The 72,089-nt window shown below is 36.7% G+C and overlaps 3 protein-coding genes across 3 annotated transcripts; 2 read left to right on the top strand and 1 right to left on the bottom strand.

Annotated features, from left to right (window-relative positions):
* Positions 1-4,768: 4,768 nt before the first annotated feature.
* LOC139728469 (ashwin-like) lies at positions 4,769-11,216 on the bottom strand. The gene is made up of 4 exons (XM_071639409.1): positions 11,103-11,216; positions 8,788-9,011; positions 7,600-8,023; positions 4,769-4,844 (listed from the first exon to the last, which is right to left on the bottom strand). The coding sequence occupies exons 1-4, from the start codon at positions 11,184-11,186 to the stop codon at positions 4,779-4,781; spliced, it is 798 nt and encodes a 265-aa protein (XP_071495510.1). The 5' UTR covers positions 11,187-11,216; the 3' UTR covers positions 4,769-4,778.
* An 11,614-nt stretch (positions 11,217-22,830) lies between these two features.
* On the top strand, positions 22,831-39,762 carry LOC139728468 (CD63 antigen-like). The gene is made up of 7 exons (XM_071639407.1): positions 22,831-23,055; positions 26,891-27,082; positions 28,274-28,348; positions 30,763-30,861; positions 31,770-31,931; positions 36,841-36,924; positions 37,898-39,762. Exons 1-7 carry the CDS (start codon positions 22,990-22,992, stop codon positions 37,964-37,966), a joined length of 747 nt encoding a protein of 248 aa, XP_071495508.1. The 5' UTR covers positions 22,831-22,989; the 3' UTR covers positions 37,967-39,762.
* A 5,274-nt stretch (positions 39,763-45,036) lies between these two features.
* On the top strand, positions 45,037-70,636 carry LOC139728506 (23 kDa integral membrane protein-like). Its single transcript, XM_071639443.1, has 7 exons — positions 45,037-45,102; positions 46,697-46,888; positions 49,064-49,138; positions 57,984-58,085; positions 59,633-59,797; positions 62,739-62,822; positions 70,574-70,636. The coding sequence occupies exons 1-7, from the start codon at positions 45,037-45,039 to the stop codon at positions 70,634-70,636; spliced, it is 747 nt and encodes a 248-aa protein (XP_071495544.1).
* Positions 70,637-72,089: the final 1,453 nt, after the last annotated feature.

The following is a 72,089-nucleotide window of genomic DNA, read 5'->3' as shown; positions in this document are numbered from 1 at the left end:
TTTGTATGCCAAGACAGGAGAGCCCCGACCTCGATACACAACGGTCCCGGTTGTGTTACAATATATACATCTGTGAATGCCCTCATCTTCTCGCACTGAATAAATAATGAAGTAGCTACACTGGTTCTGTACACGGTCGGGGCCCCTTCTCGCACTCTATATACAGGTATATAATTACACATAAATATACTCACACACATACATACATACATATACATATATATATATATATATATATTTATATATAATGCATAGCATATAAGATAATACAATGTACAAATAATTACAATATTTGGTTAATGGAGGAGAGAGAGAGAGAGAGAAAGAAGGTCTATCAAATGTCTTCATGTGGAGGAATGGAAGAAACAAGAAATGCACACAGCACATCAGGACCTTCAGTAAAACATCAACATTATCACCATTTCACATGCAATCTCTAAGCAATTAAAACACAAGTCAAAAGGTGGCATCAATATCATATCCATTTATTTAAAAGAACATTTCTCAATTGCCTGGACTTTACTATATAAATTACAGGCATAATACACGGTGTGACACCGCACATACGAAAACCAGCGTGTATTTTAGTACGTGATCACGTTTCCCTGTTCTGAATGATCAAATGTGACCCTGCACCTCAAAACAAACAAAAAGTCGCCAGACATGAATTTTTTATAGTTAAGACCATATTCTGAAAGAGCAGATTTTAAGCTTTAAAATGATGTATAACTCAAATCAAATGGACTTTAATAATCTATCTAAATACTGGAAAGAAAGCACAAACTCAGGAAAAGTGTGAACTGAGAAAAGAGGCTCTGAAGTTAAGTGTTTATTCAGGCGCTTAATCTTTACCAAACCGTGCTGGCTGTGCGATGAATGGGACAAAAAACAAAACAAAACAGGAAGTAAACCACCAGAGTAACAACAATGAAGGGATTATTAGATTAAAGTGAAATTAAGCATGTCTCATTAACACATTCTGTCAATAATTAATGCCAACTTTCAAAGCAGTAGCACTATCCTTCCGAAAGTTATTAGAGTTGAAAGTGAAGAGTGTGGACAAGGTTTTTCAGAAATGAAAAAGGGATTCTAAAGACACACCTAAGCACAGTATTCTACCAAAAATGTTCGAGATAAACTGCTAAAAAACACACTTTCCTGCCCGTTTTATGATACCAAATGTTAGTATAATGTAAAAGAAGACCCGCTCTTTCAGAAAATATGAAAAGTCAAGTTCGACTAGGTTGACCCATTTCACTTATTTCCAGTCCTCACGCAAAATCAGTGTGTGCGACTCTATGTTCGTTTTGAGCTGCACGGTCACAAATTGTAAAACTCCACATACGGTACATAATACAACGTATGTGCACCAATGAAATAATTTAAAATATTAAAAAACAATAGTTTAAACTTCAAATGATGAAGCCCCAGCTACTTGACCTTTAAAGGAATAGTACAATTTTGGTTGAGATGGGAATTCAGGTCTCAACTTTTTGTGAGACAATGAGAAACAACCTTCATGAAATACACATAATTCTAAGAGAAATTCAAGGTTAATTTGACAATTATCAGTTATGATATGGCTGATGAATGAAAAAAAAAGCAAAACAAAATGGTCCTAATAAGAGTTTGGTCCCACCTTTTATTACAACCTCTTTGTTTTTGGATATCTCAGCCATTTCAAACCGATTTTCGTCAAATAAACTTTTGTATGGTCTTTAGTATTTCACATTAGTTTCCAATTACGTATCTCACAAAAGCTAAAACCTGAATACCCATCTCAACCCAAGCTACAGTATACCATCCCTCTGTCCCTTGACCTCGAGCAAGTAAATTCAACAAACATGATTGCAGAGGGCTGACAGAGTTTGCCACTGCCAGATTTTGATCTTGGTGCAGGGGCACACGACAGAAATTATATATAAGAGTCAATTGAATAATACATCATCTGGCTTTGTTGGCAGCTGGGCTCGTCTTGTGTCACACACCATGTTAGTCTTCATGAATGGAAATTTTGGTAGAAAAGAGCACATCAGTGAACTAAAAGTTGATGACGTCACTGTCTTCTGAAAGTAAAGATGAACATTGACTCACCGATACCACAATAGAGTTCACAATCAAGCACAATCAATTATCACGTCAAGAGCAAAAGTGGGGACATTAGTAGATCCACATTGCACATCAACCCTTGACGGGATATACATGGAAAACGTGACTCCTTGCACCAGGGGGGTGTTTCATAAAGTTGTACCTAAAGTTACGAACGACTTAAGAATGACTAGTGATCAGTTCTTGTGCTGAATTATTGAAATTCTGATAAGTATAGCATATCAGTGTGTGTTCCAGTAGTTCTCAAGTCATTCGTTACTGTCTGGTGAAGCGATAGAGACTTCTTCATTGTGTCGCTGAAAGCAGGCAACACGTAAGGTAAGAGGGGCGGTATTCACGTTGGGTTGACTGAGTTGGAAAACTTTTTTTTTTATTTAGCACAATGCTAATGAGTGACTGAACAACCTCAATTAGTAATTGCTCATTCATGCGGCTGTGAGTTGCAATGGGCACAGTAGAGTAATAATGATGGTCATCAATTGCTACTGTTCCTTAAATGGATGGATTATGAAGCCAATTCACACATATTAAGAAATAAAAATATGTAGAGGTCAATGAATACTTTTTGCACAAAAATGTACCATTCCCTCTGCAGAGATATCCCTTTAAAGATTATGAGCAAATTTGTACCAGTTGTCCACATTTATCACAAAACATAATCGTAGGATAAACTTGCAGTACATTGTACCGCTGTGTATATTTAGCCACTTGCAAACATCTACACGAGTGGCTCATGTCACAAGTCCAAGACAGGGACCAATCAAAGGAGGGCGGTGAGTGGTGGTGGGCAGCATTACTTGGGTCACTGGTAAAAAGTGGGACAGCCCATTTGAAAATCTGATGCTCACCGCTCAATGCTTGTGCACTGCTTGTATGGGATGGTCACTGCAGCCATCAACTGACTACTAGGTTCGACAAGAAAAGTCGAAAAGTCGAAAAGTCCCTGCTACTGACAATAACTTTAAACACGTGCCTGTAACAGTAAAAATGTAATTCAGATTCAAATTGCCTGTAGCATAAATTAAATCAAATTAAATCAATAAAAAATTGAATATAAATTCATTGATTTACCTGATGGACCTGAAAGCCAAAAACCATGCAGCCAGCACAAGGCTTTATTCACTGGCAGAAGAAAAAGAATCTGCTTAATTAATAGATATCACATTCTATAGACTTTGTCTTATCCCACAAGATAAAGACTGTGCAGAGTTGACTATGGACAAGCAAACTTTGTTACTGTTGGCATATGAAAGAATCTTCGATAATGCTGTCACAAATAACACTGAAACTCAGTGAAAGTTTGAAAGGAGATCACTCTTGGTGTAGCTGCCACACCCAAGATACCCGTGCCTCACCCCAATTAACATGTGTCAAGAGCAGAAACTTTGTTTGCAGATGTGGAGGCAAGTTAAATTGCCAGATATATACCAAAATTGGAAATGGGGAACAAAGTTGACTCTCATGCTATTTAAAAGTACAAGTACAACTGTTTGAAAAAAAATTGAAATTAACAAGAAAATAACATGCATTAAAATTAATTGCTTTCAAGTAAACTCAATAGAATTAAATGTAAGTGGAATATTACCCCATCCCCCAAAATCCACTCGAGAGATTTCATGTTTGTAGTTGACATGTTTGAAAAACACTAAAGGGATGGTATAGTATCAGTTGAGGTGATTTATTCAGCATTTAGCTTTTTGCGAGATACTTAGAAACCATTTTTGAAATGTTAAAGAGCATACAATTTGAAGAGATCCAAAGTTTATTTGCTGAAAAACAGGTTTGAAATGGCTAAGATATCCAAAAACAAAACAAAGTGACCCTCATAAAAGGTGAATCCCACCTTTTATTAGGATCATTTTGTTTTGGATATCTATGCCATTTCAAAACCAATTTTCATCAAAGAAACCTTGAATTCCTCTTAGAATTATATGCTCTTTAATATTTCATAAGAGATTTCCCATTATCTCAATAAATTGTCATTAAAAAAACAGTTGGAATCCTGAAGCTCCACCTCAACCGAAATTGAACCATCCTTCAAAGCCAAAACAAAGTTCTCATATGCCTGCAGAACTGTCGACTATTGCTTTAAAAATGTACACGCACCGATAAGAAGTGTGTGAAATGATGCTGTAATTCTGCAAATTCCAAATGATGGAAGATGAATTCTGAACCCTTCCGAGAACTATGTTTTGGCTTTAGACTCCTTTCAACTTCATATACCTCTAATATTAATATGTTCCTGCAGATATCTGAATCTGAAGATATATTTTGTATGAGCATGTTATTTTGAAAAATCTAAAAATCTTGATGAAGACGTAAACTTGTCACCAGAGCTCGTACAATATTCTATTAAAACCAGAGGTCTTGAAGCTACTGTACAAGCTGTTATTTTTGTGTACAGATATTTTTGCGAATGAGGAGGTCACAGACATTTTTGATCAGATGTTGCTTTCCAGAATTGACACCGTGGACATCATACGTGCACTATTACCCTAGGGCATGATGATATTTTCGTGTGCTGTTAAATCCGCGATCCAACAGTGACTTGCAAATTCGCAAAAATTAAACCCTTTTGAAAATAACAGCTAATACAGTATTGTGTCTTATGACACAGCTGTAAACTGTGCCTTGGAGGTACATGTGAAGTTTACTCTTGCAGAGGTTAATCAGGGCCAGGTTATCTTCTTAATCTTCTTTTTATGAGAGGCCCCTTCAGAGACATCTGTAATGTCCTGTAAAAATCAAACACACAAGAATATCTCAACAAGTCTCTGCATGCCTGCATTCTGTTGAAAAAATGCATTTCCTGCAGAAATAATATCAAACTGAAACTGAAACTAAAATTCCCTGTATAACTCTGCTTTTCCATAATGGTGCAAAAATGTTTAGAAGTTTAAGATTTAAATCTTTCCTACATGAATGTACTGCATTCACTGGGATTTCCCCAGATTCCATTTCAAAAGATGCAATGTGACTCATTTGCCCTTCACATACCTCTTTGTTGTACACATAGATTTCTCTCTTGAATACACAATAAAGTCAAGGATATTGTGGTTAAGCAGTTCATGCAAAAACCGCAAGACTAAAAATGAAAAACAAATACTTACTGGATACAATGACTGATTCAATATCAATTTAGTTCAGTCTAGCTAAACATTTCAGTTATGTTTATTCAATTGACTTGTAGTGACATTAGAGAAGAAACGTTTTTCTTTTTCATTCTATTCAAATGCAATAAGTCGCAATACACAGTTTCAGACCAAAGATGGTCATTTTATGACCTCTGCCAAGGTAGGTGGTTATGTTTTCATTACCGTTTGTTTGTTTCTTTCTTTGTTTGTTTGTTTGTTTCTTTCTTTCTTTCTTTCTTTCTTTGTCGGTGTGGAAAATACATGTAACTCGATAAGTTGTGCATGGATTTAGATGAAACTTGCAGGAAAGGTTGAAAATGACACAAGGTTAAGGAACAGATAATAAAATTTTGGTAGAGATCTGGAAATTTTTATGGATTCTATGAAGGATTTTTGATACTTTGGCAGGTAGGGTCAATGAACTTGGGTGTTCACGCTGTACATTTGTGAGGTTTTCATAGTTTCTGACAGGGCCAGGTGCGGCGCCCTGCGCAGCTAAGGGCTTGTGACATAACAAAGGCTTCTATATTGGGAAATTGGGTGATTTTTCAACATGCATACATATGGGTGGAAATCACTCATCTGTACTGGAAGAGCAAGATCATCGGCAGAAAGTAGCTGCTTGGCGGAGGTCCGACTCAGAGAGTGCATTTCTAGTTCTTTTTTCTTTTCTTGGGAGGGTTGGGGGTGGGGGTAGATGCAGAGTTAAATTTCAATTGTCTTTGTGATGCTCAATATGTTTCTCAGTGAGCTACGATGTATGACATAACTAGATATATCGCTACGGCGACTGATATGCCTCCGCCATAATGCATGGTTCTCCTAATAGGTCTATAGTACAATGTCTTGACAATGTGTGATGACAGTTTCAAACAATTGGCAAAATATTAAAATGACAGGTTTGACACAAATGTGCTGAATGTTCACTTTCCTAGAACTAGGTTCAATTGGATGAATGATTAAAATGTCAGAGTGCAGGTATTTGGGGAACTGATGACTTTTACTTGACTTTTGACCCTTTTATAAGTTTATGCATTGAGTAATTTTTCAAGGTATTGGAGGTATATGGAGGAAAAAGTGCAATTCAGCACTTTCACTTGACCTTTGACCTTTTGACCTTTGACCTTTTGGCAAGAAACTTCCCACAGAATATATATTGGGTAAGACATGTATACATCAAGTTAAAAAAAAACCTTCATTCATTGCATAAATATAAGGAAAGTAGTGATATTTTGAGGAGTTGACCTTGACCTTTGACACCCATGACCTTTGACCCATGACCCCCAACTTCCCTAGATAATCACTGCCCATCAGTACAAGTATATATACTAAGTTCCATGAAGGTACCTTGAACCATTTGCGAGATATGGAGAAAAACATGAAATTTCAATTTTTTTCACAAAATAACCTGTGACCTTTGACCTTTGACCCTCTGACCCTAAAATCTACACAAAGTATTATCCCCCAAGGGTATACCCTCATACCAAGTTTGATGTAAAACCACCACACGGTTCTTGAGATATTGACAAAAACAAAACGGGACGGACGGACGTACGGTCGGACGTACGGACGTACGGACATACGGACGGACGGACGGACGGACGACCCGAAAACATAATGCCTCCGGCCACTTCGTTGCGGAGGCATAAAAATCTGACAAACACACCATGGAATGTCAGTGGCGGATCCAGAGGGGGGCGCAACCGGCGCATGCTCCCCCCCCCCCCCCTTTGTTTTCTGTTAAACAAAAGAAATAAAAAGAAAAAAAAATGAATTGAAACCCAGAAGTGGTACCAGAAATATTAGTTGTGCCCCCCCCCCCCACCCTTTACAGAATTCCTGGATCCGCCCCTGAATGTGGTGCAAGAGCAGTAGAAAATGGTGTTTCTGGAGCAAGCTACACATATGTAGCCTCAAGATGAATAAATATTCATAATTCAGATAAATCATGGCACCATGGCATAACTCATCACATCATGCAGGCACTCTTTTCCTGTGCAAGTTTTGAGATCTGCAATTCAGACATTTCTTGTCTTCATGTCTTGCCATGAGTGATCAGCATTATTTTCTGAGCTAGTTTCTGATAGGTAATCTAAGCGGATCTATCTATCCGGTTTCATGAAAATATCGTCCCTGCAAATGACCTGAAATTCCTTTCTACCCTATTTTAAATCTGAAAGTTTTGTTGATGTAGGATGTTCTGGTATCATCTACATAAATTGTAATTATGTGTGTATGTACAAGTGTGTATTGCGTGTGTTCAGTATAGACTTGATGACTGAAAAGATGATGTGGTTGTGCATTATTATGAGTGGACTGAACGATGAGCACTCAATCTTCTCGAATGTATTCTTACCTCTCCATTTTCTGTGCTCTTTCTTTTCAGTGATATCTTCTTGACAGAACTTGGTGATTCTACCGTCGGTGACTTTGATGGACGTGAGCTAGGCTTGTCTCCCGACCTTGGACTTGTCCCATCTGGTTTTGATCCCGTTGGTGAGCGAACCAATTTCAGCGTTGATGACGAAGGTGATAACGGAGAACTTGATAATGATGATGATGATGAAGAGGAGGAAGATTGACCTGAAACAAGCTTTCTGATTTTCACATTACCAGTGGGCGACTTTGGTGTATCTCTATTTGAGTCACTTGACTTGCCTTGATTCAATTTCACCACTAATTTGCTCTTGTTAATGACCACTGGTGGGGGTTTCAGACGACTAATTCCATCTTGACTTGAGTCGAGGTTTGTCGAAATCAGTAACCCTCCTTTTCGATCCCTGCAGAACAGAAGTAGAGATGGTCATTGACAAATTTGCAGAGATAATGTGTCACAGAAATATAGCTTCATGCTAGAACATTAAGTATTGCATTAAACATTTAAACCAATGGTAAAGTTTGATGATCAATCTATGATGCTCACTGACCTTAATAGGAATCAAGTCAACACCAACATGTCAGAAAACTTCATTATGAAACAAAGCATCATTTGGGTATTGTTATTGTATAAAGTGTGTGTCTGCTGACCAACACATCCAGTTACTCTAACCACCACATAAGTTTAAATCATTATGCGGCACTGTGGAATACCCTTGTGTGCCAGACTGCAACACAGGCATGCCTTTAGAAAAAATTCCATTGTTCAAATCCATTAAACTACTCATAGAAATTTTATGCTGGACATGCAATTAACAAAGTTGCAGAGATAATTTTATGCTTTGTTATATTCCATTCCAAATCTATGATTATTTCTCTTTCAAATGGCCAATACCTACATTATTGTCCATGTATAGGAGGTATGACTTTTACACACACAACTGTGAATTCTTCAACTCCCCCCCCCCCCCCCCCCCCTTCCCAATCATTGATGAAGCATTACTGGGGAGGTAAGAAGGACATTTACATTTACCGCCAGATTTTGCTTGATTTTAAATTTTTGATGTAGTCTATTATGTGCCTTTGGTATCACTTTGCAAGCTGTTTTGTAACCAGCAATGCGACACATGTACGAAGCACAATGCGCAGATCTGTACACAAAACTCACCTCTTGACTGCATTACCACTTGACTGTTTAGAATCTGTCACGCCTCTTCTGGGCATTTGTCGTGCCCTCACTGCATCTAATTTCTCAATGACCTTTGCTGTGAATTGACGACCTCTCCTGTTCTGCCGTGGCTGTCTTTGTGGTTTGGGGGTCACTGTCCTTAAGAAGATCTCCACCAGGGCTTCTTTATCTTCTTTCTGTGATGCATCTAACCTGATACATCTCTGTTGACAAAAAACAATTAGAGGGGTCCTGAAATCCAAATGCATGTTGATTTGTATTGATTTATGATACCCTCAACATCACTTTTGCGGTGAAACAAATATCTAGAAACATTCCATTATAATTTTCAATGATTTTTTTCTTCTATTTTTCTTCAGATTACTTGGGAAAGCCCACAACAAAATCCTTCCAACCAATATTCTTGAGATGACCTCATCTGTCAATCATTGCTATTAAAAGTACTGAAATGTTAATAACAAAAGACCTTGGAATGCACCTTCCTCTCAAATCAGCATAACTTGTATGTTTCTGTGATATTAATGTGACTAACAAAAGATATGGTGAGGGCACTATTGACTTGCAAGTTATGCTGAGTCGAGGGGAAGGTGCATTCCAAGGTTTATCATGATGAGAATTTTGATGGAAATTTTTGATGGAAATTTAACTTTTGGAATGGCCAAGACATCCAGAAACAAAGTAAAACAAAGCAATCCTGATAAAAGGTGCAGGTGGGTCCCAACTTTTACAAGAATTGTTGTTTTCGAAATCTCAGCCATTTCCAAAATCAATTTTCATCAAATAGACTCTAAATGTTGAATCTCTTTTTGGAATTAGGAACAGAAACCCTACATTCATGATTTGTATGAATGTAAGTTTTTCATTACCTTGGTAAATTACTTGGGAATACTCATGCCACGTCACGGAATAGAGGGTAAATTTATTAGGATCTATCGCTATCTCACCAAAAAAAAAAAAAAAAAAAAATGATGGAGAGAGAAATTCAAAGTCAGGTCTCGACCAAATCTAGTATAAGACATCTAAATGCCTGACTATGAATTATCCCTTTAATGTTGTAGAGAAGCACTCTGAGAGCGCAGACCTCCGCCAACACTACTTAAAGTGAAAACAAAGTTCTGGTAAGGGTTTGAGAACCCGTCTGGCACCATTTCATAATTGCTTGCAATATATCGGAAGAGTCTACAAAGAAACTTGCCAGAATGATGAGTCGTTTTGGAGTATTTTGAGAAAAATAATAAAAGTCGGAAAAACGACTTTTATTCCAGAAGGCTCCAGACTTACTCAGTCTCAGGGAAAACTCGACCCTATTTCGGACAATTTACACGCAGTTCGTGATCGCCATTTTCTATTGTATAATTAATACCAAACGAGGCCTAACTGAACAGACAGGAAAGTGTGTGCTAATCCTGTACAAAACAAATGGACAGCGCGCGGTCCTCAACCCTATACACACATCACCTCAGTTGCTGAGACGCGCGGTCTTTGAAGTTTATGTTGTTGTTTATCAAGCGTCTTTGATTGTTTTTAGCTTAGGTGCTTGATAGGCGCACACTAATTTTGCATGCGCGCCAAAGAAAGAGGTTTTTGATGCGCTCGTTGTAACAACTCGGACCATTACTGCGAGTAGCCAGAACGCGAAGTGCTACAATGTAGTTTATACAGGCCGCTCCCATAGTACAACACTGTACAATCCAAGAGGGACAACCAATAGTATACAGTGTATACAACTCAGCCCGCCGTCAAAGCAAGGCCGAGTTATCCCCGAGTCCGAGTTTAGCCTGACCCCGTTTGGGTAAGTTCTGAGACTGAACCTTTTTGGTTAATTATTTCGCATTTTCATCGTTACCCATCGAATGTCTTGTTATTACAGCGTTATTCCGAACATTTCCAGGCACAAGTTCACATTTGGGAGCAAAATTTGACAACTTTTGCAGGCGTACCAGAACTATGTTTTGGCTTTTTTTGTTGCGACAAGGTTAATACATTCGTACTAATAAACCAAAGGAATTCAACATTGTTCAATCCTGGCCAGAAACATGAATTGTACTGTGAGTGCTTGTGCCTAGAGTGCTGTAAGCCAGGCCACGTACCAGGTAAATTTATTTAAAGAAAACTGCACTGAACCCACTGAATCGAAATAGCTAGGTTGACGTTGATTAACCCACACAAATGTACGCTGGTGGGACTACACATACGTTACTGACGACCCCTTAGTTTAATAAATAAAAACTGCGAGGCGGCATTGCAGCTTATTAATAATGCTTTTCATCGAAAATATGACTGTGTCTGCTTACCTCTTCAAGTATGTCGACAAGGGTGTCTACAGATAGCAATTCTGGCTGCAAAAGATCGATCGAAGAACCTCCCTCCACAGCCATGCCTGCACCGCCTGCGACACCACGCAAGTTCATAATTGAAGAGAATACAGTAGGCATATTGATGTACTAGTATTGCAGCGCGAGTACGAGTAGCAAGCGTGAGCTCACTTCATTCGACCACCTCTGCACACTGGCCCGATCAGCTGCTCATCTAACTCGCTGCTTGCCACCACAATGCACAAGGAAGTCCTGGCGTAATGACGGGGAATTTTGTGCAATGTTTACAGGTGTACCCTTTAAAGAGAGAATGAAAATTGGCTATTAGAGTTTACTCCCCAAAATTGTCATGGTATTGTCATCCTTTTCTTTTATTTTAGTTTTTAAAATTCATGTTCAATTAAAATTCACAGTCACATCTATATTGTTAGTATTTGTATCATTCTCATTATCATATGATGTTATACTTTTATAATCGTTGCCATAATCATCATCTCTTGTCATTTGATATCATTCTTAATATCGATGCTATTTTCGTTTCCGCCAACGTGATTGTCAATATCGCCTTCAAGATAGCTATCAACGAGATCACCTGTCACGTACGCTAAAGAGTCCTAGTCAAACCTGGCTCATATCCCCGATCCTACTTTAGAAAAGTTCAACTTAACCGGGGGGCCAAAAGCTGAAAACAGAGGTCGAGTTGCACTCTCTCTACAAACTAAGTAGACCATGCTTATTTTCAAGTTTTTATTGTAACAAACAACATTCCACTGGTCTACCTCAAAAAATTTGTTGCGAAAGCCTCCAAATCCAAGATGGCGTCCAAGATGGCCGCCATATCTTATTTACTGAATTTGTTATTTAAATGATAGAATTTGATAGAAACATCAAATTTCAACAAATGTGATGTCATATGAAAGAGAATAAAATTTTCTACAAGTTGATACCATTTTTGTGGGTTATTGTGATAACTGGATTGAGATTTTAAGGAAAAAACACTCATTTTTTGATATTTTTCTGAAAAAAAGAAAATCATGAAAATGCTTGATTCAGCATAAATCAGAGAAAGACTAAAGGATTATCTTGAAACATCTCAAGAATTTTGTTTGACATATAATTAATATTTGGAGAAAATTAGGGGTCAGTACCATTTTTGGTTCAGGAGTTATAATGTCTCAAACTTGAAAACTCACTGCGTAAGAATGGCCACTTTAGTTGTGACCAAGACCTTGTTGGTCATAAAAAAGTCTGCGCGCGCCAAGACTACTACACGCACCACTGGCACTGGCACTTGTAGCAGCGCCAGTAGTGCGTGTAGTAGCCTTGGCAAATGCAGACTTTTTCTTTGACAAACGAGGGTTCGTGCCTGCAAACTAACTTTTCATATCAAGTGGTAGCTCAGGTGATACTGATCGCTATTATTTCAAAGTAGATTGTTCTGAAGCAGATGAGATGAAGCAAACAAAATTTCAAATAGAAGTAATAGCTTGAAACTTGGCACTAATCTTGTTATAGATAGTTTAAGACACAATTTAGATCAACCGCTCAAAAAAAAAAAATCAAGATGACAGCCATCAAAGTTGACATAGTGTATTGCGCCAAATTAAATGTATTATTTCGATTTTGATACAATTTTGTCCGTTGTGATATCTTAAATTGTCTTAGCTTTTATGGACACATTTTTAAAACCAGTGATATTCTACTCTCCGAAAAAAGAAAAAACAAATCGAGTGGAAGTTTTTACTTTTGATGTGAGGAGTGAATAACAGAAAACGGTGAATTTAGAGTGAAATTGGAGTGACTTTTGAGTGAAAATGTTCATTTTCACTCATTTTAGAGTGACCTTAGGCAGGGCTCCACACTAACTTTTATTTTTGGTGGCCCAAAGGCAAATATCTGACCTTTTTTGGAGGCCCGATCAGGCCACCAAATTCTTCATTTCTGGCATTTTGGTGGCCCGACGTGCGTTTTTGGTGGCCCCGGGCCACCGGACCAACGTTAGTGTCGAGCCCTGCCTTTGAATAGGGATCACTCGTCACTCTTCGAGTGATCCCCGAGGTCACTCTAAAATAAATGAAAATGAACATTTTCACTCTCGAGTGATCCTGATATCTAATATGGGAAAGCATCTACCAAAGGCATAAGTTCAGATCAATTGTGACACTATAACCCACATGAAATCAGCCCCAAAACAATGTAAGAAAAATCTGATAACAGTAAATACAGTTTCAGCATGCTTATTTGTAAATGTGAATATACAGCACGAGTAATCAATTTGGAAAATTTTATTCGAACAATATACTGAAAAGTAATTTCGCACAACACATTTAAGAGCAAAGTTGAGAAATTGCCGCCATGTCGGATTTTTGGATTTTTTTTTGGGGGGGGGGAGGGGGTTCGGATCAGAAGGGCTTTCAAGGACATCTACGGATCAGACATTATTACACATATACCATCATCATTCACGTTTCTACAACAACAGAGTAACATACAAGTAAAAAAGCATATAGTATCTTTGATACAGAAGCATTTCTTTTTTTATCAAAGATTGGGCCTTACCCAAACACTGGAATGAGCTCCACCCCCCCCCCCCCAAAAAAAAGACCCTCAATATGGTTTACACTAGTACAATATCGTTCGGATGTATAGAAACATGTAATAGACAGAAAGATAAGAAGATTAAAGATATATATCAAATTATAAGTTATAAGTTGAGATCTAACTTTGACGCAACACACTTAAGGTATTGTTTGCCATTGGGAGAGATATCACATTCGATTTGTATGTGCAGGTTAGTTGTATTACAAAACATTCTACCATGTAAAAAAATCATAATAAAGCCTAAAACATACGGAGATATCACCATTTCTTTTCAAGAAACCATAACCATGATAACTGTTAACAATTTAGTATTTGAATTTGAATTTGAATTTGAATTATATATAAAAAACATTCTTATCAGATCTATTTAGTACATCTAACAATATTTAGCATTAAATAATTATACTGATTTAAGTTCGTACATTAGTTGTTCTATCCCTAACTTACAGTTTAGAACTAGTTTGAGGAGTAAATTAAAGCTGGCTTTTCGTTTTACGTGCACTAATGGTAAATAATGCCTTGAAAGACAACCTCGATTAATTACCGCCATCTTGAATTTTGTGTGGATACTGTTTTTATCGCTAATTATTACACATTGGAAAAATTTGTGCCAAATTCCAAGCTCCTATCTCTTTTTGGAAAATACTTTCTGTTCAATCTTATCTGCCTCAGAACAATCTACTATAATGAAATGCTACAGTAATAGCGACCAGCGTCACCTACCACTTGGCATGAAAAGTTTACCTGCATGTCACTAGACCATTACAGTATTATATGTGACCATGTAAACACATTGTATGCAAAATTTATAATGCATGAATACATTTTTTTCAAGTTTTAGATGTTAACTTGTCAACAGTGTATGATATTGCCTGTAATTCCAGAAATATGAATTATGTCTCAATCTCAGTAAATCTCAATCTCAATCGCAGGTTTCAAAATAATTCTTCAGTTCTTCTTTGATAAATACTAAATCATGCATTTTTACATTTCTTCCTTTCTTCAAAAGAATATAAAAACATGGATTCCCCCCCCCAAAAAAAAGAGAGAAGCAAACAACCCCCCCCCCCCCAATTTATCACAATACACAGCTAAAGTGGTATCAACTTTTGGGAAGTTTTGCTCTCCTCCATATGACATCAAATTTGTTGCAATCCAATGTCTCTATCAAATTTTATGTTTGAAATGTTAAATTCAATAAAAATGGCGGCCCTATTGGACCGCATCTGTACTTTGGAGGTTTTTGCAACAAATCTACTGAGGTGTACTTACGGAACATTGCTTAGTATGCTTAATATAATGTATGGTTTTGTTTATAGAGAGAGTGGAACTCGAAAAGTAAGCACGATCTTGGATTTGACCCTCTGTGACGTCTTTGGGAACAGATGCGTGCAAATACATATTATGTAAAATGGGATTTCAAGTTTGAGACATTATAACTCCTGAACCAAATACAATACTGACCTCCATATATTGATTATATGGGAAAGATTTTAATTTCTGCATGGTTTTCATAAACATTTTTGATTTAATTTTTTGTAACTTTTTAGAGAAATATTCATGGTGCATTCTGAAAAATGTCTCCATAAAAACCTAAGATGGTTTGAAATAGCATTAAAATGTTCAGAATATATAAAAGCCATATAAATAGACACCAAAACAGACAAAATTGTATAAAAATCGAAATGATACATTTACTTTGGCGCAATACACTATGTCAGCTTTGATGGCCTGCAATCTTGAATTTTTTGAGTGATTGATCCAAATTTTGTTTTAAACTTTCTATAGCAAGGTTATTTCAAGCTTCTACCTCTATTTGAAAGACATTTTTGCTTCATCTCATCTGCTTCAGAACAATCTACATTGAAATAATAGCAATCAGCGTCACCTGAGCTACCACTTGGTATGAAAAGTTAGATTGCAGGCACAAACCCTTGTTTGTCAAAGAAAAAGTCTGCGTTTGCCAAGACTACTACACGCACCACTGGCACTGCTACAAGCGCCAGTGCCAGTGGTGCGTGTAGTAGTCTTGGCGCGCGCAGGTTTTTTTTACGACCAACAAAGTCTTGTCACAACTAAAGTGGCCATTTTTACATAGTGAGTTTTCAAGTTTGAGACATTATAACTCCTGAACCAAAAACGGTACTGACCCCTAATTTTCTCCAAGTATTAATTATATGTCAAACAGAATTCTTGAGATGTTTCAAGATAATCCTTCAGTCTTTCTTTGATTTATGATGAATCAAGCGTTTTCATGATTTTCCTTTTTTCAGAAAAATATCAAAAAATGAGTGTTTTTTCCTTAAAATCTCAATCCAGTTATCACAATAACCCACAAAAATGGTATCAACTTGTAGAAAATTTTATTCTCTTTCATATGACATCAAATTTGTTGAAATTTGATGTTTCAATCAAATTCTATCTTTCAAATAACAAATTCAGTAAATATGGCGGCCATCTTGGACGCCATCTTGGATTTGGAGGCTTTCGCAACAAATTTTTTGAGGTAGACCAGTGGAATGTTGTTTGTTACAATAAAAACTTGAAAATAAGCATGGTCTACTTAGTTTGTAGAGAGAGTGCAACTCACTCGTTAAGTAAGCGACTTTTTGGGGTTTGGCCCTCCGGTTAACTCGGAAGTCTCTCAGAATCTTACCATGAAACAAAACATGATAAAAGACGAGAATACAAAACGTTTTATCATTATCATTAAAATTCATTTTGTCATCAGAATTGTCATCACCAATTGCACGTCAAAAAGTTATATGCGTAATCCCAGGAGTTTTCTTTCTTTAAAGTAGCGAGCACATCAGTAACATTTTTCCTTATAATATTCAGTGAAAACAAAGTATAACAAAAGAAAAGTGTCTAGTAGTTTCGCAATGAAATAATGAAAGGAAGAAATGTTCATTCATCTGTGACCATGCATCCATGTGAACTTGTAGTTATAGGCCCCGTGCGTGACGTTTGTTTGACTACAAATATGACATTCTTCTGAGCAGTAGTAAGCGGATATTGGCCAACTTTGGAAATACCCATGATATACCACAATAAAATAAATAAAAAATGGGTTTCCGAACCAAAACGAAAGAGGGGAAGAAAAATCAAAAAAGAAGTGAAAGAAAACAACCCATGACCCATCATGGTCGTTATAGCGTGATGATTTTTGGTTGTTTTATATACTGACTCTTTCTTTTTTAAAGATGTCAATCTCCATTAACTATAAAGATAATACTTTAACCGAAGACGACTCGAAGTCTTACCACGAATTCCCTGTGATCATAAACAGTCATGATCATGAACATAACCTTACTCACATGCGAATAATGGTCGAAGGTATAGGTCCCGTGCTGCTCCACAACTTTCTTAAACATTACCATCGGCAGGTTCTAGGCCCTATTATATATTCCCCTCTCCTTCAAGGGACCTCGCTGAACCCCACCCCCAAACATAAAAAGAAAAAAAATAAACGGAAAAAAAAAATCCAATGTCGTTCGAGGGTTCCGACTCAAGAGTATTCCAAACAAAGGAGGAGGAGCGGGGGTGAGAAACATTGAACTTTGATCCAATCACTACATTCCCTCCCCCCTAACACTTAATCCGATGAGGACGGGTAGCTTTTGCTATCTACAACACGCATTTTAAATAGACACTTCCCCGAGTATACTCGGGACTTGTCTCGAGTGTCTGTAAGGGAACAAAAGAAAGAAAGAAAGAAAGAAAGAAAGATAGATGGATAGTTCAAGTTCAAGTTCAAGTTTATTTAACCAATTCATTAAACATTTGACATTTTACAAAAGGATACAGCATTAAGAATAGTGAATGGTTTGGGACCCCAAAAGAAGCAGAGCTTGTAAAAAAGGGGTCCCGGATAAACATACAAAACAAAACATACTAAAGTTTTAAACATATTAACAAGAAGTATAGTTAATAGTAACATATTTACATAGGACAGATGCAACACAAGCACACACACACACACACACACACACACACACACATTCAATCACACAAACACGTGTCACAAAAACGTTGTTGTTGTTGTTTTAAAGAACGAAAGAAGAGAGAGAGAGAAATGGGGCCCTATACAAATAATTTGCCCCAGACAGCACAAAAACGCTCATGGACATAAAAACGCTCACAAAAACGTTCATGGACATACATGTAGTTCACATGAAATTGCAGAAAGATACTTTCTATTTTACTATACTTTTAAATTCAGCTTCCCTGATCAACTTGTTTTACAAATTTCCCTCAAGATAGATGCGACATGTACGTTTAAAGTTGGATAGTGTAGAGGCTGACCTAATTCTCAATGGCAAATTATTCCATTCTCTATTACAAACATTATATACAAATGAATTTTGGGCAGTTCGAGTTCTTACAAAGGGTTGATGAATGAGATTACTTTTACGCGTATTATAAGCATGAACGGTAGAATTTAACACAAACGCATCCTTATCAATGTCAATTCATATCAATATGCAGCTTCTTCTTTTACTTTCCTTTCCTTAGCCATCTATTTCGTGATGATCAGCAGTTCGAAAAATGAAATACACCGTTCTAGGAGTACAAAAATAAAGTAACGAAGAGACGGAAAGTAGTCGAACTCTCAACGATCCAGTTTAGCTTCGATCCAGTTAGCTTTGATAAAATTGAGTGATGGGGAAGCATGCACACGGAACTAGGGAAGATTCCTAAGAAGCGGACACACGCCCTCCACGGCAAGCTTTATAATACAGGTATAACACGTAGAGAAAAAAAATGTAAACAATCCATAATTATAACCATTCTAGAGCAGTTCCACAGGTTAACTGCGAAACGAGCAGAACAAGATCAAAGAGCAGAACGAGATCAAAGGGATATTTTTCCTCTCTCATGGTTCCCCTCGCTCATTCTCTCTTCTATACCTCTCTCCTTTCCCCGCTTTATATCTCGCCTCCCTCTCTCTATCAAGCAATCTATCTCTAAACCACCTATCTATTATCTATCATCTATCTACTTCTATCTATCTATCTATCTATCTATCTATCTATCTGTCTATCTATCTATCTATCCATCTATCTGTTTATCTATCTATCTATCTATCTATCTATCTATCTGTCTGTCTGTCTGTCTATCTATCTATCTACCTAGCTATATAGCTATCTCTCCATCTAATTATCTATCCACACATCGATCATTATATCTATCTGCCTATCTGTCTACATTTCTATCCACCTATCTCTCTCTCTCTCTATCGATCTACACTTGTATATTTTTCTCTTTGTCTATCAATCTACCTATCTATATTTTTATTTGTCCATCCATAATATGTCTTATATATCTATCTACATCTATCTATCTCTATCTATCTGTATTTTTGTATTTTGTATTTATCTATTTACCACTTGCGGGATGGATAGCCCTGCTGTTTTTCGAAGGGGTCTGTTTGTCTGTCTATCTTTCTATCCACAGTGTCTATTTTCCATCTATTTACACCTGTGTGTGTCTATCCATCTTTAGCTATACTTATCTACTATCTCTCGGCCTCACGAGACTGATCCTAACCCGATAGTCAAGTGCCAGTACATCTGTATGCCATATCACACCGTCATATCTATATTCCACTCTACACATCACACAATCACTCCATGGCACAGCCCATTTAGAGACGACCTTTGTGTTTCGTACCACGTGACATATTAAGGAATGACAACTCGTCATGCGATGATTTATTGATTTAATTGTAATGGCTGCCACAATAGAACCGCAAAGTTTGGCGAAACATAATCATTGACAAACTTTTGTTTTAGCTTCAATCATTTTTTTCTCCCGGATTCAGAGTGAGAGAGAGATAATGAGAAATATACTAGTATATATAGATAGATGAATAGATAGATGCATAGATAGATAGATACTTGTTGATAGATAGACAGACAGATAGATGGGAGAGGGAGGGAGGGAGAAAGAGATATTTGATTCGAATACAGTTTATTTTGTGCATAATTCTGTACATGCGCAATTCCACTTTATACCGATTGATTTTGGCTTTATAATGATAACAATAATGATAATAATAATAATGATAACTTTGATGGTAATCAAAGCATACAAATATATACACATAATAATTATGCACATTTCGGTCTTCCTGATTTTTTTTCTCTTTATTTCATCTTAAGATACAGGATACTGCAAACATTAATTTGTGTGTATGCAGCTAAAGGGATGGTGTAGTTTTGGTTTAGATGCAACTTTTTTTGGAAGATAATAAGACACCTCTTATAAGATTTGAAAGAGTATAAAATTCTGACTGGAATTCAAAGTTTATTTGATGGAGGTTAGTTTGAAATGGCTAAGATATTAAAACACACACACACACACACAAAGAGGTCCTAGTAAAAGATGGGACCCACGTTTTATTAGGACCACTCTGTGTTACTTTGTTGGTAATAAAAACACACATAATCATGTCAATTATATAGTAAAGGATCAAACTAACGATTGGGCATGAAATTGTCGCTTCTTTTTATCAATTTTCTTCTTTTTTTCTTATTAATTTTATTCTCTTGATTTTATCTTAAGATAGGATACGGCACATATTTGGTGACTGCAGCTTAAAAGGTTGGTATACTGACTGCAGGTTCGCAACTTTTTAGTGAGATAAAAAACCTCTTATGTCATATTATATTCGATTCTAAGAGAAATTCAAAGTTCATTTTCATGAAACTTAGTTTTGGAATGGCTGCAATATTTAAAAAAAACAAAGAGATTCTAATAAAGATTGAGACCCACCTTTTATTAATACAACTTTGTTTTACTTTTTGTTTTACGAATCCTTCTGACCATTGTATGCTCTTTCTAATTTCATAAGTGGTTTCTAAATTATCTCACAAAAAAGTTAAAATCTTAATCCTCAATCTCTACCAACTACAATCCATCTCTAGTGAGGCTCATCTCATCAAATCATGTACAGTGTGGTTGCAATAAATGATATTATCAGGGCTTCCTGAACATCCTAAACTCTACAGCTTTCTCAACCTCAGCTTATTCTGATAACACTTTTGTCACTCTGTTCATATTTTTTTTTAACGAAAGTCAACTTTACAAACTACGTCTCCTGCTGTTCATGATGCTAACTGATATTCTCCATCTACAAGGTATTGTGATTCCATTTTCATTTTCAGCATGATCGTAAATATCAATCATCTTTGCTCTACAACATGTAATGCATGTTGAGATTAAGCATGATTTATTTTGACATATTTAGAATAATTATGTATATTGCTTTTTATATTAGCATGATATGTCTTGCATATTGATACTTTTTTTTGGTTGAAATAAAAATGAAATCAAACGAAATAAAAACATTTCGCCTTGGGATCTCACGTCATTCCTAATTTCAGAAAGCAGTTGGTTATTATTTCATGAACAAATCACAATTAATCTATGAATGCAAATCAAAAATCACTTGGAAAAACAAAAGAAAAGGACGTGTTTCTTATATGTAGAAATAGAAACATGTCAAAACATATTTTGGTATTCTATCTAACTGGGTTAAGATCCTTGTTCTCTCTGACAGCTGACAAGTAAATACACCAAACGAAGTAGGTGATGACGTAACAGTGTTTCCCCAAATCCGCCGTGCATACATTCCTTGCAAGTCTATTTGTTTTTACATATTTGGGGTTTAGAGGTGTAGCAGCAAACACATCTAATAATGATCTAAGCCGTCTTGACCAACATAATGAAACGGCTAGAAGGCAAAGCATCGTATTATAGAACCATACATTCAGTTGTGTAATTATAAATATGATATGAGATTATGATCTGGACCATAAGGTATGGTCCACATGTAAGTTGAAATGATGACATTCTTGTAAAGTGCAGATGATGTTATGAATACACATACTGACTATCAATGTCATCAACCTCTTAATCATAAAAATAATGACTCTATTTCTATTTTGGTGAGTGTAAACATCGATCTTTGAATCCTCTGAGTTCCCTTTTTGCGTGGACGTTTTTGAGATGAAGATTGCATAGATGATGCAGAATATCGTCCATTTTTCTTTAATGAATGTAAACTAGTCTCTTCCCTGAAAAAAAGGACGAAAGATCTGCTCTAGAGACCCATTAAATCTCAAATCATAAACCTCAGCACACTGACATGACTGAGGTGATATGAAACTGGGCCAGTCAGAAGGATTCATCTCGATTCAAGCGCCATAAGAGATCGCGTATTTTTGTCGTTATTATTATAATAATCATCAATAAATCAATGACAATATTTTAGTTTTGCTGTCATCACTCTTCAATTTCTTCATTTCAACTTAATTCATATTTTCACTTTCTCAACAGATATCACATATACCTAAACTGACTTTTGATTGATATTAAAAATGCATCGCGTACGTTGAATAATGCGGAGGAACTATCGTCATCACCACCACCATCGTAATGAATGTCAGAACAAGATTAATTAATCTGCTGGACGTTTATACATCCTTATAATAACTGCTTTTTGCCACTGAAATAAGGCTCCGTATAGGTATTGGAGAGAGCTCATTCACTGGAATATAAGAGCGTTTGCAGAGTGAACTATGGGACGCGTTATTATACAGCATACGTTTATCAATACGCAGACACACACACACACACACACAGACACACACACACACACACACACACACACATATATATATATATATATAGAGAGAGAGAGAGGGGGGGAGAGGGAGAGGGGGAGAGAGAGAAGGAGAGAGAGAGAGGGAGAGGGAGGGAGAGAGACGTAATTACACAATAAAAACGTTTGCAGCAACTACTCCCACCCCCTTACTCACTAAATTACTGGAAAATGATATAGACATTTATACGCTGATAATGGTGCTGTTGATTGATGATATGACTAAATTATCACACAGGCCTATACACACATCTCTCTGCCATCCTCAGTGACTCCAAGTCACGATGCTATAGGAACTTTGAACAGTCATTTGACTCGTTAAACATTAAACTACTCAGTACAATTCCTTATATAACCCATGACGTATGCCTGCTAAAAGCTGAACGAACCGCCTGCTTGTATATGTGTTGGGGTCTCCTATTCACTGTAAGCACATAAAACGGAATATAAAAACTGTGGCCCAGTCACTGTTCAAGCGATTCCAGGGTGCGCTGCAAAGGAACAGCAGTTGAACATTCAAGCGAAAATCAGCTTGATTGCGACGAGTTTGAACTTTTTTTATTCTTCTTCTGGTTTTGGAAATAATAATCAGTCAAGATGGTTGCCGGGTGTGGAGCAAAATGCGCGAAGATGTTCCTGTTTTTGCTCAACTTTTGTGTCTGGGTAAGTGGTTCGCAAAGCGTACATCCCCACCGATTATCTGTTGAGCCATTTTCGGACCAGGCGTCCTTTACCCCTGGGATGGTGTAGTAAAACTATTACATTTCATTGGCTTATACGCTTTACGTGTATACAGAAGTCGAATCAAGTTTTATGAGTTGCTGTTGTGGTGTCCTTGCTGTTCTTTGTTTTGTATCAATTTCCCCCTTTTTTTCAGAAATTATGAATGTTGGTCAGAGTTAACCTTAAACGCTCTTGAGATCTGTTTGGGGCGGAATTATAGTTTCATCGCATGGTTTCTTCCAATTCTAACATTTTAACGAACATTCTGTTGTGCATGAATCTTTAAACAACGTAATTACAGCATGAACTTCCTTTATTTCTGCGTTAAATTGCTACATTATAATTTTTACAACACATTAGCAATATCATAAAACATGTGATGCGAAATTTTCAAAATAGTCATAGTTTTAGTGATTTGGAAGTTTATACAGCGGGAGAAAACTGAAATGTTATGTGCATAACCTAATCATCTGATTATTTCTTTCTCTCTCTAGGTATGTCACAATCATAATGAACAAAGTATTAACATACATACATCACAATTCAAATTATGTAATTTTATGTATACACCTACTTTTATTACTCTATCATATCTGGAATCAGTGAACTGAAAACCGTCCATAGACATCACGAGTGTGCGAGCTATGCTTTTCCCTTCGGTGTTCGACTTTTCAAGGAAGTAGATTACGTCAATTGATTTGTCCCAGTATAGGCCCATGACCAGAATGGCTGATCTTTTGTCCTTTTTGCTCTTGGATCTAACTGACGTGGTTGTTACGTAATGCTTATTGTTTCGGAAATAAAAAACCCACCATTAGACAGTCATCCTATTGAAAGAGTAAGGTGGAATCCGGCATGATCTGTGTAGACAGCTATAGAATACCAGTGCGATAAGCGAGCAAGTCCGTCAAAAGAGCGAGACTGCAAAATGGAAGTTACATGAGGAGTTTTAGTGCGCCTGATGAAAAGCATGTATTGCTCTCTTTAAGCATATCCACTGGTATCTTATGATGTATAGAAACTCTTTTCCTGAGTTCGGTTTTCCCTGTACAGCACCACCTGTCCTAGTGTTTCATGAAACCATTTAGTATAGTTATTTATCTCATTGTAATATACATAAAATAGTAATAGTGGTAATGTTAGTCTCATTGTACAAAATAGATGGTAATACGTTAATGTGTTTTCTTTGAGTTTGTGTAAAGAATCATAACATAATTAGATGCATTATGTTTTCATATTTATCTAATAATTATAATAAGTATCTTTAATCAGTATTCAATAATTTCCAATAATAGATAATACATTCAATATGTGTGTTCAAATTTCAAACTATACAAAAGTTTTAACTGCATCCCTTGCCTTTTCTCATGTTATGGCCCCGTTTTATCAAAATATATAATCGATTATAAATTTTCTTATAACACAAGCTGCCATTGACTTAAATTAACATAAAAATCAACTATATAATCAATTATAACTCTTCATAAAACAGGGCTTAGTTCAAACTACTTATGTAAGAGGATTTTTTTGACGCATAAAAGAAAAAAAGCAGCAAAATTGCAAGAATAAATGGGTTCAAAGGGAAGCAAAAAGGAGAAGTTTTGGCTACGAGGAAATCAAACTAGAGCGTACGTAAACTGCACCTTAACGGCGTAAAAATAACTGTTACAGGAAGGACATGCTTAGCAAAGGTGCTATGCACTGTCATGGAAATAAGATAATAATCTTGTTTCGTTTGCAAACGGTACTGGTTTTTGGGTGTTTCTTCTGTGACCTTGAGATTGATTTTTCCCTTTTCCCAAGTATGAAATTTAGGCAAGTTTGAAGAAATCATGAAACGTTGGCTGTTTTACATACTAATCTCATTTCATGACGTACCATGTTAACGGATTCAAAAGCCACCTTGCAGAAATGTCGGTGACTTAAATTTAAGTTAACAAAAGATAAGATATGGTGACGCATATACATGGCAGGAATTAGGTGACATAATACAGTACAAGAAGCGAAGCTCTCTCGAACAAGATCATATTTCATACGAAATGATTGATGACAGTGGACCATGCAGTGATACACACAACACGTATGGAGGATTTATTGCGGGTATGGTGGGTGCGTGTGAGTTCTATGCTCTGTAAAAACGGTTCGTTTTGTTCTCCTGGTGATTAAAAATCGGACTTTGCTCCGTCATATTTTATCCGTCCTATTGTTGACTTTGTTCAAGTGAACGAGAGGGGAAAAAAAGCGAAGACCCTACCGAAGCGTCGGTGGGCGGTCACCTGACGCGTAAGATTTCGCAATCGCTGAAAATAGGTAATGACGATATCATGATCATAATAATTGTGTTTGTAAATTCAGGGGCAATGTGTGACCGACACAAAGTAGAACCAACAGCCACGTGACTGGTTTCCAAAGGGAAGAGATGATCCTCGGATAGCAAAGCATGTCACGGCCTCTGCCATATAGGTTATACTTGCGCACAAAGTTCATAAATGCACGCATTAAGGCCCCGTCACACTACAGTGAATGCCCAACGAATGCCCAACGTATGTCCAATAAATTTGAAAATTTGAAGATCCATTGGTAATACTAGAATAGTTCGTAACATGCTTGGCGTTCTTTGTATTCATTAGCTATTCGTTGGGATTCGCAGAGATACGCTGGAGCCGATTTTATTTTTTAAACATGTCCAAAATCTCCAGCGTATCTCTGCGAATCCTAAGAATAGCTAATGAATTCAAAGAACGTCAGACATGCAAACTGTCTTCACATTTTCGAATTCGTTGGGCTTTCGCTTGGCATTCGTTGGGCATTCGCTGTAGTGTGACGGGGCCTTCACGTACACACATATTACACACATAGCTCAGCCCTCCTGGCATACTCGGAATGCTAAGCGGAATGGTCTCTCTTCTCCAAGAAGAGTGGAAGAAACAGACTGAAAATGAAAACTCTAAAAATCTTTTCGTATTTGCATAATACAACGCACTTAATCGTTCGGGATTTTTTTTTTCAAGCGCTGTGTATAAACATGTGATATTACAGTATGCCATGATGGGGTAAGGTATGAAACATGAAAACTCTACCACAATAATTATGCCTACGAATATGCTTGTGAAAGTGGCAACTGGCTGGAATGTTCCCAAGGAGCGGAGAGTGAGCACTGTCAGTGCTGCTTGGAAATAAACACTGTATCCAGTGATCCGAGTAATAAATTCATTCATTCATTCATTTTTCCATTTCCAACAGAAACATATAAATAATTTTACAGAAATTGAATACACAAATTTCATCATAATACATAATAAAAGATAAGCTTAAAAAGTATTGTAAGTAGGCAATACGGAAATACTGATTATGTAATGTAATAATGCAATAAAATAAAATAAAATACAATAATATAATATAATATAGTAATATTACAAGATTATCATGTGTGATGAGAGAGCCGTGTTAGGTGTTGCGGAAATTCTGTTTCTCCTTGAGAAATTTTGTCCTGTATAAACACTCAACAAAATCAGCATAACGATACCCTTCCAGGTTTATCCAAGTAGATTCTGATGATGGATATTGGAAAGAAATCGGAGAATCGGTCGATTTAGGCCTACAGCAAATGTCGCTATCCTTTTGACCTCACGTTATACGTTATTGTACTGTGTTCAGATCACTATGGAAATCGATATGTCGGCGTTTTTCACTCCGAACATGTTTCTGTTTAACTTTGTTTATCTCTCAAGTTCATGTTTTTCTTTTTCTTTTCAATCCCTCGATGCTCCATCAGCTAATCGGGATCGGACTGATAGGGGGCGGGTCATACCTCATGGTCAAGATCAATGACTACTCGGATCTCTTCGCCGAGGACGACATCCGGATCGTCGGCGGCGTGGCTATCGGCGTCGGCTGCTTCGCGTTCCTCGTCGGTTTCTGCGGATGCTGTGGCGCCATCAAGGAATCCAAGTGCCTGCTGGGGTTGGTGAGTGTGCCACGCCCACCGATATACCGTATGCCCCCCCCCCCAAAAAAAAAAAAAAATACAACGGGACCCATCGCAATGATATTTGTAAAAATAGCAAATCAATCCAAATACGAATTCAGGGTGTGAAACTATAACTCATTGCCCACATCTTACAGAAAACCCAATTCGATTTGCTTCAGTGGTCAATGAGAAATGAGGGATTTTGTAGAGGATGTCAAGAATCTCTTTCCTCCAAGTTCTGTCCAGCGCATTCACACACAAAAGCATCGAAGTGCTTAACTTGGAAGAATGAGACTCATATGCTTTCCAACATTCCACATTTCTCTGTGACCGCTTAGCCAAATTGAATGGGGTTTTCTGCAAAATAGAGCTACGATGTTATATTTTGAGACCTTGAACTGGCATTTAGACAGTTTAATCATTTTGGGTGTTATCAATGCAAAAATTTGATTGTATCTTCTTCTTTGTTTCTTTTTTTTTTGGGGGGGGGGTGGGGGGGGACATACTGTACGCTTCCCTACAACAATTGTACAAATTAACCATTTCTATGCCAATGAGTCAAATTTCACACACAGACCTATGAGCAGGTAATATAATGTGGCACTCGCAGAGGGTTAATTTAAACACAAGACAAAACTATGGGAAATGACCATTCACACTTACAATACTAGTAATATTTACAACATTCCACATGTTAGCAGAAGGGTCAGTACACACAATAAATACTAAATTCCTGTTTTTAATTTTTCGCCTTCAAGTATGTCTTTTCATAAGGCAAGGAATTTGATTTCTCTTAACGAAATTGAATTTAATGGTCGACTACGTGTCCAAAGTATAGACCCAGGTAAGAATCGAATGCTACGTGTGTGTGTGTGTGTGTGTGTGTGTGTGTGTGTGTGTGTGTGTGTGTGTGTGTTTGTGTTTGTGTGTGTGTGTTTTGTGTGTGTATATGTGAGTTAAAGAAGAGGATGAATGAATTATAAAAGTTGATTTAAATTGGGTCAAAATGTAGTTTAATAAAAACCGTGCAGTAAAAACAACAAACTCTGCTAGAAAAAAAAAATGGTATGAAAAGACCACAATACTTGGTTTCTGAAAACTTTTGCTTTTTGGTCTGAGACAACATACAAATAATTATATTATTATCTGTTCATAAATGGTGTTTCAATCATTATTTCTTTCCCCCAGTACTTCGTCTTCATGCTGCTGATTATCCTTGCTCAGTTCGTTGGAGGCATCCTTGGTTTCGTCTACAGTGATGACGTGAGTAGGCCTATACATTTCTCATTGAAACAAAATGTATATCACCTCAGTGGCGGATCCGGAGGGGGTGCACCGGGCGCGCGCCCCCTCTTTATTTTTGGTTGAAATAAAAGAAATAAAAAGAAAAAAATGGGGGAGGGGGTGCGTGCGCTCCCTTTGATTCTGCAAAGGCGCCTCCCTTTGAAGGAATTATTCCTGGATCCGCCCCTGTCGCCCCTTATTTTATTAAATGTGAATGTTATTCAATGTCCATGTATTGCTCTCTCCCCTAAAAGGTTTTACATGTTCACAACGTTTCCATTATGATTATCAAGATGTCTCCAGTTCATGCGGACAAGAAAAACAGCTATCGCGTATTTAAATCGTCTATTGTATTATCAAGGATTATCAAGGATTATCATTTTTTTTAATAGATACTTTATTTTCTGCAAATCAATAAATCAATCAACAATTCAATATACATAAGGCACATAATAATGAGCATGTGGGAAATATACATAAGGCACATAATAATGAGCATGTGGGAAATATACAAAGTAAATCCAAAACAGAGTCGTTTGACTTGCATAAACAAAGACATGAAAGGAACATAATGATATAATATACTGTATGCAAATCTATGCAGCGGGGATTACAACAATTACAATTATGGAGCGATTGTGCAGAGGGCCGCCATTGTAAGCATAGCTTGAAAAGATGGCCGGCCCGAGGAAAGGTAGGGACGTATGCTAGATTCGTAACAATACGATACAATACAATACAATCATAATTGTGTAATGCATCGTGAAGTACAATGGAAACAAACAAAGGAAACTAAAAGTAACCATCCAGTTCATTTCGTGGAATGCACAGCACACCCCTCTCGAGAGCGGCAAAATCTTTTTCTTACCTTCATTGCTCAAGGTACAAGGTTTAAGCTACTTTCAGTTGTTGCAGGGAAATCGTTCGCCGTCAATTGCTGTTTCTTTTTTAAACCTTTATGGTTCAAAGTACAGGATAGCCTGTTTCAGCAGTCCCAGTTATTATCCTTGTAATGTGCTCATATTCACATCTGGGTCAAGAGGGATACCCAAAGGGACATCTTGTCAAAATGATTTCAGCATTGGGTAGGACTCGAATTCATGACCTTTTGTCCGAAGGTTCAGAGCCATACTTGTAATGCTGTGAGTGCTGTGGGTGCCATTGTTATTGGCACAGATAAAACCCCACAGCGTTGTACACATTAGCCCGAATTCAAGAAGGTGATACAATCTTTGTCCATGGTTTAAACCATGGGCAAAGATTGTACCACCTTCGTGAACTCGGGCCAATATGTTCAAAGTCTCTGACACTGAAGAGGTTAAAAGCGTAATTCCGCAGCATGTTCAGGTTTACTTTGGTGAGCTGAGTTCAATCAGATGAACAGTATAGCAGGCGTTTTATGAAAAATAGACAGTAGGTAAAGAAAGTTAAAGAGTTCAGAAGTTTGCATAAAATTTTAACCAAATAGTAATATTGGATTAGCCGGGGGAATGGTGCCGTCAAGTAAATTTGTTCACGAAATACAGGAGCAATCATATCATCATTATTATTATTACCATTATTATTATTATTATTATTATTATTACTATTATTACTATTATTATTATTATTATTATTATTATTATTATTATTATTATTATTATTATTATTATTATTATTATCTCTATCATCACAAGATGCTTCTTGGAGATCAACATCACGTCAAGTTCCAGCCTTGAGTCTTAGACTTTTAGTAGGCCTACTTTTCTGAGGATTGTTGCTTTTTGGAGGGTTTGCACTCAGGTTAACATTGAATTATTATTGTTATTATTATTATTATTATTATCATTATTATTATTATCATCATTATTATTATTATTATTATTATTATTATTATTATTGTTGTTGTTGTTATTATTATTATTATCATCATCATTACCATCAACATTATCATCATCATCACCATCATTATTTAGGGGCTGATAATTCAGTAAACATAGGTACAACCCTTTCTACCTAGAACTCATCATTGCACCCTTATTGCCAATATAATACACAAATGTGATGCGAAAGGTTTAATTTTTCTTTTTATCATGTCAACTGAGAAGAAATTCATCGAAGATTTGTGTGCTGGTACTAATAGATATTAAGATTTCCTTTCACTATCCCAATTTGATGAAACTTCTGCTGCGCTATTCCTCTTTGTTTACTAACTGTATCGAAAGCCAGCTTGCACATATTCATTTTTTAGATTGTACTGTGATAGTCTAGGCAGCTATGCTCTTAACATCGTACGGTAAAGATCAGTCATTGTCATTTTGTGATGGTATTTGGTACAAATATATTATGTGCCTCTTTACAGCAATGAAAAACTAACCAATACATTATATTTCATTACATTACTCACTATCCAGATCAAAAGTAGCATGCTCAGAGGTATGACCGACACTATTGAAAATGACTACGGCAATGCTGAAGGATCTACTAATGTCGTAAACGACTGGCAGAAGGCAGTAAGTATCATTCTTTGTGCAGCATTCTTCTTTAAGTTTTTAGGTGCATTTTGTTGAGCTAGTTTCATCTACACATGCTAAAAGTCTGCTTTCAGATAGACAGGGTTTTTTTTTTTAAAGCAAGGCCGTGATGATTGAGGGGCAGCAGAGAGTTCACTGCAAAAAGTCCGATGTTAAATATGAAACATCGAGCCGGTGTTAAATTTCCGGTGCTCATTCATGGTATTAGATTAACACCTCCGGGTGTCATTTCAAAATCTAAAATTGTTTTTTGAATAGTTTCACAGTTGCTGCACTTCTTGTTAATTTTGAACTTCAACAAGACGATAAAGAATTTTCCGATATTAAAAGTACTTGATTTTTGAAAAAATGTGTAAACACATTTACACCACAGTAACACCAGTTGGTGTGGTCCTCTATTGAAGCTGGACGGGTGTTATACCATTGAAATTAACACCACCAATATAAAATCAACACCATGCGGTGTCATTATTGAATTAACTCTAGCGCAGTGTCAAAAATATCACCAGCCACAGTGTCAAATTAATTCCACGAAGTGCCAGGCGAACACTTTTTAACACCGTCACAATACATTTTCAACACCTGTGGGTGTGGTCCTCTATTGAAGTTTGATCGGTGTTAGATTTAACACCCATGGTGTTAAATCTAACACCGATGTTTTTACAGTGTTGAAAGTTGAAGTTGCACAAGTGGAGACGGGAGAATAGAAGACAGAGACAGTTGCAGGAAGAATGCAATGAGAATCCCGACAGATGACTGATTTAGTATCATCATCATCATCATCATAGTGTGCTTTACGTTACCTATGTGTGTAAGGTGAATATATAGTTGGCAATCACTGCGCACTGTGATATATGACGTTCTTGTCCATTATTATTTCCCTATAGTTTGACTGCTGCGGAGCCACAAACTACTCGGACTACGAAAATGCTCAGTACTTCACTGGAGGTTCTGTACCAGAAAGCTGTTGCAAAACTGGCGTCAACGTGACCGCGTGCACGGCAGGGCCAAAGGGTAAACCAGTCGACCCAAAACTTGTTTGGAGTGAGGTAAGTTTAAACAGTGTGACTCTCACCTTTAATCATATCTTCAGAAAAAAAAATAAAGGGTTTCCATTGAGCACACGTGCTTACTATATGTTTGAATACAATAATAAGAAGTTTAGAAAACCAAGTTTGGGGGGGGGGGGGAGGGTGCACGTCACGAGACCGACACCCACGAGTGATAAAGCCCACGAGTCATACAGCTCACGAGTTATACAGCCCATGGGTTCTACACTTCGCTGACAAGGCCAACGAGACCGACACAATAAACTCGTGGACACGGTGGACTGTTTTACTTAGTGTCGAACTCATGGGCTTTAGTCCAGGCTAGAAGGCACCTAACCTTGTTTTTTGATATATACAATGTTTTTTTGATGGGTTCTTGTCAATTCGAGGGTGCTGATTCCAAATCCGATTGATGCCACTCGCGTAACCTTGAGCATTTTCGGCAAAATGCAAAAATCCAAAATGGCCGCCAAATATGCTAATTTGGCCGTGATAATCACAATCATGTGCATTCTGTGACCAATTATTCCACCAAACTTTGTACATTTCTGTTCCTAGAGTTACCTCATGTGCATTTGCAAGAAAATTTTCATATCATATAGTTTCATTTGGTATTTCAAGATCATTTTCAATTCAAAATGGCCGCCATTCCTATGCTCATGTACAATATGAATGGCAAAAAGTATGCATGGAAATATATACCAAATTTACTGTATTTCCAGTTCCGTACCTATGCTGTTATAAAATGTTGCATGTGCAATACTAATATGATGGGTGCCACTTACAATATAGGGGGCCTACATGCATTTTTATTCTTCTAAATGCAAAAATTCAAAATGGTCGCCAATCTTTTTCTCCTGTGCAATATGAATAGCAAACATATACGTGGAAATAGAAAACTAAATTTGCTGGGTTTTTTTCTGACATGCAGCTACATAGTTTGTTAAGATTTAGTGCTGATCATTATCTGAAGGATGTTCTTAACAGAAAGTTTTTCTTTTGTGATGCAAAAGTCCAAATTTACCACATAAATTAGGATTTTCACTAGGAATTACGGATGGAGTTTCGAGCATTTAACAATCATAAACCTTGCGATGTTTAACACAATTTCAAATCTTTTATTTTATTTCAACAAAGAATATATATACTAAGTGCACCAAACACCACGCAAAAAGAAATCAATAATGTACCATCACATTCTACAAGCAGCTTGAATATAAAAGTGTAATACTAACAAAATATATTAAGAAGCCTAGATGCATATCATTTATCAAGTGTTCAAAATGGAGTGGAAGCTAGAAAGCAAAGCTTCAATGCATTCCCCTGAAGGTACAGAAGAATCATATACAACACTGTAGAATGTGTCATAATTGCCGACAAAAACATTATGACAAAACTAACAACCCTTTACAATGTAGCTTTTTTTTCAGCTAGAAGTTGGGGGAGTTTTAAATGGATGATAATCTCCATCGCTTTGTTATGATATAATTTAGGAGTAACGCCTTGATATTATCGAGCAAACTTGATTTTCTTCATTTTTATTGTCTTTAAAGATCTCTTTATTTGGATATTTGGCAGCAGGTGACATCAGCCCCAAATTTGCAAGATTCTCAGGCTAAAGATACATATCAGCCCTGCAATTGCCTTAATTGCAACCACATCTGGTGATGTTCAGCACTTCCTCAGGGGTCAGAGGGTGATTTTTTTTTTTTTTTTTTGCCATAGAAACAGGATGAAGACATCAAAGACTTGCTTCACTACCCTTTGAAGCCCTTTGGCTTTGTCGCCAGGCAAGAGACAGTGTTGTAGGTAACTTGGGTGGTATCAGAGATGACATCAGCCCAGCATCTGCACCACCCTGTTTTGAGGTCAAAGCTTTGAAGCGAAGGAGAGAAATCTATAGGTTGGCTTGTGGGATTTCAAATGCATTGATGGCAGGTTGTTAGGGGGGCATGCAATGAAGCGTTTTGTCAGTTTTTTTTAACAAGCTGTTATAAGCTTCTAAAATCCTTGTATCTGATTGGCTGAGAGCAAATTTGTCAGACAAACTTGTCAGACAAAACGTTTCCCCTTGTAAGGCAATTGCAGGATTGCAGGGGTCGCGGAACCGAGGGTTGGGCAGCAACAGAGGTGGGGGCAAGCATGTGTAATACAAGCCTCTTGACTGAAATGGACCCATTACACGTATATTCATCATGAATCTTCTGCGTTATATTAACATTGGTAAATATTCCATGATTCCACAACTCATCATTGAAGGAAAGGTGTGAGCAAAGTACTCATCTCCAGACAGAAAATGAGTCCCTTTTACAGTGGCGGCATCATATGCGTCAATTCCATTACAACCTTAAGTGACTGCATTCCTAGAGAAAATACAAAATCATTCTTGGATATTTCAAAATAGGACTACTGTGGTGGGATGGACTTTCTGTTTACTATAATAGAATATAAAAAAATATAGTGGTACCACTAGCAATACTTTACCAAACTCTTTGTAATCCTCCAAACACACTTGTCCGTTTTGTTACATTCTAACCAGCCTTGAGCAAGTAGGGAAAATCATGCAAGTTGATTGCAAGCACAGAACCAGTGGTAAATCTTATCTACGATATACAGATAAGACAGAAGGTCATTTGTCATTTGTGTTTTCAAGCAAATCATATTCTGGGTTAACATGGCAAAATGTGGGGCTTTTTTATTTCAGAGATTTGACGAAAGAAAGTGAGATGGTCCCTTTGTTCCACTTTCCCCTGCCTTATGTTCTTTCTCGGATGAGGGGGTTGAAAAGTTTGTGTAATATCGCTTTTAGATAATGTAGGACAGAACAGTTATTTCGAAATTTCATTTGTGTCATCATCTAAGATTTAGCCGTCTAATTCAATAAACAGTGAATATTATGATGTTGAACATCTCAAGGCAAATAAGTATCAAATGTTCATATCTAATAATTTCTGATAAAAGATCTTGATGTTGGCGTCAATTCAAGTTTTGGTGGGGAAAAACCAGATTGAAATACAATGTAGCAAATTTGGATGTTTGCATCACAACTAAAACAGCTTTTTGTTATGTTAGTAACAACCTTCTGATTTATAATCAGCACCCAAATTGATAACCAGTGTAGCTGCGTGACAGAAAAAAAAAATATGTCTATTGCCATGTGCATTTTGCCGTTCATATTGTACAGAGGAATATTAGTGGCATCCATTTTGAAGATTTGTTTTAAGAAGAATATATAAGCCTAAAAACAATATATTTTATGTTTGTTTGTTTGTTTGCTTGCTTGTTTTGCTAGTGGCACTCATCAGATTTGCATTGCACATGCAACACTTAATAACAGCATAGGTACGGAACTGGAAATACAGTAAATTTGGTATAGATTTCCATGCATACTTTTTGCCATTCATATTGTACATGAGCATATAAATGGCGGCCATTTTTAATGGGAAATGAGCTTTAAATGCCAAATGAAACTATATGAAATGAAAATTATCTTGTAAATGCACTTAAAGTAGCTCTCGGAACAGAAATGTACAAAGTTTGGTGGAATAATTGGTCACAGAATGCACATGATTGTGATTATCACGGCCAAATTAGCATATTTGGCGGCCATTTTGGATTTTTGCATTTTGCCGAAAATGCTCAAGGTAACGCGAGTGGCATCAATCGGATTTGGAATCAGCACCCTCGAATTGACAAGAAACCATCAAAAAACATTGTATATATCAAAAAACAAGGTTAGGTGCACTTTCTATGGAGCCTAGCCTGGACTACTTTATTTCCCTAGTGTTGAACTCATGGGCTGCATGACTCGTGAGCTGCATGACTCATGGACCTGTTTTCAATGTCGAACTCGTGGGCTGTGTGACTCGTGGGTGTCGGTCTTGTGGGATGACCCCCGGGGAAGGGATAGAAATCTTATCAGCTTCCTCGTAAAAGGCCACTTGAACGGTTCCCAATGCGGTTTGAGCCATCTTAAAACAATTGTGGGATTATGCGTGTATGCATATGAGAACGCATGTATAGATTAGTTTATCAGTTAAACTGTATAATACGCAATCGTGGTCGGCACGGTTACAGTTCCTTATTCCCAAGGTTCGTCATTTCGAAGGTTCGTTATTTCAGCGATTCGGTTTTCCCCCCGTTTTTTCGCAATTTCGAGGGTTTGTTAGCACTACGGTCTTCACATTGTTCGAATTGACGAATCTTCGGATTAACGAATCTTATTTCATATTTTCGGGATTACGAACCTTCGGAATAACAATCAACTTTCGGAATAACGCCACTAATGTACGGTTCCCAAACGGACCCTTTTTCCATTATTATTATTATCATTATTTTTTTTTTTTTTTTGGGGGGGGGGATTAATGAACCTCTCTTATGCAAAATTTGTATATGTTTCCGAATAACGAACCTTCGGAATAACGAACATCAACCACCGGTCTAGGGGGAGACCTCGGGGCAACTTTGTCTCATGCGTAGCAAGGTGTAATAATATTGTCCTAAGGCACACCATAACCCCTTCCGCTTGTCAACCTGCTACGGAGAGCATTGAAGACATATTTATCATTTGCAGATCAAACAAAGACCCAGCATTAATGCTTCAAAATAGTTCTAAAATGCCAGTTAGGGATAGAAACAACCAATGTGAAAAATTGAAGCAGTATAATAGAGATTAAGTATTGTTAAATACACAAAACGTGAGCAATAGTTATAATAAAAATGTTTCTCGACTAAACCGTTTACATTTATGGTTTAATTATCTCCTTACATTTTTGAAAAAAAAAATGTTATAAAGATATAGTAGGATGTTTTCTGATACAACTGACTTACACATATACATCAAAACTGATATCATGCAATTTGAGCGTCATTTCGAAATGCTAATGGTGTTTCTGTTTTTGTTTTCTAGGGATGTGTTGACGCCAGCTACGAGGAAGTGAAGGACCATTATGTAATCATCGCTGCGGCTGCCATTGGCTTAATACTGTTTGAGGTGAGGATTGTTTGGTTTTTGGTTTATCATGATTAATTTTCGTCTACTGCAAGAGAGTGAGGTATAGGAGTCACTTTATTTTGATTTAAATTTGGTTTTTCTGGACAGAACCGACGGTTGAGGTTTTGTTATTATTATGTAACTAGAAATAACTGTTTCATTGATATGCTCTAAATGCACAAAGCGGACACACGATAGTATAATACCATTATTTACTTTTTTAAAACTCTGCCATGTAACATTTTGGGACAAATTTACTAGCTGATAATCTGCTTATCTTCTGATTAGCTGACTACAAAGAATTGAACGATCAGATACATTTCTTTTTTTTTATATGATGTTGACTATGGTTTTTGGCCGAAATTATACATGCATGTGACAAGTCTGACTGTGTGGTAATGTACTGTAACGTGTTTTGTAATATGCAATGATAATATTGTTATTGTAAAAAAAAATACACTTATTCGCTTCCAGTAAGAAGGCAATTGAAGCATAACACAGTTTGAAAAAGATGTATAGTATAGATTACAGAGACTCCAACCCCAAGCACCTTCTGATCTGGAGATTCTCCCGCCCGAAACCCCTAGCAAACGGGAGACTCCAAGTTGATGTGTGCGAAGCACGAAGTTCCTAGGGTTCTAGATGTTCTCTGGTGCTATCTATCTATAAGGCTTATTTTTTCAACATACGATAGCAATGAGTAAGAAATCCCTTCCACCAGGAGACACAGAGCCAGGGCGGGAGAACGGGAGATTTTGCAAAAATGGGTTTTCGGCGAGAGATCTCCCGTCGAAAACGGGAGAGTTGGAGTCTCTGAGACTGTCAAAATGGTAAAGCCATCACAAACGACGTGAGCATTTTGTAAGCCGATGCTTGCTTCTTTTGAAATGGCAGTGCAAATGTTAAAATAACTTTAAGGTCGACTAAATGAATGCCTTTAATTTTTTTTTTCATGTTATGATTATCATTTTAGGTTCTGGCCATGGTGTTTGCATGCTGTGTCATCAAAGGACTGGATGAGGACTACGACAAATTCGCGTGAACAAGTCAAAGTTCAGAGCGGTTGTTTAAAATGAAATTCAACTTGCAATAGCAATTAGTAGTTTTACATCTTGGGAGAAAGAAAGATCATCAGTGACGCCGACTTTCCCCTATGTTTTCCTCAAAGTTTGGCATACAGCGATTTTCCAAGAGAGCCAGCATTATCCCTCCAAGAAAAAAAAAATATTTAAAAATTTCGCTCTTTCCAACCAATGTTTCACAAAAATTAAAAATTGTATACGTATGTAAAAAAAATTTTAATTTTTTTTTCTAATTCATGGACAAATATACGTATTGAAAGTAGTGCTTGATGATATGTTGTAAAATTCATTCCCACAGAAAGAAAGGCAGAACCTTGATAAACAGTGAATAAATCTGCAAAAATATACATGAACAGATTATTCTAGATTCCGTATTATTTACCGATGGAAAAAAAAGCAACGTCATGAATGAACGGACCAAGGTGAACATCAACTTGGATATCTCCCAATGTAGGCAGCTAGATGGCAGAGATAGATTGAAGAGAATGAAGAAAATACGAAGATACATGTAATATTGTATAAACATGTTTCTGAAGTGGTGGGTTGGTTGAGTTGGGATGTTTTTGAAATGTGTACGTATCTATCCCTTTCTGCAACCGTCCCACACGTAAACACCAGCTGCATGAGAAGAATTTCACAATACAATGAAGCGAATGCTATAGATTGCTTTGCAGTGTAGGTACTGGGTAAAAATTTATTACTGCAGGTTATAGTTAGGTCTTCATTTTCGTGTGTAGGTCGACATAGATTTTTTGATTTCCACAGTACTATAAGTAAAACACGACAAAACCTAATTAACATGATTAAGAAAAGCCGAGGAGGTTATTAAATTCAAATTTTTCATTCGTTGTTGGCGATCGATCATATCAATTAATGACAATGACGTTCATTTTTTTTTCGAGCACATTTCACTGTGAAACTGCTGTCATACATCACAGTTGCACCTAAGAGGATTTAGCACCGCGCACCTCTTGTTTTGTTGCTTGTTACTATATAGCATGTATGCCTTTATAAAAGATATCTATCTTTTGTAGAAAATAAAAAAAATAAGACGTAAGACGACACAGCTGTACATTTATTTTATCAAACCATTCATCGACATTTTCCCATGACGTGTGTGGTATAATTATAATCTATCTGTACATTCTGCGAGTTTGAAGAGGTGTTAATCACCTAAGATTTCCCTATACAATATGACAATATGAGAGAAGAAGAGTCTCGATTTAATACTATTCAACACCCATCTGTTTTATCATCATCTATCTGCCAGACAAGAAATGATGATTAATTTTTATCGATTATTTTTTCTGTAAATCATAGAATGATAATCCACATCATTTCGGAATCACTATTTACGGCAATAGAGTGTATGTTCGTATTTCATTACACAATGAAGTCTCACACACTGATAGTGATGGATATCTCACTATTACGCGTGCTGTGCGTATCCCGACGAGGCATACAGTATCCCGCGATATATTTCTTATATTCATGTGTGTACATATATATACATTGTACTGTTGTACTATTTCCCTCAAAGAAAGTACCGATGAAAAAAAAAGTCGAAATAGCGAATATATTTTGTTACGTCTTTCATTGTCTTTATGATCAGTGTTGGTTGATGTTATTTGATTATTTTGAATTGTGCGGGATAGAAACAATCTTTAACTTGGGCCTATTCCTATAAATATTTAATTCTTGTAAAGTGTATAAAAGATTTGAAACAGAATAAAATCGTGATGAACTAATTATAGCACTTCTGAGAAAGAGCATCTCTCTTCTTTCATGTACATTGTAATCTATGGATACTGTTTTTATTTGAAGGTGTTATAATTGAACTTCTATTTCACATCAAAGAACACTAAAATAAAATTGAAGAGTTTTATCGCAAAACGAGCTAACTCCATTCTTCTTAAATTGAGATATTTGTGACAAAAGCTGCTAAAAAAACAAAAAAAAATAATGAGAAAGTATACAGGATATGTTTAATCATAACTTGTAGAATATTCCTTGTTATGTCACAAGTGAGGTATTACTGGAAAGGTTTAATCTTGCTCTATCTGATGATGGACTTACTTCGAAATGTTTAAAAATGACGCTTAACTCATTTTGCAATAAAACTCTTGTCCATTATTATTTCCCTATAGTTTGACAAGATAAGTTCAGAGCAGAACCTTAAAAGGCAGATTGCTGCATACAGATCTAGTAAATTGTTTCCATCTGCCCTTTTTGTTTATTTGCAACAAAATGAAAACTACCATTTGACATAGAGAGTAAACTGCGAAAAAACGGATACAAAAAAATGGAATATGCGAAAAAAAAAGCAAAACAGATGCAATACAGTTAGTTATTAATCTACAAATTTCATTTTGGTAACAACAGAATCGAAACAGAAGCAGAACGGCTGAATAAATCTAAAAAAAAAATGCTGGCGATTTAGTCTGAAACAAGTGCTATAAATAAGATGTGTGTCTAAATCAATTCCTGGTAAATATTCCTTGAATCTTTAAACTTTCTCCGGTTTCTCAAAAATCACACGATGTAAACTATTACTGTGACAATGAAGTTTGTACATCTACAAACACTTGTTCTTGGATAGAATCAATCCATCCAGTGAGCATATCAAGACTGATTAACTAGTCAAAATGAACTGTGTACAAAGTTGCAGGTGCGCCAGAGTTAGGCCGCATTACTTTTCTTCTATTAACGTACATAGGGGGCGCAATTAACATCGAGTCCAGTGCCGTTGAGATCAGTCCCTCTATTTCCTCAGGTTGTAAAGTTGAAGTACTAAAGATATCCCGAATAATCCTAACCATGCATGTACATGTTATTTAGATATTGTGTACATCCAGTCATACATGGATAGCCCCCAATGGACAGACATTGCTGAAACGTTTCTTATAGCACCAATTTTCATACCTGTTATTGTATCTTTTTAGAAATACTTTAAAAATGCCACTACCAGCGAATTTTACAATCAATATGACAATCAAACATGGGTTCCACCTTGTGACGATGAATTCTAGCCTTTTTGTATGAACAGTGTCATAAAGATTACACGATGTTGCTTGATTTAAATTGGGAGCTTGGTTGAGGACTGATAAAACGATACATCCTATGAATAATAACGATAACAAGATTCTGTGCTATCAAAAATAGACAGACCTAGTAAATTGTTTAGATTTACGATTAACACGATTAATGGGAAGAAGAAAAGTTGATGATTTATAGGAAAATATCAGCAGTATATCAAAACCGATACAAGCAGTTAAGAACAAAGCTGAATAAATGAAAACAAGATTACACACAAAGAACATGAATACAAGACAGAAAGGCATAAACATACAAAACGACAAGCAACTGTCTTCAAGTTAGGGGAGGAAGAATTAAAAAACTAAATGAAATGGTTTAACTTTGAACACAATTGACGTTAAATGATTAACATTGTGGCCTACAGTAACTTCATGCGTGATTATATAGATATGATATTTATATATATATAATATGTGAATAGCTATATCAAACTCTGTGAGTTGAATTGAGCTATATAAAACATTATAATCAATATGACTCATTGGGCTTATCATGCCGAAAGGGTGGGTTGGGTGGTGGCGCGTCGCGTTAATGGGAACACCACCCTTCGTCCAAAGCCCCCCCCCCCCCCCCGATAACAATTAGATCAAACAGTAATTGGACGAAATGATGACTAGACCAACTGGCTATTAGACCAACTGATATTAATCAGTCTATTAGACCAACTGGCTGTAGACCAAGTGGTAATAGAGTGTAAACCGATCCGGACGATAGCCTCTTTGAAATGGCTGTTTGAAGTTTAAATATAAATTCAAACTCGTCTTTTAATATTACATGAGAAAAAGTACCAACGCACCCTTTCGGCAAAACCGGGGGGGGGGGGGGGGCTTTGGACGAAGGGTGGGGTTCCAGTCAACGCGACGCGACCCAACGCTCCCAACGCACCCTTTCGGCAAAACCGGGGGGGGGGGGGTGGGGGCTTTGGACGAAGGGTGGTGTTCCCATTAACGCGACGCGCCACCATCCAACCCACCCTTTCGGCACAAGCCGACTCATTGTAATGTAAATAACGAGATTGATAGCAAAAACGGGCAAAGTATCATTTTCAACATTTTACAGTTAAGTACCTAGAAGCATGTGAAATAAAAATCCAGATTTTGTCCTTACCACAAGAAATACATTTATCACCTGTTGGAAAAGAAGTCTTCTACTAGTATATTGACATTTCAATGTGTGGGTGTGCATGTTTGTGTGTTTACACAACTTTTGTCGTAACCTTGATAATGAAAGATTTCGATAATATCTATAGCGATTATCACGTGGAATATCTTCACATCGAAGAGTCAAATCAGAGAGGTGGATAGATGTCTCATTCCCACCTCCTAATTGGTCAGCATAATATGAAGCAATCAAGTGGAGAGGAGTATTTCCGCCTGCAAGAACATGATTATAAGCACTCCCAATAATGTTTGAAAGAACAGATAAGAGATTCGCGATAAATGTACCCAACTTGTTTGATAAGGCTCTGCATCCAAACCTCTTAGCTCAAAATGCATTACACCGAGTCCGGAGTGATTTCCAGAGTTCTAAAAAAAACCCCAAGGCAAACAAACATTCTTATTTGCATCTTGATCGATACAAGCATTTCCCTGAAGTCACATAATGTCATTTTTTACCCTGACCGACCCTGTATGCATATCGTCATTCTATCAAAAGAATGAAGATACAGTGCAGACCCATTCGAAAATCCTAAATTGGTTACGTCTGGGGTAATGCTGGGTCCTTACCCGTAGTCGTAAAGAAGCTAGTGAAAATTCAATTTCCTTTTGAGAGAGGTTGATTAACAAGAAATAGAGGAATTGATGGGTAATTGATAGCAAACAGATTATGCACAAGGCACTTCACATACACAGATATGCATGCACAGTACGTCTACTGGTGTATTTTTTTTTATTATATAGACCTTACATATATGCATATACACTCAACAAACAAGTAAGTTAAGAATAGATTGGGCATTTTATTACTCATAACATGAATGGCATATCATTGCCACCAGATATCATTATGAGTGTGAAAAATGCATTTTATGTCAAAATGCATGGGGAAAAAAGTTGCACGTTAGTGATTTGCATTGACTTTTACACAAATAATCATCCAATCACTCATGATTCTGAACTTTAAAGCATGGCTTATAGCATATTTCTCTATCTCTTTCTTTTCATGAGCATACAGTGAAGTATTTAATAATTGATATGTCCAACATCCGCTTCAAGACCAGCCGGCATCTCTTCCTCATACTGTTAATTAAAGTTTGTACTTGGCGCTGCTCAATGTTGGCCCATGCTCTCTGCAAGATACGCTGAAATTTTTGCAGCGAGGTGTCATCTTTCACCTTCTTGCTCGCTTTTCGCTTTCGTTATGGCATTGGGCGAAACCCCAAGTCTCCTGACCCCTCCTTAACCGGAATCCCAGCTTCAAGGAAAACAGTAGCTCTCCCTCTTTCAACAATTTGCAGACGCGGTATGCTGCAAAATGGCCATAAGCACATTAATGCGATCAACCCAAGCTGGAATTAAAAAGCACATGACTTCTACCAACATTTTCATATTGAAAAGGCCTATTGCTGAAAAGGTATGCATAACATCTGTTTAATAGGGAAGCACATTGTACCTGAAGAAATTCCTGAGAATTACATAACAATTTAAAAAGGTCATTTGCTAACTTGCATAGGAAATGTATGCTTCATATTCCTTAAGTTTAACTTTTTTCCCATACATTTTGACATAAAATGCATTTTTCACCTCTGGTGGCAATGATATGCCATTCATGTTATGAGTATTAAATAAAATTCCCTGTTCATTCCCGTTTGAATTATGAAAATCGGTAACACACTTTTTGAAAAATATCCACAAATGCTAGGGGGAACTTACTTTTTTGGTTGAGTGTATATATAAATGAATAACAGCAATAATTAGTTTCTGCTCGGAGTCCTAAGAAAGTATAGATTCACAACAGTAGGTCAATATAAAAACTCCGTTGTCAAATTCACGTCTCTAACGGAGTTTTTATATTGACCTACTGTTGTGAATATATATATATATATATATATATATATATATATATATATATATACATATATATATATATATATATATGCATGGCTCGATATTAGCGCGCCCGATGGCCCGGGGTCAACAAATTTCTTGATGCCAGACCACCAACTTTCGAAAACGTTTATGTTCTGCTGGCCCGATCAGGCAGCGAATGTAATATTTGCTTTCATTTCTGGCTACCACCAGAGAATCGAGAGCTAATGTATATATTATATAGGGCATACATGTCAGAGAGATAGTAAGATAATCATAAAGGCATTATTCATAAACAGAAAAAAAAAAGAAAGTAAGAGAGAGATAGTGTGTATATGTAAAGTGTAAATTAGGAGTAACCGGGGAAAATGAAGAGAAGGAAAAATACAGAGTCGCTGATCATATTTCTTTTCTTTTTCTTCTTTATAAGGATCTAAAAGAACACCGTGAGCAAGAATGGGTATAAAAAGTTCGACAATCTTTCTGTCGTGTGACGTCATTTAGCACGAATTAATATTTCAACTTACTGACTTCATATCCCGACATATCGGTGGTGCAAAGTGTACCGCCCAAGATCAATGATTAACATTCACAAGGGGGAAAGTTCAAGTTTGCGTTTATCATCCGTACGCGTTAGTTTATCCGAAACTGATTAAATTTTGAAGATTAGGTTATTGATTAATATTGGGCGTCTGTTGTTCTCAACAGCTCTGTGATGCTTGTTGCCGTGCATTTCACCTTTGTCTTGGTATAAAACAATAGTGTGTGGCAACCAATATTCGAACTTGATTGTAACAGGTGGCAACAACTCCACAAAAATCTTCCTCTTTCTCGCTTTTTCCTTCGTTCTTTTAATTTAACAAATTTTATTGTAGTCATCGCCATAAGCATACGAAGGATCCAAAATGGTAGCTGGATGTGCTCCAAAGATCGCTAAGCTCATTCTCTTCGTTTTGAATGTCTGCATATGGGTAAGTGAAACGTCTTCAGCTTTTAAGTTGTAGATCACTGAAGACCTATAAGAGTATGCCGACCTGGCATTCTTCTGACGATCAGTGATGACGAACCTCCATCTTTCCGATATCTTAATGCTCCCTAATGTATAGTCGACAATAGCATTATTGTATTGATGGTGATGATGGTGATTGTTGCTAGTATGATGACTTTATAATGATAGTAAACAACAGTCAAAATGATGGTATTCACTATGACATGTACGCCTGTTACTTCTGCTTGTATTTTTACTATTACTACCACTTCTTTTGCATATTACTGTAGCTCTGCAATTGCTGCTCCTACTATTTCTAATGACAATAAAGACAGTAATGATGATGTTATTTTCGTCATCATTTTCTTATTACCATTATCATCATTATCATCATCATATTTTTAGTACACCTATTATTGATGTTATTTTGATTATCATTATCGTTATGACTATCTTCATCATCATCGTCAGAAGCATTGCGATTAATGATTTCATCATGATATCCAAAATTGGAAGTCAGTAAACATTGCAGCAAATTTCATTCATTCGTTCATTCAATCGTTCATTCATTATTTTTTCCCATTTCCAAAAGAAACATCTAAATATAATTTTACTGAAATAGAATACATAAATTCCATCACAATACATAATAAAGTATAGTTTACAGAATATTTTAGCTGTACGGAAATGCTGGAAATGGGGAGGATTTTTAAGGATTGCTAAGGGTGCATTTCCCCCTACACGTACTACAACAGAGGTTACTATTTTGATTGATATACTGTTATACATAAAAAGCGGAAATACAAAAGAAACATAAGATATGGAAACCTAACTATACTAGCTCAAAACAAAGACCCTGTACAAATCCCTACACAAAGTTGCTGTCATGCAGGAAGAGAAAGGAAAGAGGGAGAGAGAAAAAAGAATTATTACGGGGTTTGAAGATAAAAGATAAAAAACAGAATCACACTCAAACGAGATGAGAGTTAATGGATGGTTGGAGTCGCTCAGCAGTGATTGCTTGATTTTGACAGAAAATAAAGTTCGATTTTCCAGGTCTTTGCAACCATCAAAGGATCAGAACAATTTTTACGATTTAATGATGTTAATATACATCAAGTTTCAAATTTGATGCGGGCCGAAGCAGTTCAAAGTAAGCAATCGCGCGGTTCAGAGGGTATACTAGTAGTTATACATTATGTCGAAATATACTTACAACGTAATGATTAGAATTAGACAGACATAATATTACGCATAATACATACACCCCCCCCAAAAAAAAACCCAGCATGTTCATATATACTATCAACTGAATCCCCCTCCACAAACAAACACACACACACACACACACACACACACACACACACACGAGGACGCATACACACACACTTTTTATAATTATTCTGCTTGAAATTACATGTCCAATTTCAATCACAACGTTGTATATTCTGCTAAGAAATGAGAATAAGCTTTAAATTGATAACTTGCAATATACTGACATGACCGGTGGTAGCAGATTATTAGCAGATTATAATAATATATGTTCTATTTGATTCGGTCATCGTTTCTACATTCAGGGTGTTGGCATTGCCCTGATCACAGTAGGGTCGTACGTGACGGCCGAGCGCGCTCAGTACGAAGACCTATTCGCCGATGACTATATTCTGGTAGTCACCGGTCTGATCATTGGCGTCGGTTGCTTCGTCTTCATCGTCGGTTTCTGCGGATGCTGTGGCGCGGTGAAAGAAGGGACATGCCTGCTCAAGACGGTGAGACACACGCGAGCACCCGGCTTATTAGAATGTATAATCAATCAATTTGTTCATTAATTCATCTCGCTCTCTTCTAGCTTAAAGTCACCAGGTCATAGCACTTAAAGATAACATAGCCGTAACGGTATAAAAGATTTAAAAGGATAAAGTTTATAATAAGTTTACAGTTTGGAAATTAAACTATTGCGCTGGTCATTTCTGTTGTCCTAATAGGTATGCAATTACCAAAAGTGATTCAATAGTTTTGCTATGATATAATGTATCATTGTTTATTCGATTGACTGAAAGTGTTTGAATATTGTGGGTTTTGATATAACAAAATTATTGTGAAACAGCAGTTAAAGGGATTGCATAGTCTTATAGATGACTTTAGGCTACGGCTGTTTTAATGCATTTTTTAAAGAATTTACAATTTGTGATGTTTTAACGGCAGGTGCCGACAAATGACCGACCAATTCATCTGCTTTTAGTCTCTAGGCAGATTTCCTTCTAAAGCTCGTTTTGGTGATGTTTTAACTCGCAATCAGCCAATTTTGGATGTGTCAAGAACATTTTAAGTATTACTGCGTTAGCAATATGAGAAAATTATATTCAGTGGATCGATAAGATTCTTAAAGCAGCCATGGGTGGAAGCAAGAATGGTCGTTATTAAAGGGGCCCTGAAATCCAAAGGGCTTTTTACACTTGTAAATTTTTGCTTAGCCCCGGACCAACGGTGGGGCTAAGGGGGGGGGGGGGGGGGGGGGCCTTAGCCCCACCGTTGGTACGGGACTATCCTTAGCCCACTTTCTGTTTACACTCGTTTTTGCCAAAGTGGGCTAGCCCCACCGATAGTACGGTACTATCTGGCCCTGCAAAATAGCAGGGGTTAGCACCGCAACTGCGGTGCCAAGCAAGTGAGTGTAAACAGAACGAAAAAATAATCCTGGGCTAAGCGACGGAGACGAAGTCCGACCCTCACTGACCAATCAGAAACGAGGTAATCAAGTGCTGCATGCCGGTGCGTGCGTGTACGTGTACAGTACACAGCGTAATTATGAATATTCATGTGGTTTGGAAAGTCCCGGGCTAAGAAATACGAGTGTAAAAAGGTCAGTTTTCTCCTTAGCCCCGGACAAGAGATTATACGGGACTAATTGGCGAGTGTAAAAAGCTGAAAAAAAAAATTGGTACGGGACTAACGATAGTCCTGGGTCAGAGAAAGTCCGGGGTTAAGAAACACAAGAGTGTAAAAAGCCCTCAAATGCATGTTGATTTGTGTTGATTTGTGATACCCTCAAAATCACTTTTGCGGTGAAACGAATATCTAGAAACATTCCATATATTTTTTACGATTTTTTCTTCTATTTTTCTTCAGAACGCCCACAAAAAATCCTTCCAAACCAATATTCTTGAGATGACCTTATCTGTCAATCATTGCTAAAGTACTGAAATGTTAAAAAAAGACATTGGAGTGCACCCTCCCCTCGACTCAGCATAACTTGCATGTTCCCTCGCCATGTTTTTTGTTAGTCACATTAATATCACAGAAACATGCAAGTTATGCTGAGTCGAGAGGAAGGTGCATTCCAATGTCTTTTGTTAAACATTTCGGTACTTTAGCAATAATTGACAGATGAGGTCATCTCAAGAATATTGGTTTGGAAGGATTTTTGTGGGCGTTCCCAAGTACACTGCAGAAAAATAGAAGAAAAAACCGTTAAAAAACATGGAATGTTTCTAGATATCCATTTCACCGCAAAAGTGATGTTGAAGGTATCATAAATCAACACAAATCAACATGCATTTGGATTTCAGGGCCCCTTTAAAGTCTCAAGTTTTTAAAGAAAAGGTGGCTTCTGGATCTTTGAACATGATAAGGATTACCTGGCTGTACGTATAAATACATTTTTTAAGTAACTTTTATAGTGTCATCAATAAAAAAAAAAAAAAATAGAATGACTGCACAGTATTCAGCAGAGCCCAATCAAATCATACATCATATTCAATTTTACTATTTTTTTATTACAAAAGTGTAAATCGTCACCTGGACTTGAGAAGACGGTAGAAGGCAGATGAACCACAATTACGAACAGACAATTTGTATTATTCTTTTCACTGGTACACTCAATTTGAAATAGCTCGATTTCCCTCTTTTTTTTTTCCTCCTATTTGTGTCTTCACACATTGTAGTACTGGTTCTTTCTGCTCTTGATCATCTGTATGGAAATTACAGCAGGCGTGCTGGCTTTCGTGTACGATGACGAGGTAAGTAGGCCTATATCGAATTCAGATCCAGTGATTATGTTCAAACTAAAGATCAATTATAGGATTCACTTGTTTCAGGAAGTATATTTTTCCTCGACCCCGGATGTGTATTATCACTCCTGCACGTGTTTGCATAATAATGTAACATTTTCACTCCATGATAATGTATATTGAGGACTATCATTCTTGGGGGTCGGGATGATGTTTCAGATTAACGTACAATTTAATGAAGGAAAGATTTATGGTGTCCAAGACTGACAAAGCTCTTTTATGCACCCTCATCTTAGTTGGAATGCACAACATCGCCATCACTGACAGTTGTCATGAAATTTGCAATATCTGCTTGATATACTAAATATCAGAATGAACATTTTGAGACTTTGAGTAAAAGCACTTTCTTTGTGCAAATTAGGCAATTTCAGCTTTCTTGTTCGCAAAGAAGATGCCATTTTTGTCGGTCATGTCAGTAAAGATATGGAAGCTTTTAAGCTATGTTCAGTTCATAGAAAAGATGTTTTCCAATGTCTTTTGTTACCCTGGCAGTGAATGACTGAGATGTCGCTGACAGAGTCGTAATTGGTTTGGTAGGTTTTTATGTGCGCGTATTTTATCCAAGTAATCCGACGGCACATGATAAAATATATGCATAAACATAAAGCTCCTAATCAAACATTTTATCTTTTCTAGTCACACATAAGTGATGATCAGGGTATACACTATCTCGACATAATTAACATAATCATATTTGCATTGCATAGTTTATCTCAGCCAAGTTTAGACATTGAAAAATGTAATCAGTATCTGGAATGAAGAGCGGAATTCCAGTCTCATGTCGCAACAGATAGAACCCGACGTCTGATGAATAACGTTTATCTAGTTTATCTATAAAGCTAAAGTCCAACTTGCCCCTCCTTCCAGCAGAGACAAAAGAAAAAATGGGAAAAAAATACATGTAAATCGCTCAGCAGCAAAAAAAAAAAAAAAAAAAAAAAAAGACTCCACAGACTCACGGGATGATAGATTCAAATTCTCACGTCGACACTCTTTAAAGTTTCGCGAACTTTTGCTTTTGGAAGGTTGAGGTTAACCATCAAAATATTTCATTTGTTTGCTTTGAGTGCCGATCGTCTCAGCGCAGAAAGTAAAGCCCATAGGCGTTATACACCATGTCCAAAGTCCCAGCTCAGAAAGGATTAATCAACTCAAGGAGGAAGTTAACAATATGAGTTTGTCTGATCTTTTTAATGATTCATATCCGAATGATTCTCACCTAGATCAATGAAAACCATTACTTGGGTGACCCTGCACCACAAAACAAAACCATACTCTCTAAAAAAAAATCGAGTGAAAATTTTCACTCTAAAAAGAGTGAATACAAAAAAGAGTGAATTTCGAGTGAAATTGGAGTGAATTTTGAGTGAAAATGCTCATTTTCACTCATTTTGGAGTGACGTCAGGGATCACTCGAAGATTTTGGAGTATTGGTGCAAGGTGAAGACGAGAATTGGGCTTTTAACTTTTTTGCGAGATACCAAGAAATCACAGTTATGAAATAGTATACAGAGCATACCATTTTAAGAGGAATTCAAAGTTTATTTGATGAAAATTGGATTTGCAATGACTGAAACATCCAAAAACAAAGTAAAACTAAGAGATCGTAATAAAATGTGGGTCCCCACGCTTTATTAGAATCGCTCTGTTTTGGATATCTTAGCCATTTCAAAACCAATTTTCATCAAATAAACGTTGAATTCCTCATTGAAGTACATCATGCTCTTTCATATTTCATGAGGTTTCTCATTATCTCACCAAAAATGTTAGAAACCTGGAATTATGTCTCACCCGAAACTATATAATCCCTTAAACGTCAATAATATTGGTATCCAGCGTGAAGTATACGGAGTCATCTATGTAGTTTGAATATACCTTTTGATCTTCTGAAGTTTACTTGCCGTTGTGTGTAGTATTCAGTGAATTGGGATAAAGTTCGTAGCAAGGTTCCGAAAATGAAATAAGTTTCATTATTACACGGAAGGTTCGTTAATCCGAAAATGAAAACCAACGGTTTGTTAATCAGAAAACGAGATAAGGTTCGTAATCCCGAAAATGAAATATACCTCATTTCATGACAAAATATGGTGTTGTCATTACGAAAAAAGGAGGATACGCAATGAAGACACGCGCCGCGTGCATACCCATATACATGACCTCACCTACACAGACATGTTGCATCAATGCACATCCAAACACACACGATACGTATACTTATTGACTCACTGGAATACAATCGTAATCTGTAAATGTTTATTGATGAAAACATAAGTATTTTCCCCTCCCTCATATGTTATGGTACCCTTCCCAGGGGCGTCACCAGCTTTTTTTCAAGGGGGGTGCGTTTTGACCCTAATGTAATGAGATTTTTTTTTTTTTTGACAGACATGTGGAATATAGGAAGCTCTCAATCCCTAGACTTTTACTGTTTTTGAGGGAAACCAAACGGGGAAAGGGCATCGGCGTAGCTAGGATTTCATCTTGGGGGGGGGGGTGGTGTGTTAGTATGCGAGGGAGCGAGCAAGGGGGGGGGGAGAGGGTGTGGAAGTGCCTGTTGTCCCCCCCCCCCTCTCACGGTGATAACTTTTTGCATTTTGATGTTGTAAATGGTGCAATTTGATGCAGCCTTTTTGCGTGTTTTTATCGACTTGAGACAGTCCCACTTGTTTAAGGTAGCAGTACATTTTGATGGAATTTGTTTTTGAACAATGTGCCTATAAACTATATCATTTCAATAAACTTCTTGTATTGATTCTTACACTCATGTCATGAACGCGACCGAGCCCGAGCAAGCGCAGAGAGCGAGGGGGGATTTGATGCATGTTTTGCTTTTTTTTTTATCGACTTGAAACAGTCCCACTTGTTTAAAGTAAAGCAGTATATTTTGATGTAGATTAATATCGAACAATTTGCCTATAAAATAGTATCATCCAAATAAACTTCCTGTTTATATTTACACTGAATATCATGAACGCGGCCAAGCAAGAGCGAAAGGAGTGAGCGAGTGGGAGGATGTGGGAGGGAGTGTCCCCCTCCCACGGTGAGCACTTTTTGCATTTTGATGTTGTAAATGGTGCAATTTGATGCAGGTATTTTGCGTGTTTTATCGACTTGAAACAGTCCCACTTGTTTAAGGTATCAGCACATTTTGAAGTAAATTGTTATTGAACAATTTGCCTATTAATGGTATAATTCAAATAAACTTCTAGTAATAATTCTTACACTGATGTCATGAACGCGACCGAGCCCGAACAAGCGGAACGAGCAAGGGGGGAGGTTGTGGGAGGGGGTTGTCCCCCTATATGGATTATGGAATGACGGTGAGAAACGACAAATTACTGGCAGCAATATCGGGAGAATGGCTTAACGATTGTATGCGAGCGAGCGGAGCGAGCGAGCTTTAAAATTTTGACATTTTACAGTCCCAAAATTGCCGTTTGTAGCCATATTTTTTTGCTTTGGAAATTAAGGGGGAGGGGGCGCACCGGGCGCAACTGCTGGCAATTACTGGCAGCAACATCAGGTGAATGGCATAACGATTAAATGCGAGTAAGCGAAGAGAGCGAGCTTGAAAATTTTGACATTTTACAGTAAAAAACTACCATTTGGAGCTATATTTTTTCGCTCTGGAAATAAAGGGGGGGGGGGGAGGGCGCACCGAGCGCACAACTGCCAGCAATTACTGGCAGCAACATCAGGAGAAAGGCATAACAATTAAATGCGAGCGAGCGGAGCGAGCGAGCTTGAAAATTGTGACATTTTACAGTCCAAAAACTGCCGTTTGTAGCTATACATATATATATTTTTTTCTTTTTTGCAGTAAGGAGGGGGGGGGGGGGGGCGCACCGGGTGGAGCTGCCGGCAATTACTGGCAGCAACTTCAGGAGAATGGCATTACGACTAAATGCCAGCGAGCGGAGCCAGCGAGCTTGAAAATTTATATATTTTACAGTCCAAAAACTGCCGTTTGTAGCTATACTTTTTCGCTTTGGACATTAAGATGGGGCGGGGGGGGGGGGGGGTAGGGGACGCCCGGTGCGCCCCTCCCCCTGGATCCGCCACTGGTAGTCAAGGGTGTCGGTTTATGTTCATGACTGGGGGAGGTATGACCAGCGAGGTGGCGTCGAAGTGACCAAGCATGGTAAATAGTAAACACTGTATAGAATACACTTGTACCAGTAGATATGTATAAAATCAGTGCTGCCAGAACCAGGGGTGCGAATTGTTTTGTCCACGATTTTTTTTTTTTTTTTGTCCCCGATGCAAAATTAAAAAAAAAAAAATAAATAGATAAAGAATAATAATTATTTATGGTCCGGCGTTGAGGTCGCTCGCAGACTGAAGTTTTTTTTTTTTTTTTTTTTTTTTTTTTTTTTTTTTTTTTTTTTTTTTTTTTTAAGGTCCGAAGGGGGGGGGGGGGTGCGTTCGCACCCAACGCACCCCCCCTGGTGACGCCCATGCTTCCCCCTTTCAAAACATCATCAGGATGAGCCATGCATGACGTAGAAACAATTATGATAAAAGGTCTCTCAAAAGGGGAAAAACACCGCAGATTATTCAATTTTGGAATAATACCCCTCATTTCATTTCCGGATTAACGAAGCTTACTTCATTTTTGGATAAACGAACCTTATTATATTTGGGATCAACTAACCTTTGGTATAACGTATCTTTGGAATAACGACCTCATTTAATTTTCGGATCAACGAACCTTCGGAATAACGAACCTTATTTCATTAACCCTATTAAGCCCAAGCTATTTTGACCCCTCGCAGGCCCAAGGGGGGGGGGGGGGCACATTGTGCCCCCCCATATAACTTTTTAAGTATTTGATGTATCATCGTCATATTTGGCACGTGGGTAGAGTAACTCATACTTTACATGACCGTACATTTGAATTTTCACAAGGTCACCCATGGAGGGCGCTATTTACAAAAATATAAAGAAATACATAGGAAATATGCTAAAAACATGATTTTTTGGTATAATTTCTTTATCCCCATTATATATGTCTTATTATAGACCAATCATTTTCATATTTGCCACAAATGATAAGCAAGCGGAATTTTATTATTTGTTATGTTTGAAATTTCTCAAGGTCACCACATGGGGGCGCTATTCATATCAACAGAGACATTATGAAACCTGAGATGAAATGTTTGGGATGGGTACACGTATAGTTATGACATTTCATATTTGCATAATAGTGGAATTTTGAGATTGCAAATTGAAAATATGATAAACTAATGATATTAGAGGCATAACTTGGGTGAAGGAATCAAAATAACTCAAAATATAAGGGCAATCTGTAGAAAATATTATTGTTTTCAATTATCTCTACTATATCTATTGTTTTATGCCTTTGTCACATAAAAACAAAGGAAATAATAAGAAAAACTTTCCAGGACCATGATTACTTCAAATTTTGCTTCTTCAACAAATTTCAGCCAAGAAACACCCATTTCATACACTGTAATGCTGTTAAATGAAATGGGAACAGAAAAAAGATGCAAAATCTGACTGACATGGTTGTCAGTTTATGGTTGCCATGGCAACCAGCAACATCAAATATAGCTAAATTATATATCAAAATGTTTGCAATAAGATTTTAGGAAAAGTCACCAAATTTGGTTGAAATCAGATTAAGGATGAAGGAGTGGCAAACAAAAATCTGGTAGGGGGGGGCACAATGTGCCCCCCCCCCCCTTGGGCTTTATAGGGTTAAAGGGTGTGTACAGTTCTGGTCGCGGTGAGGATTTATCATTTAACGTTTTGCGAGATATTCAGAAACCACTCCATGAGATGTCAAAGAGCATGCAATTCTAAGGGGTATCAAAAGTTTATTTGATGAAAATCTGTTTTGAACTGGCTGAGATATCCAAAAACAAGGTGAAACAAAGAGATCCTAATAAAAGACGTGGCCTGTCGCCTTTTATTATTATCACTTTTTTTTGATATCTCAGCCATTTGAAAACCAATTTTCATCAAATAAACGTTGAATCCTTCTTAAAATTACAATGCTCTTTCATATTTCATAAGAGGTTTCTCATTATCTCACGTTAAAAATATGAATCCCCACCTCAACCACTACTGTACAGTCCCCTTAACGAACCTTCTGGATGACGAATCTTCGGAATAATGCCACATTATGTTCGGATTAACAAACCCTTTTTCATTTTAGAAGTAACAAACCTCTAAGTATAGGGAATTTGTGTTTCGGAATACCGAATTTCGGGAATTCGAACCTTTTCTCATTTTCGGATTAACGGACATTCAGAATAATGAACATCACCCTGTTTTTTTTTTTTTTTTTTTGTGCAGAATCTAAACGCTATTTCAACTTGATCACCTCGCGTTGGTACTGACATAAGCCTTTACGGACTACGTTTTCTCTTTCTTTCTGAGACGTCACATTATGGTCGGACCTGTACAGTGTTTGGTTTTACTGTTTATTTTGATTCGTGTAGATATAACTCTACACCAGACCTGTACAGTGTTTGGTTTTAGTGTTTATTTTGATTCGTGTAGATATAATTCTACACCAGACCTTTACAGTGTTTGGTTTTAGTGTTTATTTTGATTCGTGTAGGTATAATTCTACACCAGACCTTTACAGTGTTTGGTTTTAGTGTTTATTTTGATTCGTGTAGGTATAATATTCTACACCGTTATAAGTGTCATTCCCATCTCTGCCTGTTCTCTATCACAGCTTTCCTCGCTTATTTTTCTCGCTTTCACTTTTCATTAAATTGCTTTAATGATTGCTTAAATGATTTAACAACCTTTTTAAAATGCAGGTGTATAAATACATTAATGACGGGTTTATTAAAGTCATGGTAAGATTAAGACACAGTTCATGAACAACAACAAAATAGCAATCCATAGTGGCGGGGTCTTCATCATAGCATGATTACGTAGAAGCAGGTCATTGTAAATTTCTGGTATAAAAACAAAACACGTATATAGCAGGGCCGGCGCAGTGTTTTCAAAAGTGTGGGGGCCCACTTCCGGGTTTCATGAGCTAACAAGCAAAAAAAAAAAAAAAAAAAAAAGGTCCTCAGCTCATCTCTCCCCGTCCCCGTCCACTTCCAGGTTTCTTCGGCTGACAAGCAAAAAAAAAGGTTAACCTTACCACCGCCATACTTCAAGATCTCTATCTATTTCTATTTTAGTGCCACTTACGTACTTCCGGGTTGAAAAAAGTGTGGGGGCCCAAAGTGATGACACCTTATGTATTCCTTTGTATGGTGCACAAAAAGTGTGGGGGCCCGAGCCTCTACGTCCCCCACGGCTGCGCCGGCCCTGTATAGAACGACTAGGTGGCTAGGTATGCATTGACCAAACCAGAAAGAAAGAAAAAATATCGTTGTGAACACAACAACGTGAAAGTTTCAGATGTATTGGAGACAAAATTTTACATTAATACTTTTATAGAAACACTTATAGCAGCACAACGAAATGCGAACAAATGAAATTTGTCGGCATTAACCAGATTTGTTAAATTGATTTTTGAAACATCGAAATGTAGTTGTCTGTACTGCTCTCTCCCTCTCTATTCCCCCATTCCCCATCCCTCTCACCCTCCCAATGAAAGGGTTCGTACAGTTTTTGGTTGAGACCTAATTTCCGGTTTCTAACATTTTTTTTAATGAGATAATGAGAAACCTCTTATGAAATATGAAAGAGCATGTAATTCTATGAGGAATTCAACGTTTATTTGATTAAAATTGGTTTTGAAATGACTGAGGTATATCCCAAAAAGAGCGATTCTAATAAAGTGTGGGACCCACACTTTCTTACTATCACTTTGTCTTACTTTGTGTTTGGATGTTTCAGTCATTCCAAACCCGATTTTCATCAAATAAACTTTGAATTCCTCTTAAAGGACAAGTTCACCTTCATAAACATAAGGATTGAGAGAATGCAACAATATTAGTAGAACACATCAGTGAAAGTTTGAGGAAAATTGGACAATCGATGCAAAAGTTATGAATTTTTAAAATTTTTTTGTTGGAACCGCTGGATGAGGAGACTACTACAGCTTGTGAGTCATATGCGTACAACAGTATAAAGAAAATGTAAAAGAAAATTCAACATATTTTCACTTTTTTCGCATAATAAAAGAGCTCTTGACTTGCCTCTTTCTAAAGGCAGTGGGAATAATATTGCTCATAACATTTGTCGATAACGAGTCAGGGGAATGTGTACTTTTGTCAAAAGATGGAATTTTGTGAAATTCTCTTTATATTTTCCTTATATTGTTGTACGCAAGTTATTCATCCACTGCAGTAGTCTTCTCATCCAGCGGTTGCTGCACAAAAATTTTAAAAATTCATAACTTTTGAACGGATTGTCTGATTTTCCTCAAACTTTCAATGATGTGTTCTACTAATATTGCTACATTCTCTCAATCCTTATGTTTATAAAGGTGAACATGTCCTTTAAAATGGCATGCTCTGTACTATATGATAAGTGTTTTCTTGGCATCTCGCACCAAAGTTAAAAGCCAAATTCTCATCTCCATCCAATACTGTACCATCCCTTTAACCCCCTACTCTCCCTATCTCGCTCCCTTGCTTCACTTGTAAATGAATGAGGGGACGTTGCAAGAAAGTCGATTGCAAATATATATTACAAATCTTGCGCAATTAACGGATCGATTGCAACTTGCAATTATAGCAAGATTTGAAAGAGATTTGCAATCGATTGCAAATTTCTTGTGACCCTCCATCCCCCCCCCCCCCCCCCACGTCTCCGCGTGTTGTTGATTTATTCATTATATATTGTGTTTCAGATAAGGGACAGCTTAATGACGGGCATGACGGAAGCAATCACACATTATGACGACCCGAGTGCTACAGCTACTACCAGTGCAGTCGATGGCATGCAGGAGACGGTATGAATTATAGCGGACTCTTCCTCTAAAAGAATCCGATCAAGTTCAAGTTGATTCAAGTTGATTTTATTTCATTTCCAACAACAAACAAAATAATTATAAATACAATGAAACACTAGTATACACAGATGTCAGGAAATCAGTACCACAATGCGATGAACAGAATAACAATGTAAAAGAGATACATATAAATTATCAACAGAGATACAAATAACTGTTACGTCACTGTGATAAATGCATAAACAGTATTGCTGGAAATGGAGGGGACTGCTGAAAAGCAGGGCTTGTAGAATGCAGCCCCCTCATACAGAAAAAAAAATATATTGCAAAACAACAACAACAACAACAACAATTTCCTTAAGCAGTAGTAGAAAAAAAAAACACAGACAGAGTAATACACATGTACATGCACACATACCAACGCACATTAACAAACACAAGGCGGCTCTCTTGTAAGGAAAGATTGATCAAATGATTAAAAGTGAACCTATCTCAAAGGCACTTCAGTGCACTCTCGTTGTAACGAACAAGGTTATAACGAAATTCTCGTTGCAATCTAGTATCCTTGAAAAAAAGAAGAGTCCCCTATATCTATCATGTTCATTATACATATACTCTACTGTTCGGAGATAACGAAGTTCCAGTGTACGGAAGAAAACTGCCGGTTCCGAGGACTTCGCTTTTAATAATGGGGGCCTTCTGTATAACAATTTTCATGCATGATTTTTTAATGCTGAATTTGGAACGTTTATGATAATTTTGGAATTGTTCGTTACATTCAATGTATTATTGGATTAATCTCCACCATTTTGGGGGTGGGTTGAGAGGTGTTTCTGTTGATTAAACCCGGAAGTGGCACATGAAACAAACTGCCTCTTCACTTTTAAAAACGCAGCGCCGGCCCTGATACGTAAGTAATAATCGACTTGCAAACTTGCAGAAAAATACTGAGATAATGAACAGATGAACATAATAGGTAGAAGACAGATAGAGGGATAGATAGTAATAGAGATAAACAGGAAAATAGTTGGAAAGGCTTTGTAGCACAGGAAGATAGAAGAGAAGATAGTACATAATGGAGTAGGCTATCGGAAAAAGAATAGAGAGGAGATTGAGAAGGAAAAGGGAATTAAAAAGTAATACATCTTTTGTATAACACGACAGAGTTTCCACGAGCCTTGTAAGTTTCATTATGCACGAGCCCTATATAATAGACATTTTGTCCTTCGCATTCAAGAGGATCACAAACCTACACACGCGGAATCCCTACGATGTATTTAACATATACACAAATTGTGTATTAGTTTGGCATGTCATACCTATTAAATCATATAGAATTCTCTAAGTTGTTGTCATTTTTAGTTTAAATTGCAGAAATAGGATTAACTTGAGCCAACATGGCATCACATTTTTTTTTTCAATTTCTATTTTGCAATAATTATGTTCTGTCGCCATCTCAATGTTTCCTGTATCCTGCATATAATTTTTTTCTTGGCATCCGCTTTTTTTTTCTTTCTTCTTTTCCTTTGTGGTTTCTACGAGATCAGTTTGACTGCTGTGGTGCATCTGGCCCATTGGATTATAGAAATGCCTCGTTCTTTGATGAAGACACGGCAGTACCTGTGTCATGTTGTAGAACAGAAGATAACATAACAGCTTGCCAGCAAGGATCCAAAGGATTCCCAGACAATCCAGAGCTCGTCTGGGATACGGTATGTCTCCTGTTGCGTGTTTTGGTTTAAATTTGATTTTTCCTTCCTGGCCGCTTTAATATTCCTGACGAATTAACAAGAAGTACCTGAGGAGTACAGATCTCCGCTAAGGCTATATACGTGTCAATATTGTCATCGAACTTTGCACGCATCCTTTAAAAAAAAAAGAAGAGATGTTCAATCCGCCTCAGGAGATCCGGGCAATTACCAAGAACCAATCACCTGTTCGTTTTACCACATTTTAGACCTATTGGAAGATACTCTCTGAATCTGTTAATAACTTTCTGAGCCATATACTCACAAACAAGCCCAACAAACAAACGTCCGCAAAACGTAACTATACATGGCGGAAGTATGAGATTTTCCTGTGTTAATGGTGTATAATTATTAAATATAATGATGGTAGTCGCAGTTAAACTGTTCAGACCATCAGAAACAACAACAACAACAAACAAACAAACACGCAAAAGAAAAAAAGAAGAAGGAATGGTAGATTGTACAGTAGAGTTCCTTTCCACAAGATTCACATTCTATATTTGGTTTAATTTCACATGCTTCCAAATGTTTTCATGCAATGCAATATGTGTCCAGCAGTGGCGGATCCAGAGGGGGCTCGCCGGGCCCGCGCCCCCTCTTTATTTGTTGTTAAAACAAACAACAGAAATAAAAAGGAAAAAATAGATGAAACCCGGAAGTAGCACGAGAAATATTGTTTGCGCCCCCCCCCCCCTTTATGGAATTCTTGGACCCGCCCCCTGATCATAGTACCCCATAAAGTTGTAAAATAAAGGAAATGTACCTTACGTGTTTATACACTGATTTTTGCACTTCCTTCCTTCTACATTTTCACAGACTTCAAGGGAAAGAGAGAGAGAGAGAGAGAGAGAGAGAGAGAGAGAGAAATCCTAAGTGTGTCGGCCCAAGTAGAGTCTTAATCCTGTGTTAAGGTTCCATTTTATATCTTGTGCAAGTCAAGTCTACCATTCCCTTTTAATGTCAACCAATAGTCAAGAAATATCTGGGTCATCAAATTTGTTATGGAAAGCTACACAAGCAGGGAAGCTACTGCGATCAAAGTGCGGTCAAGCGTGTACCATAAGGATTATTGATTAGATTCTGCTGGATTTAGCACCTTTTGGAACAAAACTCAATAGAACTTCGGTAGAATGTGACGAGATTACTGTGTAGGATTACTAAAAATTAATGTATTTCTGTTCGAAGGTCTGATTTGATGAAATATGGATTTCGCACCATTTGGAAAGGAACTCATGCTGTGATCGTGGTGGATAGTCATCGTCGACCTCGATCTGTAAAAAAACAAAAAACAAAAACAAAGAAAAAAACAAGAAAACTAGAAATGTCGCTATGGCGACTCGTATGCCTCCGCCATAATGCATGATTCTCATGATAGGTCTATAGTTCATTGTATGTGGACAATGTGTGATTTTATTTTCACAAAATTGGCAAAAAAACCCCCCAAAAACATGTTTGTCACGAATGTGTTGAATGTTCACCTTTGACCTAGGTTTAATTGCATGAATGAGAGAGTATGTATTTTAGGGGATTTTAGGACTTTTACTTGACTTTGACCCTTTCATAAGTTTATGCATTGAGTAATTTTCAAGGTACGGGGGAAAAAGTGCAATTTCTGTATTAAATAGTAAATTGTTACCATTTTCATTCCGCCTTTGAGCCTTGACCTTTGACTCTGAAATTCATAAAAGAATCATTGTCAGGCAGAACATGCATAGGTATATACTAAGTTACTAAAGATAACTTGAGCCACTTTCGAGATAATGGAGGAAGAAATAAAGTTCAGCACTTTCACTTGATCTTTGACCTTTGACCTTTTTGGAAAAAAACAATCCCAGAGAATCTCTACTGGGTTAAACACGCATACACCAAGTTTAAAAGGAAAATGATTCTGCAGGCATTGCATAAATATGAGGGAAATAGTAAAATTTTGAAGTGTTACCTTGACCTTTGACCCCTGACATATGACCCCCAGTCAGTCCATGCATACATACTATGTTCCATGAAGATACCTTGAACCATTTCCAAGATATGGAGAAAAAAGTGAGATTATTATTATTTTTACTTGACCTTTTGACCTTTGACCTCATAACCCCAAACTTTTTAGTTACACTGTCCACAAAATTCATTACGGACGGACGGACGGACATCCCGAAAACATGATGCCTCCGGCACCACTTCGTGGCGGAGGCATAAAAAGACACACACACACAAAAAAAAAAATCACAAACAAACAAACGAAGAAACTCAAACGATACTGTGGCAAGGAAAACACGGTTTACAATAATTTAAATGTACGACGACTAGAATCCTTCCATTCAAGATTTTAAGAAGCCATTGTCTATATATCGTTATTATATTCACTGACGTGAATCCTGTTCAAGTTTCCCTTGATCGCTTTGAGATGTTTACTTGTGTGTGTGTATGTTTGTCTGTTTGTTTTGCACAGAACGTTGTAACATAACACAACATGATTTGATATCAGCGTTTAAAATGCAAGATATTCGAATCTAAGTACTAGTATTCGCTAAACTGGGGGGGGGGGGGAAGAAATAAGAGTTTTAGCAATCCAGTAAACCCGTCAAAGTATTGAAATTCTTGCGAGAAAATATAGAAATTATTAAACACAACAATAGTTTTATTCCATAACGTGCTAAATACATCTTTAACCATTATGTATGGCACCGACTGTTTTTATCATGGCTATTATACTAACTAAACACTGATTAATTTAGTGTTTATTTGCGTTGATGCATAGGGCGAGTTCACTTGTCGGTGAGTTGCAGTAGAGCCGGCTCCGTTGCAAAAATGTCATCAATTTGAAAGAAATAATGTGTAAAAATGTAATATTTCCCAGGCCTGTCTCACTCAGTAATGTGTAAACTGTTAGTACTTCTGTCTCACTCAGGGTTGTGTCGACGCAACGTCTGAAACCATCAGCGACAACCTATTGCTGCTCGGGGTGGCGTGCTTCTGTCTTCTCGCCTTTGAGGTAAGAAATTTTATCTTTTAAAATTTGCCGTGTGAAGTTTTTTTTTTAAATTTTGTCAATTTCATTCAATTTTATTCAACCTTTCAGTAAAAATATACGCATACACAAGAAAACAAACATGCGTGTAATTATGTCGGAAAGTGTATAAATACATAAAAGTCATTGAAGTGAATTCTTTCTGTCTGAAAAAGGGGGAGGAGTATAGCCATCAGGTCCCCTTACACTCTACTCTAGCGACACATAAACTAAACATTGGGATATCGGGACATGATTCATAAGGTACAATCAACATCCCTGCACCTCCCTGGTGGGTGCGCTTCCCGCTATGGTGTCGTTTTTGTTTTTGTTGCTTGTTCCCCCCCCCCCCCCTTCGTGACTTTGGCGAGTGGGACGTCCCAATCCTGCGGACGCTGCTTATGATGATCAATGATTGAGCAAAAAAATCAATACCATTTTTTGTTTCACTGATCTCATCTCGCTCTCATTCTCTCTGCAAACTTGAAATGAATATAAAAAAATAAACACTTATGTATATATGGAATAATCTTCTATTACGTTAAGCAGATAATTTGTTTCATTCTCTTCAATTTAACTTTAACTGATGTGTTGTAATGGTAGGGATGGGGTTGAAGAAAGCTTACGATGAGGTGATATCCGGGAAAGCTGATAGTATCAATCAGTTATACGCTTATTGTCTAAACTCTCTTATGAGATGTTCTGTATTTGTTTTTTTTTTTTGTTTTTCTTTGTTCTTCTCTGATTTCTTTTCCATTTTTCTCCTTCATGACATTCCCAGCGAACAAATATTCAGAATTGATTTCTACATCGTAGTTTGTCTATCATGACTTGTGAAGATATGACACTTATTGTTTTATTATGGCCAATAGGCACTTACTATTAATATCAGAAACTACAGTGTAGGTGCATACAGTAAACATCAAAGTTCTATTCGTGTCTCCCTTCGTATCTCTCCTTCTCTCCTGATCCCCAAGTAACCTATAAAAATTCATATTGATAGTTTGAATTATGCACGTGAATATATCTCGTATGAAAATGATATTTTTTGAATATCAAGGGAGCCCCCTCACTCAAATGCAGTCTGTTGTTAAATCCATGCTGATATTATTGCTTATGCCTCGTTTTGTATTGGCAGAGCAGACACAGGCCACGGACGTGTGTGCCCAATTTGATATCATCGGCTATGTCTTGTCTGCGTCCTTGTTGTTTTTCGTGTCTTGTTTGTGTCTCATGTCTATGCTTCATGTGTGTGTTTCTAGTATGTGTTTCATGTTTGTGTATATGCGTTTCTCTTTCTCTTCTTCCAGGTCTGTACATTCCTACATAACTACAATCTCCAGGTCTAGGTCTAAGTGGAACTTTTGTCGATTCCGCTGTGATTTTCTTTATACTTATGGCTAATCCAACATTTGTTTTCAACTCTGTGAACGATGATGAATTTTATGATACAGTTGGGCGCTCTTTTACGTCCGCGCAGGAAAACAAAACTTCCACCTTATATGAAGCATACATATCGAACAAACTTAATGCTTCAGCACAAGAATTTGAATATAATTTTGATCCTGAAGATCCTGTGCAAAGTTCATCATGTGTTTATCTGACTGTAAATCAGTATGAACAATATGTTATGAATAGTGATGATGACAATCTTTTGTTAGCTCATTTGAATATACGAAGCATAAGTAGACATTTTGATAAGTTGCGATTATTTTTAGAAAACTCTGGTAATAACTGTTCTGTTATAGGTCTGACCGAAACATGGTTGACTCCCAATATAAGTCATTTATTTTCTATATCCGGCTTTGATTTCGTGTACAGAAATAGAAAAGAAAGAATGGGTGGTGGCGTGGGTTTATACATCCCCAACAAATTTGAATATTCTATCCACGAAGAATTGAATGTCATGACTGATGTAGTTGAATCTCTTTTTGTTGAAATGGTAAACCCGAATGGGAAAAACATACTGATTGGAGTTGTTTACAGACCCCCTGGATCGAATCCGAATGATTTTTTGTTGTATGTACAAAATTTAATGCAGAACTCTATTTTTACAAATAAACATGTATATTTAATGGGTGATTTCAATATTGATCTTATGAAATGTAACTCCCAACATATTTCGCAAGAATTTGTAGAAACCTTAATGTCTGTTTCTTTATTACCGTTAATTTCTAAGCCGACCCGTGTTACTGACCGATCTGCCACTTTGATTGATAATATTTTTTGTAATATTCTCCCAATTCCCGAGTCTGGTATTGTTTTATCTGACATCTCTGATCATTATCCAATCTTTACACAAGTGCCAATTAAGTTATCTCCTAGGCAAAATAATTACCAGAGACGTCGTAAGATTACGGCCAATAATCTTATTAATTTGCAAAATAGTTTAAAAGATATTGATTGGTTTTTTTTTGTATACAATACCGATCTTGATTTGTGTTATGATTATTTTATGAAAACTATCACTTCTAAAATTGATGAACATATTCCGTTTTGCACAAGGAAAAGTTCTTATAAAAGAACTCCAAGACTCCCGTGGATAACCCAATCACTTTTAAGATTGATTAATAGAAAAAATAATTTGTTTTATAAATACAGGAGTAACCCTACGGATAAAAACAGACAAAAATATGTGATTTACAAAAACACGCTTACTAATTTATTGCGTTTACAAAAGAGAAAATTTTATGTCAACCAGATAATGAAATATAAAAATGATATTAAGAATACTTGGAAAACAATAAAAGATGTTATGAATACATCTAATGATGCATCTAGTATTTCAGAAGTACGATGGGGTAATACCTCAAGCAATGTACCTGCTGGTATGGCCGAAATTTTTAATGATTTTTTTGCATCGATTGGGAAAAATTTATCACAAAGTATCCCTTCATCTAATAACGTGTTTTCTGATTTTTTAGATATACCTAATCCTAAAACTATATTTTTGGACCCTACGTATAATGAAGAAGTTATTGATATTATTAATAATTTGAAAGAAGGGAAAAGCCCAGGTTGTGATGGAATCGATAATTATTTGTTGAAAAATATAATTCTTCAAATAATAGATCCTTTAGTATATATTATTAATCTATCACTTAGTACTGGGCTTGTACCAAGTCAAATGAAGACTGCCAAAGTTATACCTATATATAAGAAAGGGGAGAAAAATGATGTCAATAATTACAGACCAATATCGTTATTAACTTCAATTTCTAAAATTTTGGAAAGAATAGTACATATCCGAACTGTAAAATTTTTCAATATGAGTAATATATTTACGAATTTTCAATTTGGATTCAGAGAAAATCACAACACCACCCACGCTTTACTTACCTTTGTGGAAAAGATTACACATGCACTTGATACATTTTCGCATACAATAGGCATCTTCCTGGACTTCTCAAAGGCTTTTGATACGATTAATCACGGTATACTTCTTTCTAAGTTATCCCATTATGGTATTCGCGGAAAAGCCTTGCAATGGTTTACGAGTTATTTATCTGACAGATTTCAATATGTACATGTGAACAGTTTTGATTCTTCTATGAAGAAAATAGAATGTGGTGTTCCGCAAGGAAGTTTGTTAGGCCCACTGTTATTTATAGTTTACATTAATGATTTTTATAGATCTTCAGATAAACTCTCTTTCATATTATTCGCGGATGATTCCAATCTTTTTTATTCCCACCCTGACCCTAATACTTTGATTAGTACAGTGAATGATGAATTGAAGAATGTCTCACAATGGATATATGCAAATAAATTGTCACTGAATATTGAGAAGACAAAGTATATGTTTTTCAGTAATTCTTTAGATAGATTACCAGATAACATGGATAATTAGGTGATCCGAGTATCCTCTCGGATCACCTTCTGTATCTGTACGGATTCTTTGTTTTTCTTCTTCTTCTTTATTTCTCCTCAAAAGTTGTGCAGAGGTTAGCTCACAAAGTGCATTGCCTCTCAATGTCAGACTTATACCATATATGTATCATGTCGCAAAGACGACAGCGCAAGTAAAATCATAGTGATCAATCGACCGTGACGTCACTATGACGTCATTATATGAAAACACATTCTCAATCATATCTCATTAATGGAATGGAATTTTTCAATGAAATTTACGTCACATATATTTCAAGTTATGCGCATTCTACTCATGTTCTCAAAATTTATTTTTTATCTCAAAACGCGCGCGTACGCGCGCGTTGAAATATTTGTATGCTCAAATCGAGCTCAAATTTTTTTTGCACACGTTTCAGACCATTTGGAGCATTTTTTGAAAAATTGACAAAATTGGACGGACGCGTACGCGCGCGCACATATTCGCACGCACAGCTAATATGAAATAGAAATTTTCAATTTTTTTACACGGATCGGATGTCCAAAATGTCAAGGAATATTTCTACCAAGTTTCAAGTCGATCCGACTCAATATGACGTCATACGGGCCCGTCAAATTCAAAATTCCGCGCGTGCGTCAATGAGGATACACAGTGCAACTATGCTAAAAAACCGCCAATTTTAAATCGGATTTTACTCGTCAGGATGGACGGTGACCCCCCATTTTCTTTACATATTCTGAAAGCTGATGAGTTGTACATGTCATTTCATGGGCTGGCAAAGCTAACAAAATGATTAAAAGATATCAAATTTCTTAATAAAGTAAAAAAAGTAAATTTTCAAAATGACGTCATCAAATTTCAAGTTTACTTGAGCGTATCCCACTTATCCTTTCCCAATTTTCACCCAAATTTCAATATGTTGTAGGTTATGGAATGCTCTTTCATTTATGTAATTACACAATTTTGATTTGATGACGACATTACCTCGAAAAAATGGATTGAAGGTAACCTTGTCAAATTTGACCAGTTTACGTGTAATCTCTATGGGAGTGCAATTTTTATGGAAATGAAAATTGACATGACTATCTTTATCGAGCACTAGCTCACTTATGCTTCGGTAAATTTCTCTAAGATGTTAATATGTTGTAGCTGAGACGTAGGGCTATCGTAAGTGTGCCCTTTGTTTTTTCATACATTGTCGGGATCACGTGAAAAAACTTGGTTGAAATTAAAGTTTATCTTCGATGTATTGAAATATTTCTTTCTTTTTGCAACTTTATGTGCAATATATCAAGAAAAACATACCCTATCATCACCATATTTTGCACATCTTTAGTTCATGTCACGAACATTATTTCATAAAATAACAAGTACTTGACCAGACGCCATCTTGGGTATGTAAATTAGGGTCAAAGGTCATAGATGTTTCATCCTGTATCTTGGTGAATACGGGTCCTATCTTTCCCATATTTTGCACACGTAAAGACCATGTTACAGGGATCATTTCATAAAATAACCACTTTTTGCTCAGATGCCATCTTGTCTGTGCAAAGTGGGGTCAGAGGTCATATGTACTTCTTTTTCTATGTTCGCTATGACGTGTTATCTCTATGGGAGGGAATTTTTTAGATGTGAAAATTGACATGACTCTCTTTATCGAGCACTATCTTACTTATGCTTCAGTGAATTTCTCTCAGATTTTAATATGTTGTAGCTGAGACTTTGCAGTATCAGGCCTCGAATCATTGACTAAAAAAAAATCGGATCACCTTAATTTGTCAGTGATGACAAATTACAATCTCTAGTGTTATATTTGACACTACTCCCCTAGAAGAGGTTTCGTCTATTAAATTCTTAGGTGTTTGTGTTGATAATAAGTTATCATGGAAGTGTCACATAAACAATATTTGTAAAGTAATTGCACGTAACATAGGCATAATGAATAGATTGAAATATTATCTTCCTTCTTCGTCTTTGATTACGCTTTATTCAAGTTTGGTATTGCCGTTCTTGAATTACGGAATTCTTGCTTGGGGGAATACATATTCGACATTGTTAGATAAACTTTTTCTTCTGCAAAAGATGGCGCTCAGAATCGTTTTTAACCTTCATATCCGAGCACATACTGACAAGCTTTTCCTTGAGCACAAAATTCTGAAAATAAAAGAGTTGTATTTGTTTCAACTTGGTCAATTTATGTTTAATTACAACTGCAATCATCTGCCCAAAATATTTTATTCTTTATTTCACCGTAACAGCCACGTACATAACTATCCCACTAGACAATCTAAAGAATTTCATCTTCCCTTAGTTAGAACTGTACACACTCAAAATACATTTGTTTATACCGGACCCAGATTTTGGAATAGCTTAGATAATGATCTAAAAGAATCTGTGAAGTTAATTACATTTAAGTATAAACTCAAAAAATATTTATTTTCTAGATATACCAGTTAATTCTGTTCAATGAAAAAACCCGTCATGTTTCACTTTTCCTTGAGATTTTGTAGTGTGTCCACAGACCTTTTCCATCCCTCTCCTTTTCCTTCTCTATTCTTCCCTGCTCCTTTTTCCTCGTTCTTCGTTGTCCAGTATCTGTCTGAGTGCATTTCCTCAAATTCTGTTGTTTCTGTGTATTGTGTTATTGTTGTTGTTGTTGTCGTCGTTATGTCTTTTTTTGTGGCCGATTGCATATCTTCCTTTCCGTTCAATTTTCCTGGCACACCTGGCCCCATAGTGTCTGTGCCACAAATGTGATATGTTATATAGTTTATACGTTTGCATCCTAAAATCCTAGTAAGTATTGTTCATAGTATCAACATCATTATATCAATGAGTAAAATGTACAATAGTATATAGAAGAATTTAAAATGAATATGTCTTATTGGTATAACAAATTGGTGCTGTTGTTGTTTTGTTCCAGTGTTCCACGTTTTACAAGCGTGGCTTTTTTAGTGGAACATTGTTTTCCATCATTGTGATTATTTACTATTTTTGTTGCCATGACAAAGTGCATTGTTTCTTTTTTACGACATCATTCGTGTATAATTTATATTGTATTGAAAAAAAATCCTTTATCGGACGAGTGTAAGAGAAATGAAAAAAAAATTGTATCACTTTGGATTATGTCAACTTTTTCTTTTCTTTTCTTTGTGATGATGGAAATAAATAAACTATTGAACTAATTGAATTGAACTAACATCATGATGGGCGCATCGACAGTAAGGCAATAAAATTGCATTGAAAAGTAAATGAAATGGATAATTCATATTCTCCCTACATGTTGGCAGAAATAGAACATAATCTTCTAATAAATGACTAAATATAACAATTTGAAATAATTTATCAACGCTCTTTAAGGTAGTGAAGAATTATGGGAAGATTTCGAAATATCAAATTTTATTCAAAAGAGAACAATAAACAAATGAAAATCCGACAGTGAACATTTAAAGGAATAGTTCTACGCTACGGCACACCAGCCCCCCCCCAAAAAAAAAAAAAAAATGTTTGATGAATTGCGGCATAAAGCATTTTTCATAGTGCACATGCTAGCATGAAACATTCAGTGACTTTCTGGTGTCATAATATTATGATAGGAGAGACCTTCGGCTAACCAAACATATACTATAATTACACAAAAAACCCTCATTTTTTGTTTGTTTGTTTGTTTGTTTTTTGGTGGGGGAGGCATTTTTTAAAAGCCTCTTTTTGTATCAGGAGGGTTGGAGGGGCACCCTGATGGTAAATGCTCTTCCTGTGTACAAGAATCAGTAATGAAAGCTAAATTTTAATGTCGCAAATGTGTACAAATAATATTATTGTGTTCAATCTCTAATATTCTCTTTCTCACTCTCTCTCTCTCTCTCTCTCTCTCTGTCTTTCTCAGATCTTAACCATGATGTTTGCTTGCTGCGTCATTGATGGTATTCAGAAAGGCGAGTATTCTTAGAGACCGGACATCTTTTGGAGACATCTCAACATCTCTGTGGAAGCAGGAATACCAGAAAAATGAAAAATTCTCCTGTGTATTATGGCTTTGAGGAGATGAACAATCAAACAATAGTGTATAACCACATACACACAAAAAAATCATGCAGAAACTTTTAATATCAACAGTTAATTAAGGAACTCGTCGACACAAACAGGCGATATCTTAATCATGATAATAATTATTATGTTCTCATGCATTATCCAAGAAAAATCGTTTTTAGTTTTCTGACATAAGACTTGCAGAAAGATTCAAGTGATTATGGACTTCCAATTCGACTGATAAGATACATTGTATCTAAGCAACTGCATGAATTCTGAAACTGGAATAAATTAGAATAGATAAGAGCATCATAGTCATAAGTAAGAGCGTTTGAATAGATTGCTAGACTTTGATCGTGTTGTTCACCTTCGTTATTGTTATTGTTTGATATTGGAAGCATAACATTCTCGCAATGCCTTGCTGTATAATACAAATCATTCTATTAAGGTGATACAACTGACATTCTTCCATATACGCAGATGACAGGAAGTTTCATGTGAAACTATCTAACCCTGAGAATGCCATCAAGCGGGGGTTTTTTAATGTCTCTTTGGGTCTGTAAGTCGTACTTTCTTACATCATTGAGCAGTTGCAAAGACAAAATTAAATCATAGCCAATATGCACAATTTAAGTGGTATCCAAGTATTCAAGTGAATGGTAATAAGCTATAGAGCAAGTCAGGGTATTTTGGAAGTCCTTTTATCTGAAAAATACAAGGTATATATGGACAATGTGATATGTACCTATACAGTTAACATCGACATTACTATAGTTGACCGTGCAAGTATAACCGTTAACATATAGGCATATGCATTGTTTGTGTTGATAGATTCTTATATCGAAACAATGAGATTATACTCTGGAGGAGGGTAAGTTTTTTTCCTAAGTTCCAGACTATAAAATGTTGAAGACGATAACAAGATGAGCTTTAATGAAAGACGTGCCAAAATATTCATCCCCTCTTTGTCATATAGAGTTGATAAGGTCTGAGTCATTCGTCTTCACATCAACTATTGTAATAAGAGAGTTAAAAAAATCTAGACTTTGTAGGGTACTGGTAAATTAAATATTTGAAAATGTTAGTATTACATGATAGTCATTACACATCAGGAGAAAGAAAATTACGTTAATTACAACTGATATACTGCATTATCATCTATACATTGCATATTTCGCAGCGAGAGTTAATGTTTTGTTGCAGCGCCGTTCTGTATTTTTAAGCAGACTTCTTGTTTGATCAAACCATCATAAACGGGCATCGCTCCCGCCACCTAGTGGCATGGCATGGCATGGTGTGGTGTTTATGTTTTATGATGTATAGTGTTTTACAATGTACATGTATATCTGCTTTTGTTTTCCTGACAAGAACCC

This window comes from Diadema antillarum, unplaced genomic scaffold (genome assembly GCF_040938485.1).
Source record: "Diadema antillarum isolate AM-2024a unplaced genomic scaffold, OU_Dant_1.0 seq00000182_RagTag, whole genome shotgun sequence".
NCBI lineage: Eukaryota > Metazoa > Echinodermata > Echinoidea > Diadematoida > Diadematidae > Diadema > Diadema antillarum.
The sequence above is the reverse complement of the archived record's forward strand: the minus strand, read 5'-3'. Positions and strand labels throughout refer to the sequence as shown.

Excerpts from the sequence above, each read along its gene's own strand:
- LOC139728469 (XM_071639409.1), bottom strand. The coding sequence starts at position 11,186 with ATGGCTGTGGAGGGAGGTTCTTCGATCGATCTTTTGCAGCCAGAATTG. Across the intron at positions 9,012-11,102 it reads TTGTCGACATACTTGAAGAG|AGATGTATCAGGTTAGATGC; the intron begins GTAAGCAGACAC and ends TTTTGTCAACAG. Across the intron at positions 4,845-7,599 it reads AGAGCACAGAAAATGGAGAG|GACATTACAGATGTCTCTGA; the intron begins GTAAGAATACAT and ends TGATTTTTACAG.
- LOC139728468 (XM_071639407.1), top strand. The coding sequence starts at position 22,990 with ATGGTTGCCGGGTGTGGAGCAAAATGCGCGAAGATGTTCCTGTTTTTG. Across the intron at positions 23,056-26,890 it reads TGCTCAACTTTTGTGTCTGG|CTAATCGGGATCGGACTGAT; the intron begins GTAAGTGGTTCG and ends ATGCTCCATCAG. Across the intron at positions 36,925-37,897 it reads TTGGCTTAATACTGTTTGAG|GTTCTGGCCATGGTGTTTGC; the intron begins GTGAGGATTGTT and ends TTATCATTTTAG.
- LOC139728506 (XM_071639443.1), top strand. The coding sequence starts at position 45,037 with ATGGTAGCTGGATGTGCTCCAAAGATCGCTAAGCTCATTCTCTTCGTT. Across the intron at positions 49,139-57,983 it reads CTTTCGTGTACGATGACGAG|ATAAGGGACAGCTTAATGAC; the intron begins GTAAGTAGGCCT and ends ATTGTGTTTCAG. Across the intron at positions 59,798-62,738 it reads CAGAGCTCGTCTGGGATACG|GGTTGTGTCGACGCAACGTC; the intron begins GTATGTCTCCTG and ends TGTCTCACTCAG.